The sequence below is a fragment of the Chenopodium quinoa genome, unplaced genomic scaffold (genome assembly GCF_001683475.1).
Source record: "Chenopodium quinoa cultivar QQ74 unplaced genomic scaffold, ASM168347v1, whole genome shotgun sequence".
NCBI lineage: Eukaryota > Viridiplantae > Streptophyta > Magnoliopsida > Caryophyllales > Amaranthaceae > Chenopodium > Chenopodium quinoa.
This window is the reverse complement of record NW_018744878.1, coordinates 1,546,579-1,608,843: the sequence shown is the minus strand read 5'-3', so window position 1 is coordinate 1,608,843 and position 62,265 is coordinate 1,546,579. Positions and strand designations below refer to the sequence as shown.

Genomic DNA, 62,265 nt, shown 5'->3' with positions numbered 1-62,265 from the left:
CTTGCTCACCAATCCCTCTCTCGGTCCAGAGATAGTCGACGACGGTGAGTCTTGAAGACGGTGGCTTGGCTAGGTATGGGTGGTGAGTGGTTTGAGGGTGTAACATTTGCTATGGTGGTTGGTTGCCCAGTAGTGGTTCGTTGGAAATTAGGATGGAAGAAATTTTAGAAAAAAAAAAAAAAGTGACTTGTTGGGCAGGTTCAAGGTCATTTGACTTAATTAAAGATAAGACCCTTAAAAGGTTGACTTATTTTTAGTTAATCAAAAGATTAACTTATTTTGAGCTAACTACACAAAGGTTTACTTATTTTTGACAAATTTTCCAATTAAAAAAAGGAACAATTGTCCAGAATAATCCGACCTTTGCCACATCTGCCCAAAAAAATCCCACCTTTTGATTATTTTTAAATAATCTGATCTTTAATGTCAATCCGCTTTAAATGGTCCCAAGTGACGTGTGACCGGTTAAGCAAGTAGTTTTTTTTATTAAGTTTAATTTACTTTGTCACAACGTGATTTGTAAAAAAACTTTTAATTTTATTTTTTTAAAATAAATGATTATTACTCCTAATTATTAACAACTAACTAACAATAATTAACCTATTTAAAGCTAACTTTTTTTAAAAATAATTTTAAAAAATGATAATTATTAAAAAATTAAAACCACCACCAGCCCCAACCACCTCACCATCTACCCAGATCAGCCGCCAGCCCCGCCGCACCCAAACCCCATCTCCTCCACGCCGGTCGCCACCCTCCCCCGTCCCCTTTTGTCGTCGCCCTCCCCTATCCCCTTTTATCGCCTTTAAACCATCAATCCCATCATCGAAATCAAGGCGTGGGAAGGGAGGGGGGTCAAAATTGAGGCGTGCGAAGGGGAGGGGGCCGAAATCGCGGAGAGGGACGGAAAGGGGAAGGGGCCGAAAACTAGGCGAGGGAAGGGGAGGGAACAGGAGGGAGGTTGGGATCGGGATGGGGAAGGGTTTCGAGGGTGGTTGATAGTTAGGGGGGGTGAGGGGAGTCGGCGGTTCAAGGGGGAGGGGGATGACGGTCGGCGTTGCGTGATGCTTCGGTGTTGGGGGCAGGTAGGGGGTCGGGTGGGTAGGGGTGGGCGGCCGTAGTGGGTGGTTGGCTGGTGGGGGTGTTTTTTTTTTTTAATTTTTTTTAATCAACTAAGTAATAATTTTTTATTTTTTCTTTAAAAAAATTTTAAATTTTTTTGATTTTTTTGATTTTTTTATTTTTTAGACCAATCAAATGTCGACACGTGTCATGTAACTTGTTATAACAAGTTAAATGACCGGCTGGGACCATTTAAAGTGGATTGATGTTAAAGGTTGGATTGTTAAAAATTAATCAAAATGTGGGTTTTTTTGGGCGAATGAGGCAAAGGTCGGAATATTCAGGACAATTTTTCCTTTTTTTTTTAAATAATAATCTATTTTTGTGAAACTGTAAGTAGTTATGATAAGATATATTTTTTTTATTGCACTTAATTTATAATTGTGGGTAAAAAATATTTTTAACAGCTACAAGTATTTTTTTTAACAAGAATTGAAGTTATAATATCATTAAATAATAGCCATACGACACCTATAACAATAAAGATCTGTAAACCACAAATTTAGAGAAAATATCATAACTTTTATAATCAAATTCATAATTAATTTGGATATTTGGTATAGCTCATACCCCACCGCTTTAAGTTTAACGCGAGCAATAATTTTCGATATCTTTGCATCTTTCCAAGTAGAGTCCTTCGCAATCCACGCTGATGTTTTGATCGAAAAATTGATGACAAACCCGAGACCCAGAGGAATCCAAACACCTTCCCAATTATTATAAAAACCCAAATGAAATTCCCATCCATGGATGAAATTAAATTAATATCCCAGAGAATTGAAAAAAAACCCAGAAATTTGGGACAAACTAGAACAAAACAAATCATAACAAACCAAAATGCAAATCAAAGTAAAAAACTAAATTGAATTAAATAAAAAGGTTCAGAAATAGTCTAACTCCGATCTAAACGGTTAAAAAAAACTAAACCCTATAAGAGAGAGGAGAGAGGAGAGAGGAGAGAGGAGAGAGAAGAGAGGAGAGAAGAGAGAAAAAGAAAAGAGGGGCGGCTAAGAGCTACAAGTATTATTACCCCTTGTAAAATCTTCCCAAAAAAAAAAAACTAAGGGCAAAAGCGTCAACTAGAATCTTCCCCTTGTATTTTAAGAGTAAAGCCATTGGTTGCCCTTTTGTAGTGGGCATGAGGAGAGAGAAAATGAAATAATATTTAAAAAATAAAATTTCATCAATTTTGGAGAAAGAAATGCCATGACCAGGTCATGGCCATGACCTTTGACAAAAGGTGGGCAAAGAATTTGAGTCCGCCACTTGTCTATCTATAATTGGCTGATAGTATTTATATTTTATTTTCTTTGTACAAGTATAATAAAGAAATTATTTATGAGTAGGACAAGTAGTGGGGGTTTGTATTCGATCATTTGAGATTGGACATTATTAATTGCACTTGCAAATTATTGTTTGTTTGATCCTGAACTAGAACAATCATGGAAACATTGGCAAGGCGTATCCCTGTTGTAAAGACCACTATCGCCGGAACCAATGATATAGGCAGGTTGTGTGTAGGTCAGGGATTCTGAATCATTCACTCATTCATTCTTATGTTTTCTATTTCTAAATTCTTATGTTTTCTTTTTGTAAATTATTAAATCGAGTGTAATTCTTTTGTTTCATCACACCTGCAGGGAACTCACGCGCGCTTATTGTTCCAATGGAGACTACTGATGAGGGTGAGTCTGATCGATTTATCTCTACGTTTTATTTTTTTTTATTTTACAAGTTTAGGCTCTTCAGATTAAGCTAAGTAGTACTCTGCATTATTGTAGAATTATTAGATTACCAGCATTATCTACACATGGGTTACTTTTATTGAACTTGTGATCAATCCATGTTGGTTGCTTCATTCCTAGATTAGATTTGTAGTGAATAGTGATGAACCTTTTAATGATAAGGTTAAATAATGATACAAGTCATTAATCTAAATATGATATGGTTTTGCTCTTCTAGATTGGCTTTGCAAATATGTGGCTATTTTACAAGTTACTGCATAAAATACCCTTACAATTTCCAAATATACCATCACAATTTTTCTAAAAATGTGACTGACCAGGATAAGAATTTCTATTTATCAAGGGACTGTAATGTTTTGATTCCGTGTACACAAAGGCGCTGAGCTTCTCAGAAGCAAACTTGAGGCGCATCCAGGGCTCAGATCACCTGAATTTTATCTACAGTATTAAAAATTTCCAATCATCAAATGTTCTCATTACTTACTTTGTGCTTGGTTTACTTGTAGAATACGCACACTTGCAGAAGCGTCATCCCTTTAATATTCCGCTTCTACGTCTTTATAAGCATGTACCTGATCTAGGAACTCGTGTAGCATGCAATGATTGTGTCGCACTAATCGACCCTGATCTTGATGAGGTTTGTGTGTGTTTTTCTTGTGGAATTATTGTTTACTTTATCTTTGAAGGTCACTTGTTCCTCAACTCTTGGTTAATTTGTCTCTTAACTTGTGTAAACAGGAAATTGAGTCTATCATATCAATAGTTCTTCATGTTCGGGTTTACAGGCGTACCATTGCAGGACTCAATAATGTGGGTAGCTTGTGTGTCATAAATGACTCTGGGGCTGTGGTACGTTATTCCTTCTCAGCATACTTAAACTTAAAGATATGTTTACCATTGTACTATATTGTTAGAGTTCCTCTCCCGATTCCAGAAGATCCTGGAATCGATTCTCATCACTTGTCCTTGTGGCTCTCTAAACACCGAAAAAAAGTGTGTTATGATCTAATTTTATCACGTGACTCAATTGGTAATAGGTACATCACGAAGCCTCTAATACAGAAATTGATGAGCTTTCTAAACTACTTAGAAAACCTGTGGAGGTCGGAACAGTTAATAAAGGAAATACGGAATTCATTGCTGATGGAGTGGCAACGAATTGCTGGGCTGTATTCTGTGGTTCTGAGACAGCAAATTACGAGCGCGCATTGCTTGAGAGTGTCTTCAGGCCAATCAAGTTGGAGCTTCCGCCATACTAGTAGGGGTGAATCAAGTTTTAAAATATCCTTTTGTGTTCTAAAATGTTGATGTTCTCCAACATCACAATTGTTAAAGTATCTTATTAATATCTCGTCATATAATTTGTCTTTGTGCTAGTAATAGACGTTGAACTCTAGAATCACAAGTTGTCTTTTAAGTCTGTTGGATTATCTTCCCCTGTCTTCATGAATTTAGTGTAATTATTTTCCCCTATCTTCATGAACATAAAACTGAAGAACATGAATAAAAATTTGAGCATGTTCGAGGATATAAACCTTTAAATTTCAAAATATCTACACTTTGTATAATATTATTTTACTACTCGGTATAAGCTAATTAAAGGTATTAATAATATATAGAATTTGTAATGTAAGAATGTCAAGCGCCATGTTGATAAGAGTATAAAAGTTGGTATAGTGTAAAAATTTGTAAGAGCCTTGACAAAATAAATGTAGGCTGATTGTAATTGATGATTACATACATTAATACATTATACATGTAGAATGTAAAGCAACAAACTTTCCCAACAAGCTAAAGATGGATTGTGACGACACACGTTTGTGAGTTTTGACCATTATACATGATTGCTTAAATTAGATACATTTGTAGTTGTTTTTTTTATCATGGATAACATCACTTACAAAATTAGAGATGTGCGCTGATCCTCCAACCAAGCCTGGTCTTTTTTTCGGTTTTAGTGCTTCCTTTGCGGGTAATGCATTGGCACGATTGAGGGGTTGCCATTTCTTTTCATCCTGTATCACATCCTTCCGACTTCGCTTATTTATATCCACAGTTGACAATCCTTTTTTGCTTATAGCGATTTTTTTAATCTTTGGATGTCCAAGTAAAAATTCTACCATCTGCATATCAAATTGATGTATAGAATTGTAAGTTTTGTATCAATTCTTAATATTTTAATAGGTCTATTAGGTCCAAAGTCCAAATGGGTTCTAGATTAATCCATAACATTTTACTTTCCAACTATTTTGAATGGCCAATTTTATTCCTTTTATCTTGCCTATATGCACTTGTGCTAATGTACAAAATACATCAAAGTTGCTTGTAATGGGAAAGTGGGAAACAATATTGAAAGTTGCGGGAAGTTATTGTTTCTTTAAACAAATAAAAAAAAGGAAAAATTGTCAAGAACTACCCGCCTAATAGGTTATTTTGTCAACAACTATTCGCTTAAAATTTTTATCAAAAAAACTACCACTAAATTTAAAAAGTTTGACTAGCACTACCCATTTTGGTTTTTAGGCAACAACATCTGGCGAGTGGGACTCACTTTTGTTTTTTCTTCCAAAATTTAAACACGAAATAATGAATCACTCAATTAAGAAGCCAAAATAAGTGAATTTAACATCAATTTAGAAGCAGTACATATCTTTTAATTAAAACCACAATTATTTTCTTCCTCTTTAATTGGCGAAATATTGAAAATTTTGCGTTTTTAGGTTGAGTCGTTGTAAAGGGGATTAGGTTGGTTGTTATATACGAGGTTTAGGCTTAAGTTTTGGAAGGAAAAAATAATATTCGGCCACACTTGCCGGATTTTGTTGCTGGAAAACTTGAATGGGTAGTGCTACTCAAACATTTTAAATTTAGAAGGTAGTTTTTTTGATAAAAATTTTAAGCGAGTAGTTGTTGACAAATTGACCCATTAAGTGGGTAGTTCTTGACAATTTTTCCTAAAAAAAAATGATAAATTAGGGTCTCAAATCTCTCAAGGATTGTGAATTTGTGGTTAAAAGACAAAAAGAAAAAAAAGACATTTATATTATTTTTAATTCTTATGATGGATAAAAAGTTAGCTATAGAACATGTAAAAGTATGGTCCTTAATTGACGGAAAAATATTATTTTATTGAAACTATTAAAATATTTCATCTGTAAGTGCATTATATTTTAGAGTCAATAATCACACGAAGTATATAGATTGGTTACATGACATACCAAATACGTAGTATGATATAACATACTCTTGTAGTTATAAAAATAATTTGAAAAAAATATACATGTACCGGTTCATGGGGCAAATATAAGTTGAGTTAGGTCTATAATCGTTAAGACTCATATTAGACCTAAACCATGTATATATGTTTGAACTAAAATCCGATCCTTCCCATCAACCCCATAGGGTGTAAAAATTTGGTCCCATATCCTAAAATTTGAAGTTGGGGCTGGGTCTAGCATGGTCTAGATCCTCCCTACTTTGATTTTTCCCGTCTGTGGCTCTACACTAATAACGTTGGTTAATACAAGTACTTCGTTCTTTCTTTGTATAAGAAGAATAGGACAGACAAAAACTACTTCGTACTTCTTATATATGTTACTAAAATAGCTAGTGTGCGGTTCATTTTCATCTTACCTCGGATTGCTTGGCAGCCACAGCAAGGTGCAAGACGGTATTGCCAAGGGCATCACCAAAGTTAAGCAACTCATTATCATCCATCATTTCTATCAAAAACCTCAAAGCCTCTAGTTGTTTATGTTTCCCACACAAATGCAAAATAGTTTCACCACCAATAGTTCGTTCCCAAACAGATTGTGGCTCTGCCATTTAAGGCAGCTACGTGAATAGGCGTCTTACCATCTTGGTCATTTGTGTAGCAAATGCTTGGATTCACCACAAGCAAGATTTCGACAACTGGCAAGTTCCCTTTGGCAGAGGCAATGTGTAGTGGCGATGATCTTTTTATTTGATCAACCAACTCTACTAGTTCTGGCTTTTTCTTTATTATTTCCTTTGTAAAATTACATGTTCAAAATTAGCCGCAACATGTAACGGAGACTGCTTAAAGCTTCCCAACTTTCCAATGATGCATCGATCGAGGATAAGTGGATCTTCACCGAGCAAGTTGAGTAACGATTAACGAAGGTACGTCTCCCTTGAGTGCTGCATCATATAGTCTTTTAATAGCAAGTAACTGTCCTCTTTCTATTTGAGCTTCCATATTTTGTGACGTTTAATTTATGGGAAAGAATTCTTGCGTTACAAATTTGCTTGTAATAATTGTGCACGTCTTCATTTCTTGGAAGCTCGCTCCAAATAATCTTTTTCTAGCAAGGGTTGACAAGTCAATAGTGGCATGTATACAGTATACTATATATAACTAATAATTTGTAGTGAAATTCAGCAATAATGGAAGTCGTAGTTTTTGGTACCCAGCTAATAATCGTTGACGATTCAAGAATGTGGAGTGTAAACGGTAATAATCTTGTAAAGAAGTAAAGTAGGTAGAATAGCCAATTAATAACCTAGATCTAAAGTGAAAAGATACAAAGTAGGAACTTTAAAAATTCAAAGTAACACACCATTAACTCATTAAGCAAATTTTATAATCAAAGGAAAAAAGGGAGTATGGAAAAGATGTTGAAATCAAATTATAAATAAAGATGAGGGGGAGAGAAAGAAGAACTGTTAAATATTCAATTTAATGATACATAGCAATATCTTCACCCATGATGAAAGTGCAAGGAAGGGGATCAACCAGGCCGCTACATCCTATGAAAGTGTAATTGCAAACTCTTGCCCTTTTTTCCATGTCATATGCTGCCAAAAGGTACGGAATCAGTTACCAGCTCCAACCTAAAATGTGTATTAAAACGGGTATATAATTATATAGTACAGACATATAGTAGCCTAGGAAAAAAAGAATATGTACGTATACAAAATATATGTTGAAACTCATTATAGTCCACTTGTGAGTGTTCCGCTTTGGAGAAAAAGGAGAGGTAGTTCCACTTTATAAGGTAGAGGAATAACTTCTACTATTGTCAATTGATTTTAGTATATATGGAAGCTCTTAAGCCTTGTTTGTGGACCAAACTCTCCTCCTCCTTGTTCGGTTGCCCAGACCCATTTCATATTGTCTTAAAATTTAATATGGTATCAGAGCCCGAGTTGCGGGGTCTCTTCTAAATTGGGTATATAATCGCTATTGGATAAGGATTTACCTCGACAGGATGTCCAGCCCATAAAAGGATTATTGATCTGGCCTTATCCAGTTAGCTCTGGATTTTTAAGGACAATCATAAGTGAGAGGGAGTGTTGAAACCCATTGTATCCCACTTGTGAGTGTCCCGCATTGGAAAAAGAGGGAGATGTAGTTCCACTTTATAAGGTAGAGGAGTAACTCCTACTATTGCCAATTGGTTTTAATATGAAAGCTCCCAAGCCTTGTTTGTGGACCAAACTCTCCTCCTCCTTGTTCGGGTTGCCCAAGCCCATTTCATATTGTCTCAAAATTTAGCAATATTTTAGATTATTAGAGGCCAGGTAAAAAGATCGGACCCACATTACATCAAATTTTAACTGCTAGAAGGCAAATAAATTTATTATTCATGTTATCAAAAAGATTAAATCTAACATAACATGGTGTTAGAATTTGTACAAAACGAGATGGACAAAGTAAAACTCCTTCAAAAATAGACGAATATATAAGAACATAAAATTCTAGTTAGGACGGGAGCTTAAGTAATTTTGTAGTAGATTAGAGCATTCTCATTATTATAGACGAAGATAGGCCAATTATAATTGATATGTGCTCATATATTTCACATAAAATGCAAAGTAACAAGCTTTGACAAATAAGCTAATAATGAAAAGATGGTACATAAATAAAATCATGCTTATTGCAACAATCTAATTAACCAAAGTACTACTCGTACATTATTATTGAACAGCCGGGAAACAAACATGGCCGGAGTAGATCGCGATTAATGTGAAGAAGACGCATCTTAATTGTGTTGAGACTATCATACGTCGTCGATCAAATTTGATTCATTTGTAGTGTTTTTTGACCTTATCCGATAACACATCATTATTGATTGCCTCCTTAGCCAACTAATAAGCTTCCATATGAATCGCACAAAATGTCCCATGACTATAGTTCCCATTAACCCTATCCAAGCTACGAGAGAAATCTCTAATGCTTTCCAAATTCCTCCTACTTCATAAGCTAAGTTAGACTGGTTACTGAGAACATGTATGTCAATGTTGTTGCCGTGACAGAAATCCATAGAGTTATCCTCAAAACAGATAATAAATATTGCTTGCACGGAAAACCGCTTATAAGGAGAAGGATGACACTTAGTGATGATATTAGTCCTATCGTATTACTAACTAGTACATTATTATAACCATAATAAAAATCATGTATTGATGACCATATAGAAGTACCTGCAACATGGTCGGTATTATCTTGCCAAACACCTCCCGGGGGATTAATTCCGACTTGGAAAGCCATGGTTGCTGTTGGAACAACAAGTGTGTAGTGTGTGAATTTTGTGAAAAAACTCAAAGTCCCACATTGGTGGGAAATGAGAGTTTTACTCTCTTTATAATATAGAGAGTGGGCTAAAGGGGTGTGGCCCTTGGGCTACCCACATTTTGTGGAGAGGGAGGACCTATATGGTAAACCATCTATCACACACGCGCGCCGAACCGAGCCGGGCCGGGTTGGGTTAAATAAACTTATTTTTTGGACAAGGCTAATTGCGTGATTAGTTCCTTGATTTTTGCTAAACGTTTTTGACTGATTACATTTGACCGTTTTTTTACGTTGCAATTTTTCCTATAAAAGGCGTGTTGATTTCCTGTTTTTGATACACAACAAAATACAGAAAGCAATCTTCTTCTCCTCTCTATTTTTCCTCACAAAAACAAAAACCCTCGAGCAGTTTCTTTTCTTTTTTTTGGTGTTTAGTTGCCCGGTGGTTTTGTGCAGTTCCACCGGTATAATTACAATAGAGACAGTGCCGTGAATGTTCTAAAGAAAGCGACATAGTCCGCGACTCAGTCTATTTTTCGGTAACTTTGTTCTTACTGTTTTTGTTCCCGCAGTTCCGTTTATAACAGTTGCGATCAAGGATGCCGCCACCATTAGAGCTGTGCGATGTTCCTCCAACCAAGCACGGTCTTTTTTCGTTATCAGTGCTTCCTTTGCAGGTAACGCATTGGCACGATTAAGGAGTTTCCATATCTTTTTATCTTGTATCAAATCCTTCCGACTTTGCTTATGAGTATCCACAACTGTCAATCCATTTTTGTTAACCGCATTCTTTTTAATCTTTGGATGTACTATTATAAATTCTACCATCTGCATGCATATTAACAAATTTAAGTATAAAATTGTAAGTTATGTAATAATCTGTTCCAATTTCAACATCTCAATGACTATTTTGTTCATTACATATAAATCATACAAAGTAGTAGATAATAATAGGAGGGTATGTCAATAATGTAAAAGTCAATATGTTACAATATATATTTGTTGAAACCCATTGCAAATTCACTTGTGAGTGTTCCACATTGGAGAAGATGAGAGATGATTCCACTCTATAAGGTAGAGGGGTTACTCATACCATCACCAATTGGTTTTAGTACGGAACTTCTTTGGGCCTTGTTTGTGGTCTTTTGGACCAACTCTCCTTCTCCTTATTTGAATTGTCCATTTTCATTCCTTTTATTTTTAAATTTAAATGTACTTGTGATAATTGAGATGTCAATAATGAGAACTAGGAATTGATCTGGATCGTCCATCGCGTTCTATCGAACGGTCTACACTTCACTCGTCTCACTAAAGGCATTTCGTAATTATGCAGCCTTTCAAACTTCTTTTTAGATTATTCACTTTATTTAAAATCAATTTCATTTGGTTCTCAAAAAAAAAAAAAAAAAAAAAAAAATCAATTTCATTTACTTTTTGACTGATTTTATTTACTTCTACTAACTTCTCATTTACTCAATAATAAATTAATAATGAAAACTTTACCTCTGGTTGTTTGGCAGCCACAGCTAGGTGCAAGACGGTATTGCCAAGGGCATCATCGAGGTTAAGCAACTCACCATCATCCATCCTTTTTACCAAAAACCTCAAAGCCTTTGGTTGTTTATGTTTCACACACAAATGCAACACACTTTCACCACCCATTGTTCGCTCTCGAGCAGCTTCTAGCTCTACATTAAGAACAACCTCAAGTACGTCAATTTGACCATTTATGGCAGCTACGTGAACAGGTGTCTTACCATCTTGGTCATGTGTGTAGAAAATGCTCGAATTCACCATATTAGAGTCGGTTTGGTTATATTTGTTAATATTGTACCTTTGGCAAGTTTATCTTTTTAGGAGTTTTAGGCATGTTGTGTATTGTGTATATATATGTGATTATAATCAATACAAAAGGTTAAGCCGTTTTCTCCACATCTTTCTCTACTTTAACATGGTATCAAAGCCTCTCTAATTTCTACAGATTTTTTTCGATCTTGGTTTGTTCTTCATATTAATTTTATTCCGCAATTTTTTTGAGTGAGATTAGTGTAGGACTATAGATGCACTAAGCGGAATTGCATGAATCATATTCATAAGCATCTAACAACCAAGATCAATGCATAACACATAAAGAATATAGAATTATACCTTTGAAGCGTGAATCCATGTGTGATCGAGCAAGAACAATAAGGAGATCAAGAACCCCAAGTGTGATTCCTCTACTTAGTCCATGAGCACGGATTGAATCTCCACTAATGCTAGTTAGTTGTGATTGAACACTTCAATCAACCTTCTACGGAGAAGAAAGACACGAACTAACCACGAACCACCACGAAGAACACCACACGCCACCAAAGAGGGGTGGCCGTGCGGTTTGGTGAGGGGGGGGGGGAGGGCGTGCGTGAGGAGAGAGAGAGTTTAGGGTTTTGGGAATTGGTTGCCTTGTTTCACAATTCACTGACAATTGAATGTCTTGTGTCATGTCTTCTTTCAACCCTAGGCATGGACTTTATTTATAGATCATATCTAGAAATAAGAGCCCATGTCAAGCCCAATTCCTAACTCTATTCTAACTACTCTAGCCCAAACCCTTTTATGGTTTGTCATAGCCTCATTGTTCAATCCAATACTCTTGTGTGTGACATCATAGGATCCATTCTATTGGGCTTTGGACTATTTGACTAGCCCAAAGATCATTTATCAATTCTAGCAACAGACAATGACGACCCAAAAGAATGAACTAATTATCTCCATAATAGCGATCGTTGATATATCTAGTAATTGCACTTGACGAAGACATAATTCCTTCAATCTCCCACTTGTCTGAGACAAGTGCGCAATATTCAAATTCCTTAAGTCAATGTGTGTCGATTTGATAATATGATTGCATTTCATGTCGTGATCATATTAATCTACAAATCTTTTCTTGAAAATTGAGTTAGAATTACAAAACAAATGAGTACTATGTAATCCATTTGAGCACGGCCATGAATTTTCTGAATTCTCCCTCTTCAAGGGGCCATGACACATTCCTAATTAAATAGGTAGACTCAATCCAATCTTGTGGCAACCAAAGCTCCCACTCAATTCTTGAAGTAACCGGGAAACACCCTTTATAGCCTCCTTTTACGGCACGGCGTTTGAATGTACCACAGTTAAATCAATCATTGAATGAAATCAATGTTCCACTCATGTCAAAGGAATCCACTAATATATCCGAAAGCTCTATACTTGAACTTCAAAGTAGGTCTATAGTTCAATCATGCATCATTCATGCATATTAAAGTGATTGACCGAGCATCTCTATGCCCCTATAGCCCATGAAACTGCGCTATCCAATCAATCTTACATGCTAGTCCATTTATTGAAATCATTTATGTCCAATTTAATGATTTCGAACAAGGATCTTAAATAATTTATGAATTCAGTTCACCTGTGGGGTTTCATTCACCAAGTCATCAACTTGATGAGCCCATCAATTCATAATAATTTTGGACATTTATTTAACATCAACAACCATAATTAAATAAGAGAAATAATGAATTTCTGATTAAACATAATTCTGCAAATGAATGTATTACATATGTAATAAGTTTTCTCATAACAAATACAACTTAAATTACATCACTTGCTTCAATCCAGTTTCCCTAGTATGAGCTTCATGCTTGGGCTGTGGAAGGGGTTTAGTAAACGGATCAACGATATTCTCATCCGTATGAATTTTTCACATCTTGACATCTCGTCTGCCAACGATCTCTCTAATGAGGTGATATTTCCTCCCAACATGTTTGGATTTGAAATGTGACCTTGGCTCCTTTGATTGAGCAAGGCGCCATTGTTGTCACAATACAATTCAATTCCTTCTTGAGCACTTGGCACAATGTCCAGCTCAGTAAGGAACTTCTTGATCCAAAGTGCTTCCTTAGCTGCTTCAACGGCAGCCAAATACTCTGATTCTGTTGTAGAGTCTGCGACAGTGCTTTGCTTCGAACTCTTCCAGCTCACTGCTCCTCCATTCAGAAATAAAATGTACCCTGACTGGGATTTGAAGTCATCTCTGTCTGTTTGAAAACTCGCATTCGTATAGCCCTTGACAACCAACTCATTTTCGCCACCATATACAAGAAACATTCCTTTAGTCCTTCTCAAGTAATTAAGGATATTCTTGGCAGCTGTCCAGTGTGCTTCTCCTGGATTTTCCTGAAATCTACTACACATGCTAAGAGCATATGCAACATCCGACCTCGTACATATCATGACATACATAATAGACCCTATTGCAGAAGCATAAGGTTTATCAGTGTAGACACCTGATTGTGTCTCCTTAAAAAACCAAATCTAGTGATGAGTACCTTTCACGTATTTGATTATCGAGTTAGGTGAAGAGTTGAAGAGTCTCGTGACTTTCTCCTTTTCTAACCTTTCTTTAAATGTTTTAGACCAAAATCATTCTTTTCGTGTCCTATTTATAAAAACGTCCAAATCAGTTTATTTTGGTCATAATCTGGGTCCAATAATTGTGTAGTTGGATGGGGTTTGAAAAGAGCTTTCCAACGATATATTATAAGCCCAAATCCGAGTTATAACAAGGAAGTTATGGCCAAAATACTAAACTGGGCCCAAACTGAGCTTTATATACAGACCCAATGATCATGTGGAGGGTCCATTAATCTTAACTCTATTTATAAAACCATTAGGATTTATAATAAGCTTCTAGAATTATCTAGAAGGTTGTTTTGAGTCCTAAATCCCTAAGGATTGATTATTAGCTTCTAGAATCTTCTAGAAGGTTCTAATTTATCCTCTTTTTGAAAAGATAAAGACTAAGATTTTATATCGGATAAAACATGTGCTTTTTAATAGATTTAATTCTGATAAAATAATGATAAGTACGGATATTCGAATAACCCAATTTGATTGGAAGTCGGATTCCGTACGAATCTGATCTTCTGAAAAGCATCGTGCAGCGATGGAATCATCGCACAGCGATGCAAATTGCAAATATCACGCAGCGATATAAGCATCGCGACGCGATGGATCCATCGCCACACGATGAAAAGCTTTTTACTCCGAGTCGGATTCGACTCTTTTTCTGATATTTTCTCTCGTTTTTCCCTATAAATAGGGTCGTTTTCCTCCGTTTTCAATCATCAACAAGCTTGATCACCAACAATCATCTAATCTCCCTCTCTAAGCTTTAATCTTCTTTCTCTCTCTCTTTCTTAACCTTAGCCTAAACACATCACAAACACACACCATACGTCCTTTGCGAGACTCTAATACACCTAGCCAAGCTCGAAGTTGCCTTCGCCCTCGACGTGAAAGGTTGATAATTCTGAGGGTTTGGTCCCAAATCCATATTTCAGTTATTATTAATATTATTGTTTAATCTTTCTTGAAGTTACTAACGTGTGGATTGTTTTAATACAAAGAGATACGAGGCATCAAAGTGAGTAATTTGATCTATTATCTTTATTCCTTTGATATAGAAATCATGCTTAGAATATTATTTTAATTCCTAGTATCATGTTAGGATGTTTATTATGATTTCTAGTATCATGTTAGGATGTTCTAATATTTCTAATATCATGTTGCTTTCTAGTGTCATATTTAGGCTAAAGTTTTGATCTTTTTTTAGTGACATGCTAGGGTTTGTTATTAATCCGTTTAGTATCATGCCTAGGATCTTGCTATTAATCATTTTTTGATGAGATTATTATTATGATTATGGTGATGATGATTTGTTTTGTCAATTATTAATTATTACATTGCTTGATTATTCATGATTCATTGATATTGCTTGATCACGCCTTTTTCCACAGGTTTAAAGGGAATTTGTACTTGAAATCACGCCTAATAAGATAATTAATAATTTATTTTAGGTTTAATATGATTTTAATTCAAGTGATCACCAATAATAGATTTATTTGTGCATTAATAATCAACCAATATAGATTAAACAGGTTTAGGATTAACTTATTGTATGTATGTTGATCGGAAAGCGCACATGAATATCATAAGAATTAAGTAGAGGCCGATTTAGGGCGGGTTCAATCTCTTTTAGGTTGGACTTGTACCGTCATCCCCGAATATCCAGTCATGGTTCCGGACCACTATGGAGTTAGAGATCTCCGTGATCGTGAATGGGGTGTAACCTTCACACCCGTGAACGGTTTACAAGTTTCTAAAACTTGTTGGCAACTCTTTTATCTCTACCTTCTTTCCTTTTGGACGCCACCATGCTTAAGTGCATGATCACAGTGGAGCTCAAAGTTGAGTGTTGAAATATTCCCTACAATCAGCCATACGTCTCAACTCTTCTGGCTTTTGAGGGCATTGAGTTTTACTGAGCATAATACCATGAGACATGGCAATAATTCCTCTTTTGGAGTCTTTCATCGCAAACCTGTCAAGAACCTTATTAATATAAGTCTCTTGACTTAGTCCAATCATCCTTCGAGACCTATCTCGACGGATCTTGATTCCCAAAATTTACTCGGCGTCACCCAAGTCTTTCATGGAGAAACAACTCTTCAACCATTCCTTGATTGACTCAAGCATTAGTATGTCATTCCCCATGAGCAGTATGTCATCTACATACAAGACTAAGAAAACTAGGTTGCTCCCACTAGACTTCTTGTATACACAAGGTTCTTCTTCGCTCTTGAGAAAACCAAACTGTTTGATCACCTCATCAGGTTCCAACTCCTTGATGCTTGCTTCAACCCATAAGTGGATTTATGAAGTTTGCATACCCTTCTAGGATTTTTTGGATCTTCAAAACCTTCAGGTTGTGTCATATATACATCCTCCGTCAAGAACCCATTCAAGAAGGCGGTTTTGACATTCATCTGCCAAATTTCGTAATCGAAAAATGCAGCAATCACTAGAAGAATCCGAATGGACTTAAGCATTGCTACCGGGGAAAAGGTTTCATCATAGTCAATATGTCTTGATCCTGTAGACCCATTTGCAACCAATAGGTTTGACCCCATTAGGCTAGTCTACCAGGGCCCACACACAATTTTCAGACATGGATTCCATTTCGGATTTCATGGCCTCAAGCCATTTTTCTGAGTTGGGGCTCGCCAAAGCTTGCTTGTAGGTTGTAGGTTCTTCATTCTCTAATAAGAAGATTTCAGAATTTTCAGTTAGCATAACATCAACAAACTGTTTGTCTCTGATTCTGCTAGACCTACGTAGGGTAGGAGCAATAGTAGAAATATTCTCTCCAACTCTTTGAAGATTTTCGCAAGAATTAGATTCAAGTGGGACGATAGGAGTCTCGCTAGTTGAATTAGCTTGCTCCGACGCATGATTTGTCAAAATAGTTGACTCATGTGCCCTCGCCTCTGACGTGGTGTTATCCACATCCATTTGTTGCTTGTCTCGAATTTCTTCGAGAACCACTTTACTCCCACTTGGCTTTTAGAAAGAAATTCCTTTTCTAGAAAGACACTATCGCGTGCAACAAACACTTTTTTATCTTCGCGATTGTAGAAGTAATACCCTCTTGTCTCCTTAGGATAACCCACGAAGAAACATTTGTCTGATTTAGGGCCTAGTTTGTCACCTTGTAAACGTTTTACATAGGCTTCACAACCCCAAATCTTAAGAAAAGACATCTTTGGAACTTTTCCATTCCACATCTCATATGGAGTCTTTTCAACTGCTTTGGACGGTCTTCTATTTAGTACTTTTTCAGCTGTTTCTAATGCATATCCCCAGAATGATATGTGAAGATCAGTAAAGCTCATCATGGATCGAACCATGTCTAGCAAGGTTCGATTCCTCTTTTCTGACACACCATTTAACTGTGGTGTCCCTGAAGGAGTTAATTGTGAAAGTATTCCACAATCCCTCAGATGATCATCAAACTCTTGGGTCAAATACTCACCACCACGATCAGATCGTAGTGCTTTAATTGTTTTCCCAAGTTGATTTTGTACTTCATTATGGAATTCTTTGAACTTTTCAAAGGCTTCCGACTTGTGTTTCATTAAGTAGATATAAACAAATCTACTTAAATCATCAGTAAAGGTAATGAAGTAACTAAACCCACCTCTAGCTTTTGAACTCATTGGTCCACACACATCTGTATGTATGAGTGTTGATAACTTGCTATTTTATGCGGTTTTAGGGCGTATTTGAACCTAGTTTACCTGAACAAATTTGTGTTTTGGTTCACTTTTACCCTATTATTATGCAATTTTTGTGTATCCTATGCTTCACGGGTTGTTAGTGTTTTTGTTGAGATTTTAGGTCCAAAGACGACCAAATGAAGCCCATGGTTACCAAACCGAGGTTAGAAGCAAGGAAATGATGGAAAGAATCCAAGTACAAGAGCATCGTAGAAGAAAACACGAAGAAAAGGGCCCAGAAGACCCTGCACGGCCGTGCAAGATGTTGCACGTCCGTGCAGGAGTGCAGACTTGAAGCCATCTTTCTGCCAAGGCCTGCACGGACGTGCCAAATATTGCACGTCCGTGCAGATGATGCAGCACGGACGTGCTTCCGTGATTATGAGGCAGCACGGCCGTGCAAGATGTTGCACGTCCGTGCAGGAGTGCAGACCTGAAGCCATCTTTCTGCCAAGGCCTGCACGGACGTGCCAAATATTGCACGTCCGTGCAGATGATGCAGCACGGACGTGCCAAAGGTGCACGCCCGTGCTGCAGCAGGTCGTCTTAAACTGAGTTTCTGCCTTGGTCTGCACGGACGTGCCAACTTCAGCACGTCCGTGCAGACCTACAGTTTACCCGTTTCTTGTTTTCACCGTCCTCTTATTTTAGGGGGTAATATGAATAGCCCCTTTGGACCATTTTAGAGGGGTTCCCAATTTTTCCAGATTTTCATACTCCTCTTAGTTTGAAACACAAAAATCCTCAAATTAGCATAGATTTTAGTTCTTGTTTTGAAGGTTTTTCAATCCAATCATTGTAGAAGACAAGTTCCACCATTGTTAGTCAATTATTGAAGCTTCTAGTAATTTTTTCTTACTCTTTCTTTCTCTCTTCTATCTTTAATTCTTGCTTTTTATTAATTGTTTGGTTGTTCTTTGCATGTTTAATTGTTAGATTCTACTTAATTCTTAGTTTTAATTTGTTCATGAATTCCTTGAAATCTTTAATTGCTTTAACCTCCATGGATTGTGAGTAGTCTAATTCCTAGGGTTTGGGTGAACCCTCAATGTAATCACCAACACTTGTTGCATAAACTAATTTGTTAATTGTGGGGTGTTAATTAGTTGAGTTTAAGAGGTTTCATTGTTAATTCTTGTAATTGGCCATTGCTTGAATTATTTATCTAGCTTCCTCAACGAAGGATCGAGAGATGAACTTGAGGAAGCTCCCTTATGCTTGATTGACTTGATTTGCCATGAGAATAGGAATTTCTAGTCAAGGGAATTTGCATGTTATCGTGAGGATGTTTTAACACTTGTTTCTTGCCCATAATCACGAGAGTAGGTTATGGTTTTGATGTCAAGTAATCCCTTTAGCTTGAGAGAGTAGTTGGGTGCATTTGATAACTTCCCCTAATTTATCCCCTAAATCACCATTTCTATGCATGCTACTTGTGGTCCGTGATGAAGTTTAGTGGTGTAACCCATGCCCTAGGCCTTATTAATATTGTTAATCACCTCTTAGAATTAGTTGATTTGAATTAGAATAGTGTGACGTAATACCAACTTAAAACCCCCGACTTAATCTAGCTTGTTTAAACAATAACATTTGGTGGTTGATTCAACGCCTCTCATGGGTTCGACCCTTTCTTTCCCTTGCTACTAGTTGAGTAGGATCGAGTTAGGTCTTATTTCTTGATAGGTTGACGACGTCCTATCAAGTTTTGGCGCCGTTGCCGGGGAGGCAAAGTCACATTGAATAAGTTATTGTTGAATGAGTCTAGATTTGTGTATATGTATATAATCTTCTTATTTTGTTTTTGTTTAAGCGTGTTTACTTTGTGATAGTCATTGCTAACGTTTTCCTTAGCTTTGTTTGACTGTGCATGACACGGAGGAGTAAGCAATCACCGCTTATCCCCGTAGATCCGGAGTTAAATAGAACTTTGAGGAACGTAAGAAGGCTCCTACAAGGCACGCCGGAATTTTCTCTAGCTTATACGGATTCCGAGTCGGAGGATAATCTTGACAACGAGCAAGAGATGGCCAACCCACCGCCTCCTCCACTTCTACAAGACTATGACCACCCCGATGCATTCCAACTTCGGAGTGGCATACTTCTTCCCACCACCAATGCAAACAACTATGAGTTCTCTCCTCAACTCATAAGGATGATCCAAAGTGAACAGTTCGGGGGGAGTGCAAATGAGTGCCCTCTAGCTCATTTAGACAACTTCCTTGAGTTGTGCACTACCATCAAGCAAAACAACCTCACGGAGGAATTCATTTGGATGCATATGTTTCGGTTCTCTCTTAGGGACAAGGCTAAGTGTTGGTTGAGGTCCGTGAAAGAAGGATCCTTAACAACATGGGAAGAGGTTACCAAAGCATTTCTTGGGAAGTTTTGTCCGCCCGAAAAGACCGCGGAATTGAGAAGGAAGATTACAAGCTTCACTCAAGAGGATGATGAAACCTTAGGTGAAGCATGGGAAAGATTCAAGGATCTAAAGAGGAAGTGTCCACACCATGGGTTGCCTTTATGGATGATTATTCAAAGCTTCTACGACGGTCTCACTCCTACCTCAAGGGCCAATCTTGACAACGGAGCCGGTGGTAGTCTTAAAAAGCTACCGGTGCAAGAAGCCGAGAATATGATTGAAGAAGTTGCAAGGCATTACGCCTATAGATATGATAGAAGAGAAAGTCAACCGAAGAAGAAATGTATGCATGAGTTGAGTGCAATAGATCTCATTGCCTCAAAGTTTGATATGCTAGCTCACAAGCTAGACCAAGCAACCTCCTCAAGCGGTACCTCCTCTTCACAACCACAACCACAAGTCATGTCTTGTGAGACTTGTGGGGGTAATGATCACATGGCTTCATATTGCAATGCTACTAATGAGCAAGTTGCGGCCATGAACCAAAGAAATGAGCAACCTTTCAATCAAGGTTGGAGGCAACAAAACCAAGGGTGGAGACAACCCAATCAAAACCAACAATCCAACTACAACAACCCTCCTCAAAACATCTACAACCAAAATCAACAAAATCACCAAGCCCCATACCGCCATCCAAACCAACAAAGACAACAATTCAACCAACAACCTCCTCCACCCCAAAAGACTTCCCTTGAGGCCGCTCTTGAGTCTTTCATAAATCAACAAGGGAAGAGCAATGCAGAAATGAGCTCCAACATCCAACAACTTCAAGCGCACAACAAAATAATTGAGAATCAACTAGCTCAAATTGCACAACAAGTTGGGAGTTCTACCTCCAATGCTAGTGGTCAATTTCCAAGCTCAACGGTTGTGAACCCAAAGGCATGTCAAGGATATCACATTGAGGTCCGGGAGAGGGTATGAAGGTCCGGTAATGAGTGAAGATGTGCCACAAAAGAGAGATGAGGGTGTGGAGGTGAGAAGTGAGAATGATGTTGAAAATGAGGTGGTAGAAGTTGAGAGAAAAGAAAAAGAAAAGAGTGTTGAGGGAGACACAAAGAAAGGAGAGGGAGTTGAAGTTGAAGTGGAGAAACCCCCAATGAGAGTCTACAAGCCACCTATTCCTTTCCCTCATAGGTTGGTAGAGAAAAAATTGAATGAGAAGTTTTCAAAGTTCCTTGAGGTCATGAGAGGGCTCCAAGTGAACATTCCCTTTCTTCATGCTATGTCACAAATGCCTACATATGCGAAATTTTTAAAAGATCTCTTGTCCAACAAAAGTAGGCTTGAAGAGAGTGCAACCATCTCCCTTCCAATGGAGGTGAGCGCAATCATTCAAAACAAGCTTCCCCGAAAGCTTGGTGACCCGGGTAGCTATGCAATTCCGGTGAAGATTGGAGATATGGAAGCCATGGATGCTCTTTGTGATCTTGGGGCAAGTGTAAGCTTGATGCCCTTCTCAATTGCAAAAAATTTAAAAGTTGGTGAGATGAAGCCAACAAGAATCTCAATACAATTAGCCGATCGTTCGGTTAGGTTACCAATGGGAATACTTGAAGATGTACCGGTACAAGTGGGAAGAGTTTTTGTACCTTGTGACTTTGTGGTGATGGAAATGGAGGAGGACAACAAGGTTCCTCTCATTTTGGGAAGGCCGTTCTTGAACACGGCGGGAGTGGTAATTGATATGAAACAAGGCAAGCTAACATTGAATGTGGGAGATGAGAAAATTTCTTTCTCATTCTCGCAAGCCATGAGGAAGCCTATGTATGAGGATATCAATAGAATCGATACTCTTGACCGAGAAGTGGAGGAATTGAAGATGATGAACATAGCAAAGATACTCTACAAGCGATCCACACGGAAAGTTTGTACAATGATGATGATGAAGCTAAGGGGTACAAGTTGTTGCTAGACCAACCCCTACATGGCAAGGCAAGGGAGTTTGAAGCACTTAAGGTGGAGGTAAAAGAGGAGAGGTCTACGCCTCCTCCTAAGGTTGAACTTAAACCCCTTCCCCCTTCACTTAAATACGTTTTTCTTGATGATAATGAGACTTATCCCGTTATTGTCAATACCAACCTTGATGACACTTCCCTTGAGAAACTCCTAGTTGTGTTGAGGGAGTATAGGAGTGTCATTGGGTATGCCATTGATGACATTAAGGGGATAAGTCCCACGATATGCATGCACAAGATTTTGCTTGATAATGATCATGACTCCTCAATTGAGCACCAAAGAAGGCTCAACCCCAACATGAAAGAAGTTGTTAAAAAAGAGGTTTTGAAACTTCTTGAAGCGGGCATAATCTACCCTATCTCCGATAGCAAGTGGGTTAGCCCGGTTCAAGTTGTTCCAAAAAAAGGGGGCATGACCATTATCAAGAACGATAAGGGTGAGACCATTTCTACAAGGTCGGTCACCGGGTGGAGAATGTGCATAGACTATCGAAAATTGAACAAATCCACTCGGAAGGACCACTTCCCTCTCCCCTTTATCGATCAAATCTTGGAAAGGTTGGCATCACATAGTCACTATTGCTTCTTGGATGGGTATTCGGGATTCCTCCAAATCCCTATCCTACCCGAGGATCAAGAGAAGACTACATTCACATGCCCTTTTGGCACCTTTGCTTATCGAAGGATGCCATTTGGATTATGTAATGCACCTTCTACATTTCAAAGGTGTATGATGTCTATCTTTTCCGACATGCTTGAATCATCAATCGAGGTATTTATGGATGACTTTTCTGTTTGCGGTACATCTTTTGACACTTGCCTAAGTAATTTGATTAAAGTGTTAAAAAGATGTCAAGAGGTGAACCTTGTGCTTAATTGGGAAAAATGTCATTTCATGGTTGAAGAGGGTATTGTGTTGGGACATGTTGTTTCTAGTAGGGGCATTGAGGTTGATCGTGCCAAAATTGAGGTTATTGAGCGCCTCCCTCCCCCCACTAATGTGAAGGGTATAAGGAGTTTTCTTGGACACGCGGGTTTTTACCGCCGGTTCATTAAAGATTTTTCCAAAATCGCTAAGCCGCTCACTCAATTGTTGGTAAAGGATGCCCCTTTTGTGTTTTCTAATGATTGTTTGCTAGCCTTTGATAGGTTGAAGGAAGCTTTGATCACGGCTCCCATCATTCAACCACCGAATTGGGAGCTCCCTTTTGAACTCATGTGTGATGCTTCGGACTATGCCGTTGGATCTGTGCTTGGGCAAAGGAAGGATAAAAAGCTCCATGCCATCTATTACACTAGCAAAACTCTTGATGAAGCACAAAGAAACTACACAACGACTGAAAAAGAGCTCCTAGCCATCGTCCATGCTATCGAAAAGTTTAGGTCTTACTTGGTGGGCTCCAAAGTTATAGTCTTCACCGACCATGCGGCTTTGAAGTACTTGCTGTCCAAGAAGGACGCTAAACCAAGGTTGATTAGGTGGGTCTTGATCTTACAAGACTACGATATAGAAATTCGGGACAAGAAGGGTGCCGAGAATGTAGTAGCCGATCATCTCTCACGGCTACCGATCGTAGAAGGTGAAATTGAAGCTTTGCCAATTGATGATTCATTCCCGGATGATCAATTATTCGCAATCATTCAAGCCCCGGCCCCATGGTTTGCGGATATTGTAAATTACTTGGCTTGCTCCATCCTTCCTCCCGACCTCACCTATCAACAAAAGCGGAAGTTCCTCCATGATGTCCGCCAATACTTTTGGGATGACCCCTTGCTCTTCAAACAAGGTGTTGATGGTCTTTTTAGAAGGTATGTCCCCGACGATGAAATTCATGAAGTTATCACAATGTGTCACTCCTCACCTTGTGGAGGACATATGAGTGCTAACAAGACATTGGCGAGAATATTGCAATGCGGTTTCTATTGGCCCTCTATGTTCAAGGATGTATGGGGAGTTGTTAAAGCTTGTGACCGGTGTCAAAGGACCGGTAATTTGTCAAGAAAGAACGAAATGCCTTTGAATAACATTTTAGAGCTGGAAATTTTCGATGTGTGGGGAATAGATTTTATGGGACCTTTCCCATCCTCTTTTGGGAACAAATACATTTTGGTGGCCGTCGACTATGTATCAAAGTGGGTTGAAGCGGTTGCATCTCCTACAAATGATGCTAAGGTAGTAGTCAAGTTGTTCAAGAAAGTCATTTTCCCTAGGTTTGGTGTGCCACGTGCCGTAATAAGTGATGGAGGATCGCACTTTGCAAAGCGATCTTTCAAGGCTCTCCTTGAAAAATACGGAGTGAGGCACAAGGTGTCATTGGCTTACCACCCTCAAACAAGTGGTCAAGCTGAAATTTCAAATAGGGAGATTAAGTTGATACTAGAGAAGACGGTGAATAGGTCAAGGAAGGATTGGTCATCAAGGTTGGATGATGCTCTATGGGTCTACCGCACCGCCTTCAAGACTCCTATTGGCACCACCCCTTACAAGCTCGTTTATGGGAAGTCATGCCATCTACCGGTGGAACTGGAACATCGTGCGCACTGGGCTATCAAAACCTTGAATTTTGATATCCAATCCGCCGGAGAAAAAAGGATGCTTGACCTCCATGCCTTGGAAGAGTTGAGGTTAGATGCATATGAGAGTGCAAAGATCTACAAGGAGAAGACCAAAGCATGGCACGACAAGCACATCAACAAGAGAGAGTTCAAGGAGGGTGACAAGGTCTTGCTATTTAACTCCCGGTTGAAGTTGTTTCCGGGAAAGCTAAAATCAAGATGGAGTGGCCCTTTCACCATTACAAAGATATTCCCATATGGCGCCATTGAGATTTCCAACGACAAAGGTGAACCATTCAAAGTTAATGGCCAAAGGTTGAAAGCATACTTCGATGGTTTCGTGCAAGAAGAAACAAAGGTAGTTCATTTAGATGAATTTGATATCCCTCGTGATTGAAAACGTAATATGGTCAAGCTAGTGACAATAAAGAAGCGCTTCCGGGAGGCAACCCGAGTATTTTAGTAATTTTACTCAAAAAAAAAAAAAAAAAAAAAAGGAGAGTAAACGTGCCAAAAGCAGCAAGTATTCTGCCAAGTTAAGCACGTCCGTGCCAAAATCAGCACGTCCGTGCCAAAAGCAGCACGTCCGTGCCGATAATGGCACGTCCGTGCTTTTACAGGCAGAAAGTTGAGAAGTATTCTGCCAAGTTAAGCACGTCCGTGCCAAAAGCAGCACGTCCGTGCCAAAAGCAGCACGTCCGTGCCAAAAGCAGCACGTCCGTGCCGATAATGGCACGTCCGTGCTTTTACAGGCAGAAAGTTAAGCACGTTCTGACTTGAGCTGCACGTCCGTGCCAATGCTGCACGTCCGTGCATACCAAGTATTTAAGGCCGAAACTGCTCGAAAAAAAGAAAAAAATCCACAATTTTTTGTTCTTCCTCTCAAACCCACGGTTCTCCTCCTTCTCTCTAACCCCTCTTACTCCTCCTCTCAACCCTCAAACACTCAAATTCTCACCCAAAATTCAACATTTCCCACCATAATCAACACTCCTTTTCAACAAAAACGCAAAATACTACTCCTTTCTCCAATCTTCAACCCAAAAATCACCCATTAACCGAAACCCTAAGAAGAAAAAAATCAATTTGGGGGTTTTCTTTTGGATTGAAATTTTAACAATTGGTTGAAGGAAAAGGTTCAAGCAAGGGAAAGGAAGGCTAGGAAGGTTCATTGGCGGGTTTTACACCCACGTTAAGCTCGGTATAATCGTTCCTTCCACTTACTATTTCCATACTTGAAACTTGTTGTTTTGTGCTTATTTTTGCTTGCAATCTTGGTTGAATTGATAGTTGTTGAGTATTTGTGCTTTTATGTAAAGCATTATGGGTTTAATTGAATATTGTGAGGATTAATTGTTTAGGTTTTGTGAGTTTTTTGTGATTGTGTGGATTATTCTTTGTGGTGTCCTTTGGTGTGGCTAAGTCTTGGGTATTTGACCTTAAAATTTCTTGGTGAATTGGTTTAGTGTCTTGATCTCTTTGTGTGGCGAGTTTAGTCATTCTAAATAAAACAAAATAAAAACAACCATGCCAAGAAGAAACCAATCCTGAAACACCTCTTCCCTTAGATTTAGGAACCCATCGCCTCCTCCTCCCGTTGATCCACCGCAAGTGGACACAATGGGAATAGTTTTCGCTGACCAGGCCTTTTCGGCCAATTTCCTTAAAATCAGTAGGAGGCGGGTCAAGCCCACCAAATTCTATGATAGTGAGGTGGCGGACGCCTTAGGGGTAGGAGCTGACATCACAATGTTATTCGAGGGAGCCGACCTAGGTTCTTGGCTAGAGTTACATGCCTTAACCTATAGGAGACTGACCCTAGAATTCCTCTCCTCCCTTTGTGTGCACCGTGACACCACAAGATCCCCCCGTTACATGACCTTCCAGCTCATGAATGCCCAACATAGAATGTCCGTAGCGAGAGTTAACCAAGCTTTCGGGTGGCCTGTTTCTGGAACTATGGGGCCTAAGGATAGGCAACCCCGTAACTATATGGCGGGTGAATTTTGGAGAAGAATCACAGGGCTGTTTGGGTATAACCCTAGAACTGATAAGGCCACAGCCATTATTCACCCTGCCTTTAGGATCGCCCAGCGTACCATAGCGAACACAGTTTTTGCTAGGGGAGACAGTTCAGGGGTCGTGTCTACTCGAGAGCTTTACTTTCTATGGCATCTGAGTGAGGGTAGTACGAGTTTAAATGTGGGGTCTTGGTTTATGGACCACCTAGAAGATGTTGCCACAGGATCAGGCAACATCACCATAGGTGGTATGATTACTATAATTGCTGCTGCTCTTAACCTTGATTTTGCAGAAGAGCAGGTTGTTCCAGGTCCAACACAGTTGGATATGCAGTCGCTGAGAGCCATGAAATGGCTCACGGATGTAGAGGGGAACCACCCCTATTTGTGGTTGGTGAGTAGGCGCCCCTATGCCTACTTACCCGACCCCGAGGCTACCGCCATCTACAACCAGGCGAACTGGATCTTTGAGAGGGACTTCCCTTGGGCTCCCGGTCAAGAGGGAGAGGAACAAGGGCAAGAGCAGCAAGAGCAACAACAACATCATCAACAACAACAATTTCAGCAACAACCAGAATTTCACCAGCAGTACGAGTTCCAACAAGGGTACCAAGAGGGGTACCAAGGTCAGGGCATGGGTGAAGGCAACCCATTCCTCACCTTCGAGCAGCAGATGGCTAATATGAATGCGAACTTCGCCCGCATGAATTCCGAGTTTGAGACCATGAGGAAGTCAAATGAAGACTTGAGGACTTCTTTTGACGGAATGAGGTCAAGCTTCGAAGGTCTTCGATCGGAATTGGGCGACTTCCGAAATGTATATCACCATCTCTACCCCGGGGGTTCGAGCTCCCAAGGGGGCCCGAACCAATGAGTTAGTATCTCCTTCCCCTTCTCTTTGTGCTTATATTGTTTCAACATTGGGGACAATGTTTATGATAGCTTGGGGGGGAGTATTTTCTCATTTACCATTGGTTCATGCTGTGTTCTCGTACGTATATGTTGATTTGCATGCCCCTATTCCCATTTCCCTAACATCCAAACCCTTTGAATCCAAATTGCTTCCTTTGAAATCCAAATCCCTTGCATTGTGAATACTTCTCCTATCCCTTATTTAGATGTATAGTTATTTTATGCCTAAAAAAAAAAAAAAAAAAAAAAAAAAAAAAAAAAGAGAGAAAAAAAAAGAGAGAAAAAAATGAAAAAAAAATGAAAAAAAAATGATGAAAAAGTGCCCAAGGATGAAACTCATATGACGATTATATGTTTTGCTTGCTTGACTCTTGAGTGATGAGTAAAAGTTTTTTTTAGAAGAGTGTGTGCACGAGTTGGGGGTCATTTAGAGGTCTATTAATCTTGATTGCATTGGAGTATATGAAATGAAAGCCAATGAATGCTCAATTGCACGCCTAGTATAAGATATTGTCTAATTTGCTCAAGTAGGATATGTTTGAATAAATTTGTGGTCCCTTGTGCCCTTGATGTGTCCCCTTTCCTCCCCGAAATGAAACTCTATTAGGGAATTGGTTCTACTTGTATCATGTGTAATAAGTGGCGTAATAAGCCACACGTTCTCAATAAAGAAAGAGTCGCTCACAGTTAAAAGAGGCGAGGGCATTGAAAATTGAAAAAAAAAGAAGAGCATAAAAAAAAGGGGAGAACAAAAACTACCCCAAAACTTCTAAAAAAAAAAAAAATAATTCTCTTCTTTAGAGGTCAACTCGTGGATGCCTCCCACACCTTGTTTGCATTGTTGTTTCTTATGAAATTCCCGAGTTAGAGTGTAGTTAAGGGGCCTTGGGTGTGCATTTTGGGAGGTGGACTAGCATTTTGAGATTTTATAACCGAAAGAGGGCTTGTTACAACTTTGGAATATCTAGGTGTGCTCTAATGAAATAGTAAAAGGCCAAAGGAAGTATCCTAGTGCAACCTTGTTTAGTTCTCCTCTCTACCCCCAACTCATGTGTACATTTGTATGATTGGTAATTCTTGAAAGTTGTTCACTTGTCTTGCTTTTGAATCACATCCCGATGAGTTGACTTGGGCTATAAAAAAAAAAAAATCCTGTGTTGTTTTTGTGGGAGTTGTGGGTGATTCTCTTTGGAAACCCTCACGAGAGATGGACTCGTCCTACTAGGCGACTTGTAGGTTTAAACGGCTTCTCACTTTTGCTAAAAGTGATCGTTCGGTTTATTGTGTATGCCTACCCTTTCTTGGTTTAACTTTTGCTTCAACCTTCTATAACAAGTTAGTTCCCTCTATTTGTTTTGTCATGACTAGTTTGCTCGAGGACGAGCAAAAGCTTAGCTTGGGGGGATTTGATAACTTGCTATTTTATGCGGTTTTAGGGCGTATTTGAACCTAGTTTACCTGAACAAATTTGTGTTTTGGTTCACTTTTACCCTATTATTATGCAATTTTTGTGTATCCTATGCTTCACGGGTTGTTAGTGTTTTTGTTGAGATTTTAGGTCCAAAGACGACCAAATGAAGCCCATGGTTACCAAACCGAGGTTAGAAGCAAGGAAATGATGGAAAGAATCCAAGTACAAGAGCATCGTAGAAGAAAACACGAAGAAAAGGGCCCAGAAGACCCTGCACGGCCGTGCAAGATGTTGCACGTCCGTGCAGGAGTGCAGACTTGAAGCCATCTTTCTGCCAAGGCTTGCACGGACGTGCCAAATATTGCACGTCCGTGCAGATGATGCAGCACGGACGTGCCAAAGGTGCACGCCCGTGCTGCAGCAGGTCGTCTTAAACTGAGTTTCTGCCTTGGTCTGCACGGACGTGCCAACTTCAGCACGTCCGTGCAGACCTACAGTTTACCCGTTTCTTGTTTTCACCGTCCTCTTATTTTAGGGGGTAATATAAATAGCCCCTTTGGACCATTTTAGAGGGGTTCCCAATTTTTCCAGATTTTCATACTCCTCTTAGTTTGAAACACAAAAATCCTCAAATTAGCATAGATTTTAGTTCTTGTTTTGAAGGTTTTTCAATCCAATCATTGTAGAAGACAAGTTCCACCATTGTTAGTCAATTATTGAAGCTTCTAGTAATTTTTTCTTACTCTTTCTTTCTCTCTTCTATCTTTAATTCTTGCTTTTTATTAATTGTTTGGTTGTTCTTTGCATGTTTAATTGTTAGATTCTACTTAATTCTTAGTTTTAATTTGTTCATGAATTCCTTGAAATCTTTAATTGCTTTAACCTCCATGGATTGTGAGTAGTCTAATTCCTAGGGTTTGGGTGAACCCTCAATGTAATCACCAACACTTGTTGCATGAACTAATTTGTTAATTGTGGGGTGTTAATTAGTTGAGTTTAAGAGGTTTCATTGTTAATTCTTGTAATTGGCCATTGCTTGAATTATTTATCTAGCTTCCTCAACGAAGGATCGAGAGATGAACTTGAGGAAGCTCCCTTATGCTTGATTGACTTGATTTGCCATGAGAATAGGAATTTCTAGTCAAGGGAATTTGCATGTTATCGTGAGGATGTTTTAACACTTGTTTCTTGCCCATAATCACGAGAGTAGGTTATGGTTTTGATGTCAAGTAATCCCTCTAGCTTGAGAGAGTAGTTGGGTGCATTTGATAACTTCCCCTAATTTATCCCCTAAATCACCATTTCTATGCATGCTACTTGTGGTCCGTGATGAAGTTTAGTGGTGTAACCCATGCCCTAGGCCTTCTTAATATTGTTAATCACCTCTTAGAATTAGTTGATTTGAATTAGAATAGTGTGACGTAATACCAACTTAAAACCCCCGACTTAATCTAGCTTGTTTAAACAATAACATTTGGTGGTTGATTCAACGCCTCTCATGGGTTCGACCCTTTCTTGCCCTTGCTACTAGTTGAGTAGGATCGAGTTAGGTCTTATTTCTTGATAGGTTGACGACGTCCTATCAAGTGTCAAAAGGTCACTAGCTCTTTCACCCATTCCTGTAAAAGGTGACTTGGTCATTTTACCTAGCAAGCATGACTCACAATTTTCAAATGATTCATAATCAAATGATGAAAGGAGTCCATCCTTTTGTAATTTTTGGATGCGCGACTGGTTAATATGACCTAACCTACAATGCCATAGGTAAGTTGGGTTTGAACCATCTGTTCGTTGATTTTTATGATCTATGTTATAGACATGGGTCGTATAATCTAATACATATAAACCATTAACCAATTTTGCACTAGCATATAACATGTTATTCTTTGAAATAAAACAACACTTGTCTTTAATTTCAAAAGAAAAACCTTCAGTATCTAAAATAGGAACTGAAACAATGTTTTTAGTAATCGCAAAAACATAATAACAGTTATTAAGAACCAAAACGAGTCCAGATGGGAGCTTGAGTTCATAACTTCCAATAGCAAGTGCAGCAACATTTGCTCCATTTCCTACTCGAAGCATCATCTCTCCCTTTGCTAGCCTTTTAATCAGTCTTAAGCCCTGTATTTCATTAACAATGTGAGCACCACAACATTCATTGTAAGAGCCTTCATCATCATGAATTAGCTTGACGAGATCAAATCCAGCATGGAGTGAAAACAGAATAGTGTCATGAGCAGAGTCATCATCAAACGGTCTCCCTAGGATATCCATCCAATTGAGTAACTCAATTAGTTCCTTGACATGGGTCCTAACTAACTGACCAGGTATGAGTTTCTTAGCTATTATCTTACAATGAATGTTGTAAGTCTCAAACCTTACACTGTCAGTCCAGGAGAAATATGTCGTGGGAATCGAATCAACAATTTCCTTGACATTCTTGTCAATGACGCCTTCACTCTCTAATGCCCCTATGCCACCTCTACAGATAGCATGTAGGGACCCTCGCAATAAGGTTGGATCATAATCCTTAAATATTCTCTTCCAACAGGTTGGAATAGAAGCTAACATGAGATTCCTGATTTTCTCTGCATTCGAATTATCTTTCGCATGTCTTTCAGGAGTTAACCCCACTGTGAATCTGCTTTCAATGGGAATGTATAACCCAGCTTCGAGCTTGTGGCTCTTAAGAACACTTCGTAGCTCATTTTCCCATTCCTTGCAATTTCTGAGATTTAGCCTTGTTTTCAATTTGGCTGGCAAGTTAGTGTTGTCGTTAAAGCTATTCATCTACTAACAAAATCAAAACGAGGCAAAGTTCAATAATTATGTTTAATAAAATTAAAATACCTTAAGCGAATTAAATAGGTTACTTTAAAACACTTTATTCAATTTTTAATTGATCCAATTGAATTAAGTGATTCCAAGATCCTTTATTTGTGTAATAGTTGACCGGACTGAGGCCCTACCATTAAGCATTACATTTTCAAGGTGAGTAAACTCTTTACGGATTACAACTCTTGTAACTCTTGGTTGAATAATCACCCATCACATGATTAATTATTACCCTTTGCTTCAAGGTTCTAAACGCTTTAGGTAACCTTGTTGAGTGTGACCAACTAAATGTGTAGAACGTGATCTACCCCAAATTACCTAAGATAACAAGTGACACCCTGTGGAGGCAGACCCACCACTCACGATCGAAGGGTTGTTGGGTATCTAATTGAAAAGTAATCTCAATATTACCGGGACCTAGATTTATTATGTTGTGATTATTTAGTGAACTCTAGCGCATCATCACAAGCATCAATAAAATCTAACATGCATAATCTACTAATGCATAAATTAAACATGACATAGTATGACCCCTTAATCCTAAGAAAACTAATAAAGCAAAAACTCTCACTTGAACCTTCATGGATCTCATCCATCTTGCTCCTTTGGGCCTTTACTCCATTGGCTTCTTGGATTAATTGCAACCTGTAATACTATTCTATTCTATCTACTACTTAAATAAAATAAAATAAATTACAAAAAATACTTTATCGGTACGCAGACCGTACTTAGATTACAAAAATACATCACGATGAGCAGATCGTATTTAGAATCTACGAGCCATACTAGTCTATATATAGCAAAAAATAACATCATATATTATAAAATGCCATATAATAAATCACTCATCATGCTTTCCTAAACTACAATATCAAATGTTCATAATTAAGGAAACATGGCACCTAAACATCTCATATTTTAATCTGTAATTAGATAATATCATATATTATTCATGACCATCTTTAGAATATCATATATTTTGAATTAGGCATGAGATATAATCAAATCTTATTTTAATCAGGAAAGATAAATCATATTTATTCTCCTTGATTATCCTAACTAATTTAGGAGATTCTATCCTAATTACTTAGTCAATCACAAAATTTTAAATCAATTATTTCCTAAAATAATTATGGGATAATCTCATTATTTAAATCAATTATTATCCATATAGAATCTTTTGCTCAAAATATCTTTAAAACCTATCAAAAATAACAACTTTAATTTTGACAATTATCCTTTCAAAATAAAAATCTGATTTTTAAATTTGAATTTTAATTTATTTTTTTTTTGAAATTGCGTCAGCCACCGTGGTGTGGCCAGCCGAAGCCAGCCACGGTGGCCGTACACCGTGAGGTGTACACTACAAGCAGCGACGCACAACAGCAGCAGCAGTGGCACACAACTGTTGCGGTGCTGCTGTTGCTACCTCGCCTGACTGGAGCTGCTGCCCCTTTTGCCCCGAGCTTCTTCCCACCCCAACCCCTCCCTCTTGGACCACCACTGGCGATAGCCACCGTGGCTGCGCCACCCAGTCGCGGCTGCCGCCCAAAAACAGCCTCAAAAATTCCCTTTTTTTTGAAAAATTTAATTTAATTAAAACAACCCTTTGTAAAAATAAATTAAAGTGGTCCAATTAATTTTAAAATCAAATCACATTCAATCTTAAAATTAGGGTTCTTCATGAAATTAATTTTCAATTCAATTTAACATTTAAATTAAATAGTTTGATCATGCAAAATTCATAATTTATACATGAAAACAAATAAATTAAATTCATGAAACACATAACAATCGAAATTTTTCAAAACCAAAACACAAAAATCAAAATTTAGGGTTAGTGTTTTCGGATCTTCGAAAATAGGGTAGGGGGTCGAATTTTTCGAACAAAATATGGGCAAAATTCGGTCCTTTTAAGGGTTAATTCGAGCGAAATTAAACAACTTTTAATGATTCTATATGTTAAATCTCATTTAAAATAATAATTGACCTATAATTAAATTATTCTCCCTCTTAATTGAATTAAAATTGTGGACTACAAAGAATCAAATTCAATATGTGTACATGCATAGGCTAACTGGTACCACTGTAGGACTATAGATGCACTAAGAAAAATTGCGTGAATCATATTCATAAGCATCTAACAACCAAGATCAATGCATAACACATAAATAATATAGAATTATACCTTTGAAGTGTGAATCCACGTGTGATCGAGCAAGAACAATAAGGAGATCAAGAACCCCAAGTGTGATTCCTCTACTTAGTCCACGAGCAGGGATTGAACCTCCACTAATGATAGTTAGTTGTGATTGAACACTTCAATGAACCTTCTACGGAGAAGAGAGACACGAACTAACCACGAACCACCACGAAGAACACCACACACCACCAAGGAGGGGTGGCCGTGCGGTTTGGTGAGGGGGGGGGGGAGGGCGTGCGTGAGGAAAGAGAAAGTTTAGGGTTTTGGGAATTGGTTGCCTTGTTTCACAATTCACTGACAATTGAATGTCTTGTGTCATGTCTTCTTTCAACCCTAGGCATGGACTTTATTTATAGATCATATCTAGAAATAAGAGTCCATGTCAAGCCCAATTCCTAACTCTATTCTAACTACTTTAGCCCAAACCCTTTTATGGTTTGTCATAGCCTCATGAGGCCCATTAATGGGCCTCACACTTGTTCAATCCAATACTCTTGTGTGTGACCTCATAGGATCCATTCTATTGGGCTTTGGACTAATTGACTAGCCCAAAGATCATTTATCATACCTAGCAACAGACAATGACGACCCAAAAGAATGAACTAATTATCTCCATAATAGCGATCCTTGATATATCTAGTAATTACACTTGACGAAGACATAATTCCTTCAATTTTTTCAAAATTTCCACCAATTAAATTTGCAGATTAGGGTTTATCAAACCCTAATTTCGTTGATTGGTTAGGGTTGTGCTGCGGTGCATGCTACTTTGTGGTGTGTGTGGTTTGAAGTGATGCGTGGTGTTGCGTTCTGTTGGGGTGTGCTACATGTGTGGTGCGCTTGTGTTTTGGTGTGTGTGCGGAGTGCTCGGTGTGGTGCTCTGTATTGTTGGTGTGCTCTCGGGTGTGCTGTGTGGTGTGCGTGTTGTTGATAGGCCGTCGTCGAGCCTACCAAAGATAAAAACCTAACTTGGTCTCTCTAATGGGTAGAAAGGGCAAGTAAGGGTCGATCCCACAGGGACTAAGGGGAGCATTAACAAATTTTGATTTGTGATAAGCTAAGACAAGTCTTTTTGGGTTTTGAGTTATAAAGAAAAACTACAAACAATAATAAAAATGATCTTGGGAAGGTATCCACCAATTAAGTCATTCACAAACTACAATTTAACATACAAAACATAGCATTTGGGGATAAATTAGGGGAAGTCATCTAAGGCACCCAACTACTCTCTCAAGCTAGAGGGATTACTTGAATCATGAATACAACTTGAATCATGAATACAACCTACTCTCGTGGTTACAAAGCATAAAGCAAGTGTTAAAACATAATCACAATGACACAAACATTCCCTTGACTAGAAATTCTTATTCTCATGGCATTTCAAGTCAATTAAGCATAATGGAGCTAACTCAAGTTCATCTCTCGATCCTTCGTTGAGAAAGCTTAGATAAATAGTTCTAGCAATGGCCACTTACAAGAACTAACAATGAAACCACTTAAGCTCAACTAATTAACATCCCACATTAGCTAAATCAACACATGAAAACAAGTATTTGTGAATTCATCAATGGTTTCAACCATCCTAAGTAAATAAACTACTCACAAAACATTATAGATTCCAAAACAAAGGGAGTCAACAACTAAGAACATGGATTCAAACACTAATTTAACATAAACAAGCAGTAAACCAGAAAAGATACAAAAATAAGCAATTAAAGCAATAAAATAAGAGAGAGAGTAAGAAATTCTCATTGATATTGCAAGAAATAATCAAATCTTCAAGTCTCCTTCCTTCAATTCTTCATATTCTAAGCTTTCAATAAGTTTTTCCCACTTTATCTCTCTAGAAAATGAGAGTTTCTCTCTCTAAAAACCCTAACCTAAGCTAAAACTACACTAAGAAGCTCCTCCCCGTACAATCGGAGCTAAGAAGGTATTTATATTACCCCAAATAGAAAGGACGGAGAAAACGAGAAAAACGACTCGTCTACAGGTCGGCACGGACGTGCCAAAGGTTGCACGGATGTGAAGACCTGTTAAAATACGAGCATTAGCTACTGCCTGAGCTTGAACGGACGTGCTTCATTTGGCACGGACGTTCAGGGACTTGCACGAACGTGCCACTTATTAGCACGGACGTGCAACCCTTTTCTGGCGAAACAACTTATTTTTGGGAGGTCATAACTTCTTCGTTACTTATTGGAATAAGGCATGTGACCAGTAGTTGGAAAGCTCTTGAGATGAAATTTATTCTCCAATTTGAATCACTTCAAAATGTTGAGTAGAACAAAAGTTATGATCAGTTGAAGTTGACCCTTGTGCAAACAACCCTTCAAAGCTTTCCAAAAGCTTTTCATTTCTCTTTAAGGCACTCATCCTTCTTCCTCCATTGCTCTATAAACCAAGCTTTCCCTTCTCCTTGTTCACTCATGATTGATCACATCCATATATGGTGCTAAAAATAGCTACATTACATCAAAAACACAAACAACCCGTGAAGCATGGATGGTACAAAATTTGTATAAAAATAGGATAAATAATGAACTTTGATGTCGAATAATCACAAAAACAAGGTTCAAAAGTACCCTAAAATCATACCAAATAACAAGTTATTAGTTGTGTGGTGTGTGTGCTGCGTGGTGCGTCTCTGTTGTGGGAGTGTGTGTGGTGTGTGCGTGGTGCGTGGTGTGCTGGGTGCTGGTGTGTGTTGTGCTGCTGCAGTGCGTGTGCGTTGTGCGGTATTGGTGTGTGTTGCTAGCATAGTGCCTTGTTGGGTGCTGCGAGGTGTGGTGTGTGCGCAAGTTGTTGGCTGCCTGTGTTTGTTGTTGCGCCCCTTGGTTGCGTTGCTCGTAATTGGGTGTGATGGCTGGCGGTGATAAAAATCCTCCTCCTCCTCCTCCTCCTCCTCCTAAATACGAGCCGTTCACGGATTATTATCTTCATCCGAGTGAAGGTTCTCAATTGGTGATTTGTCCTGTGTTGCTTACCGTCGACAACTATGAAGAGTGGTCGAGATCGATTCGCAACAATCTTCGTTCCAAGAGCAAGTTCGGGTTTGTTGATGGTTCTATTGTCAAGCCCGATTCCACACACGAGGATTATCGTCAGTGGGGTATTGTTAATTCTACTGTTGTTGCTTGGATTTATAATACTCTTAATGCTAGTATTCGTTCAACTGTTATTATTCCTGATGATGCTAAAACTTTGTGGGATGATTTGCGTGATCGTTATTCTCTTGGTAATGGTCCACGTATTTTTGAACTTAAACATGATATTGCTGATTGTAAGCAAAGAGGTCGTTCTGTTGCAGTTTATTATGGTGAATTGAATAAATTGCAGAATTTATTGTCTATTTATGTGAAATTGCCTGCTTGTACTTGTTCCGCTGCGAAAGAGTATGCTAAGTTGCATGAGAATGAGTTGTTGCATCAGTTTTGTCTTGGTTTGGATCCTAAGAAGTTTGGTTCTGTTGTTTCTACTTTGTTGATGAGTGATCCTTTGCCTACTATGAATGCTGCTTATGCTAAGGTTGTTGCTGATGAGCGTAAGCAATCTGTGTCTGAGGCACATGAGACCTCTTCTTTGTCTACGACTGTCGGTTATAATGCAACAGGTACGACTTCCGGTCGAACATCCGAACGAGAGGAGTGTACTTATTGTAAGAAGTTTGGTCATGACAGGGACCATTGTTATGAGCTTCATGGCTTTCCGGGTGGAGGTCGTGGAGGTCGCGGTGGTCATGGAGGTCGTGGTGGTGGGTCGTATAGTAGAGGAAAGGGTGAGTTTGCTGGTGCTGCTGGTAGTTCTCGTGGTAATAATGAGCCGGTTTCTGATTCTGATCGTGGGAGTGTTCCTACGATTTCTGATGCTCAATGGAAGGAACTCATGTCTGCTGTAAAGGGTGTTAAGTCTGGTTCTTCGTCAGATGGCACTAAACTTGGTACGTATAATTCTATTGAGTGGCTCATTGACACTGGAGCTTCCAATCATATGTCTGGTAATATTGATCTGTTCACTGATTTACATGATATTTCTTCGCCTGTTGGTTTACCCAATGGGAAGAGCACGACGGCCACGAAGGAAGGAAGAGTTTTTTGTCTGATAATCTAACTCTTGATAATGTTTTATATGTTCTTTCTCTTAAATGTAACTTGTTATATGTGTCTCAATTGTTAGAAAAACAATGTTATTTTAATATGTTCACTGACAAGCTATGCATTATCCAGGACCGCAGTTTGAGGAACCTGATTGGAGCAGGGGTACAATATGATGGGGTCTATATTTTTTGTCCAGTTCGTGCTTGGAATCTGCAGGCGATCAAAGTGGTTATTTCAGATGCAAGTTTGTTATGGCATAGGAGTCTCAGGTATCCGTCAATGCAAGTTGTGAGCTCTCTTTCGGGAGTTTCTAGTAGTAGTAGTACTCATAGTAGTAACTCTGGTTGTTCTTTTGATTGTGCATTTGTTTTATGGGGAAGCAACCCTGAAACTCTTTTCCGTTAAGTGTGAATAAAGCATCTGTGATTTTTGATTTAAATCACTATGATATTTTGGGGTCCGAATAAAATTGTTTCTAGTTCTGATGCTTGTTCTGACCATTGGTGATGATTTTTCTCGTGCTACTTGGGTAGTGTTTTTGATGGTTGGTAAATATCAGGCTTCACAGTTAGTTCGTGAGTTTTGTGCTATGGCTAAGACTCAATTTGGCCGGAAAGTAAAAGTGGTACGTAGTGATAATGGCCAAGAATTTCTGAGTTTGGGGTCTTTCTTTGCTAAGAAGGGCATCTTGCATCAAACGTCGTGTGTTGACACGGCTCAGCAGAATGGCAGGGTTGAACGTAAACATTATCACATTTTGAATGTGGCTCGTGCTCTTCGGTTTCAGCCAAAGTTACCAAAGTATTTTTGGGGTGAGTGTGTCATGACTGCGGTTCATCTGATTAACAGGACTCCAACTACTATTCTTAATGGAAAAACTCCACATGAGTGTATGTTTGGTCAAGTGCCATTGTATGATGGCTTATGGGTTTTTTGGATGTCTTGCTTATGCTGCGAATCGTCCTCGGAATATGCATTTGGATCCAAACTATGGTGCAATCGAAAATGGTGTTGCCCCCCCCCCCCAAGATTTAACACAGCGATCTCTCTTAATGTGCACTCAAAAAGAGAGATTAGGAACTCACAAGATGCTCAGAACTGATTTAGAGGAAAACAGGAAGAATTGAGAAAAGAGAAAGCAAATTATGATGTGATTTCTAACCTTATACACCTAAAACTAGATAATATTTACATGTTATGAGAAAGAAATAGATCATTTTATAAAAATTTAGAAAATGCGCTAAATAGAAATCATGCATGTAGGCCATACTGGGGCAATTTTTGGTAAAATGCTCTTTTGATTCAATTTTAAACCTTAGACACCTAAAACTAGGTAACATTGACATGTTATGAGAAAGAAATAGTTCATTTGATAAGAAATGTAGAAAATGGGCTAAAAAGAACAACAAAAAGTAAAATAATAGAGTAATAAACAAAAGGGACTAAGGGATGCGGCTATAAAAAGAGAGACACATACTTCAATAATTCCTATAATAAACCACACAAAATATGGATGCACAAATAGAAATAAGCCAATTACTTGCTACAACAAAGCTATATGATGCAGCACTCAAGGGAGACGTACCTTCATTGCTCAACTTGCTCGAAGAAGACCCACTTATCCTTGATCGATGCATCATCGAAAAATCCAGAAGATATATGCAGTCGTCGTTACATGTAGCAGCAAATTTTGGGCATGTAAACTTTACTAACAAGATAATAGAAGTCGAAACCTTGCTTTTGGTGTGTTAAAGTAGAGAAAGAGGTGGAGAAAACGGCTTAACCTTTTGTATTAATTATAATCACATATATATACACAATACACAACATGCCTAAAACTCCTAAAAAGATAAACTTGCCAAAGATACAATATTAACAAATATAACCAAACCGACTCTAATACTCCCCCTCAAGTTGGAGCATGCAAATCACGAATGCCCAACTTGCGCAACAAAAAACCAAACTGTTGTCGTCCAAGAGCCTTGGTAAGAATATCTGCCAACTGATGATTAGTCGAAACATATGAAGTAGAAATATTACCCTTCAACAACTCATCACGAACAAAATGACAATCTACCTCAATATGCTTTGTACATTCATGAAACACCGAATTCTTAGCTATATACAGGGCCGACTGACTATCACAAAACAACTGCATAGGTTGTGAATGATTGACACCAAGAACAAACAAGAACTGCTTCAACCATTTCAACTCACAAGTAGTGACTGCCATAGACCGGTATTCGGCTTCAGCCGAGGATTTTGACACGGTAGGTTGTTTCTTAGTCTTCCAAGAAACAGGGGATCGACCTAAGAACACAAAATAACCTGACAAGGAATGCCGAGTCAAAGGACATGCCGCCCAATCACTGTCACAAAACGCCGTCAAGCGTAAATCCTTCATAGGTCGCAACAAGATGCCTTGTCCAGGACTACCTTTAAGGTAGCACAAGACACGAATAGCCGCATCCCAATGAGAAACCTACGAATCACTAAAAAAACTGTGCCAAAACATGCACTGAATAACTCAACTCTGGTCGAGTGACCGACAAATATACCAATCGTCCAACCAACCGACGATACTGTTCCGGTTGATCGAACGACTCAACGGAAGCACGTGCAAGACGATGATTCTGCTCCATGGGAGTGTCAATGGGTTTACAACCCAACATACCTGCCTCAATCAAAATATCCAAAGCGTACTTTCGTTGAGAAAGAAAAAATACCCTCCGGACTACGAGCAACCTCAATGCCTAAGAAGTACTTAAGCACATCCAAATCCTTCATATAGAAGAATTTGCACAAATAGGCCTTAAACCGAACAATAACATCATGAGATGAGCCTGCAATAATCAAATCATCGACATAGACAAGAATATGCAAAGAGACACTGCCTTGTACATAGCTAAATAGAGAGTAATCAGCATATGAGTTTTTGAACCCAAAACCTTGCAGAACACTAGAAAACTTCGAAAACCACTATCTCGGGGCTTATTTCAAGCCGTTTAAAGACTTTCGCAACCTGCAAACTTTGCCAGGTACCGGAGTACTGTACCCTGGAGGAAACTGCATATACACCTCTTCATCCAAATCACCATGAAGAAAAGCATTATGAACATCCATCTGATGTAACTCCCAATTCAAAGAGACAGCAACAGCTAGAAAAAGACATACCGTACCGGTCTTTGCAACAGGAGCAAACGTCTCATTATAATCAACATCGACAACCTGTCGATTGGCATGAACAACCAAACGAGCCTTGAGACATTCTACCTTTGACTTGTCGGTGTACTTGATTTTGTACACCCAACCACTGCCAATTGCCTTCTTGCCAGGAGGAAGGTCCTCAATGGTCCATGTGCCATTATGCTCTAAAGAGTCAATCTCATCTTGCATCGCCTTTCGCCAACCGACATCTTTAACCGCCTCTTTGAATGAAGACGATTCCTTTTCCTTAGTGATCATCGCAGAAAACACCTATGTCTCACAGAAAAACGATTATATTCAACATGACAAGCTATAGGGAAAGGTTTGCCTGAGGAACAAGATTGAGGAGGGACAACAGTTGATGGAGTGGGGTCTATATTTTTTTAGTGATGACAGTATTAGTGACGTAGTGACGATGCCACGAAGGAGGACGTTTAACACGTTGACCTTTACCCAAATTATCCGACGAACTCCCCGTCAAACTCAACGGCGAGATCACAATATCTTCATCAAGAATTTTCTGCTCAAAAATCGTACCCAAGCTAGAATGAGCCCCATCATCCGAACCAAAGACACGAGATGGGTGGTGAGGAGCCTCGGGTCGAGGCGGACTGGCACCAGCACCCGCGCGGGACTGCTGCGTGGTGCTGGGCTACGGGTGGCCAGCAGCGAGCTCCCCTCGTTGTGCTGTTGCTGGGGGATGCTGCTGTGGCTGGTCTGCTTCGTTGCTGCCCTGTCCTACGGGCGCAGGATATCCTGCAGGCTGGCTGCTCGCCAGAACCTGCGGGCGCGGGGTGTTCCTACAGCCTGGCAGTATCTGCGACGTGGGAGCAGCACCCGCGGGACAGGGGCGCAGGTCTAGCTGCGGCTAGACCATGGGGCTGTCTTGGTCAGCCGTAGCTCCCCTCCAAAACTCCAAATCAACCCCACTATCTTCTTCCCAAGTCGGAGGTTGTACAAAATACTTTTCCCACAATAATCGTCGCTCATCCGGAAGGGACTCAAGATACGGGAATTTTTCCTCGAAAAATTGAACATCCCGACTCACAAAAAACTCATTTGTATCCAAATCATACAAACGCAAACCCTTCTTCCCGTGCAGATAACCAACAAAAATACACTTTAGCAGAGACAACAGCCCATACTACGGGATGTACTCCATGCGAATGACTTCCCCAGAACCCGAAGTCCGATACCTATCAACAATGCGAGTGATGGAGCCAGAGAAAGAGGGAACATCGAAGAAACAAAGCTCGCACTAGAGACACCTAGAGGCGGGAGATAAAGCCCAGAGAGTCGGCGACATCCCAGATACACACCCGCCAAACTCAAAGTCAGAAACCCGGTTTGAAGCAAGGAGCGACGAGCCCAAAGACACCCAGAGAAAAGCACCAAAGTCAACAAAGATTTAAGAAATCAGCCGCATCAACGGCGCATCAGAGACTCAAGATAGTTTAGGATTTTCTAGTTATGTTTGTAACTCTTGTAAGTCGACGAGGTCGTCGATAGCTTAAGTGGGGGAGGATGTTAGAATCTAACTCCTTTTGATGTATTATATTCCCTTTAGTTGCTTTCCTAGAGTTTAGTTTATGTTTTCTTAGCTTGAGGTCCCATTATTGTGTTACTGTCAGTTCAGTGTTCACTAGGGATTCTCCTTGTAATCAATTTAAATCTCTTTAGAGGGTTAATGATTAATGAAATCTTAAGCCTTCTACCAAGTGTTGCTTTGCTTTTATGCTTGTTAGTTATTAAACCTTTATATATATATATATTGTGTCTTACTTGCATAATAGCTCCCCTCCAAACCAACTTGATGCTTTAAGAACTTGTGGTTCGGACCCGCTTGTGCTCGCCTTGAAGTATCGGCCGTCACAAGCCCCGACCACCCGCACTCCATCGCCCAAATAGACGTGAGTGCTCAGTTGATTTAATTTCCCGCTTGGGTTGCTTTGTGCTCACGAGCCCCTCTTTCGCTCAAGGCTAGCGTTCTTGCCGCCAAAAGGCAAGAGCGCGCCGCAAGTTTTGGGGTCCAAACACCAGGACCGTGACACTTAGACATCTAAAAGTAGATAACATTGACAAGTCATATAGGCTATATTTAGGCCATTTTTTGTTAATATGCTCTTTTGATGTGATTTCAAACCTTATACACCTAAAATTAGATAATATTGACATGTTATGAGAAAGAAATAGTTCATTTGATAAGAAATGTAGGAAATGGGCAAAGTAGAAGTCATATAGGCCATATTTAGGCCATTTTGAGTAAAATGCGTATTAAACCTTAATAAAATGCTTTTTTGATTCAATTTTAAGCCTTAGACACCTAAAACTAGGTAACATTGATTCAATTTTAAGCCTTATACACTACTAACCATTTGGTTGAAGGTAACTCCATAGCTTTTATTTATTTATTTATTTATTTATTTATTTTTTACTCTAGTGTCATTATATATTTAGGGTAACTTCTATTCTATCTTTACTATCGACCTAAAAGACATATCAATAATAACACATGTTATTTTTCTGGTGTCTATCTTATATTTTCTAAAAAAAAATTAAGAAAAATTATATGGAAAACAAATTTTCTACCTAAATTATATAGAAAGCAAATTATAAGCTTAAGTATAAAACAAAATTTCTTATTATAAATTATGGTTCCTTCCATAATGTCGTTTATAGTCAAAATGTGTATTTTAAAATGTATGTGTGGCAAATAGGCTCCTTTATAATAAATAATTATAATATTTATGTAAATTTACTTATACAGTGTTAATTTAAAAATAATTCAAAAGTTTTTGTGTGCCCCGGTGTACAATAATATGACTGTACATCCAAATCTCACACGTGCCACAAGCAATCAACTCATTCATGAAAGCATCAACAACAATCCCCAATATTTTTCTCACTCATGTTTCTTCAACCAAACAAAAGAATATTGCAACCAAATTCAACCTCAAACCACAAGAAGATTGTTGTATCTGTATAGAATTTCAATCCCACTTATCTTAATTTTCAGCCTGCAATTGATTGACCTATTGTTGATAAAATTACGAACCCTAAATTACTCAATTGCAATACTTGCTTTCAAATTTTATCGAAGAATTCCAGTTGATTTTTCCGGTCAATTTCCGAACCTTCAATTCAAATCATGGCGTGAAATTCAAATATTTAACTCTCAAATCATGATTGAAGCTACATGATGGAAACGACTACAGTATTTGGCAATGTCAAAATAATCTTTGTTTTCCTGTTATTATTGCATTTGTTTTCATTTATTGCATTTCTCGCTAATACTTATGGTGATTCTTCTGATTATTTTGTGGTGTTGTCTTTCACTTTTAGTTTCAACGTAGTTCTAATACCGGTGTATCACAATTTATATTATCAAGGTACTATGCAATTTTATTGATACGGAGTATATTCATAACCCTCTGTAAATTGTTGTTGGTGCTTGATGCTTATGTATTATCAAGCTACTCTGCAATTTTATTGAATATAAGAGTATATTCATAGCCCTTTGTAAATATGCTATTAGTTAATTGGAAGAGAAAATCATTATATTCATAAAACAATTTTTTATTGTGTTGTTTACAAGCCTATTAGTTCAATTAGTCGAGCACTCTATGCTTCTACGCACAGAGGATGTAGGTTCAAATCCTACGTAGGCTATTTGTTGTATTAACTTAACAAATAGTGATTCTAACTAGAGACAAAAGTGACCCTAACCAAAGGCAAAAATGATCCTAATTGAGGACAAAAGTGATCCTAATTGATGACAAAAGTGACCCAAATTGGGGATAAAAATGACCCAAATTGGGGATACAAGTGACTTTAACCGAGGGTAGAAGTGACCCTAATTGGGACAAAAGTGACCCCGAGCGAGGGAATAAGTGACCCTAATTGGGGGCAAAAGTGACCCTAACTGAGGGCAGAAATGACCCTAACTGGGACATTTGAGCGAGGGAAAAAGTGACTTTAATTGAGGGAAAAAGTGACACTAATCGAGGACAAAAGTGACCCTAATTCGGGACAAAAGTGACTCTAACCGAGGGTAAAAGTGAATCTAACCAAGGGCAAAAGTGACCCTAATTCGAGACAAAAGTGACTCTAACCGAGGGCAAAAGTGACTCTAAGCAAGGATAAAAGTGACCCTAATCAGGGAAAAAATAACCATAACCGAGACAAAAGTAAAGTGACCCTAATCGAGACAAAAGTGACCTTATTCAAGTGAAAAAGTACCCCTTACCATGGACAAAAGTAATAAAGAGTGAAAGTGACCACAACCAAGGCAAAAGTAACCCTAATCAAAAGCACTTAATTAATTAAATGATCCTTACTAAGTTATATATAAAAATGGCCAAGGTTACACGGTTAGACCAACAATAGGAATACACCAATACGAAAGTGTTATGTATAGACTATGTGGGGCTTGAACCTACACCATGTACACTATAGTACATTGCTCTACCATTTGATCTAATAGCCTTGATATTAAACACTTCAATTTCCATTTCTATTATAACCATTAAAATTAGGAAGAGAGAGGAAAGAAAATACTATGGTTTCAAAAAAAAAAAGGAAAGAAAATACTGTAAATGACACTGACACGCGCGAGCAAAAACAAGGAAAGTGATTACTTTCCTCATTCAACCCGCCACACAGTATATTAATGTAAATCGGGTTTTTAAAAAAATTTGTCAAAATAATTACTACCTCCGTAAAATATTAGTTGCAACTTTAAAATATTTTATATCTCACAAATAATACCCTAAAGTTACAACTAGTATTTTTTGGAGATAGTATTAAAAATTTACATGGCATAAGATCTAACCTAGTAATACTTAATTTATGGGTTATGCATTTATAAATATATTGAGTCTTATCTCTCAATTTCTTTTGAGCACTATTTGGGTTGGGTTTTTTTTTTTTTTTTTTCCATCATTTTTTTATAATTATGTCGAAAAATCGATTTGTTGATAAGATTTGTCTGGTGTAGCTTCAAAGGTTAACTCTTACATTATCTACCAATTACAACAAATTTGTTTTATATATTTGTCTTACTTCATCTCTAATTTGGGTGGAGTAAACAAACTTGACAGATGGAGAAGAGACAAGAGAGAAAAGCCCACCCCAAAGCTAGATACTATTGTAAACCAAATAACAATAAGAAAGGAATAGTCCGCTTATAGCCTTGATGTCATTTATTTCTTTTAATCAATGTGGGACAAACGCTAATCAAACTTGCACATAAGACATGTTATAAATTAATAATGCTAGTCTGTTAGAAGTTACAGTTACAGTGAAAATTTAGGATAAAAAATTTTCAAAGTTTGCCATAAATTTCGTGCAGTGAGGTTCAGCAATGGAAGTAGCTTCTGGTATCCAGCCAGTAATCGTTGATGATTCAAGAAAATAAAATGCATGTGGAGTAAACGCTAGTCTTCTTGTGGAAATTTAAAGATCGATTAATAACCCTTTAGACCTATAGTAGGTTTGCTTTACAATAAAGTGAAATATATAAATTAATTTAAAATTTTTTGACTATCAAAAAAGAGAGTAATCTTCAAAATTTCTCTTAATTTATAGGAACAAATATAGTTATATGGGGTCTAATTTGATTCTTTAACAAAATAACAATTTTTTATTTTTATTTTTATTTTTTAAATGTATGGTTTGCAATTATACATGGCTTTTCGCCCATTATGGGGAAAGAAAAATAAATTTACACACATCTAGTCCGACGACTAACGTTGGAATTAGTAAAATTGAGACTAAGGGTCTGTTCTGTTCAGCTTAATTTCAGTTCAGTTCACTTCATTTCAGCTCAGCTCAGTTGAGTTCATAATTTCCTTCTCTCATAAACAATTCATTTCAGCTCTATTCAGTTCACTTCAATTCAGTCCCTATCAATTCAGTTCAATTCAGTTGTTTTCAGTTAATCGAAACAAGCCCTAAGTCACATATTCTAGTATCCAAGAAATTGCAGCGAAACATTGTAAATCTTTCTCGAAAGCGCTCATCCTCATCATACATGCATAATGAATTTATGATACGAAGTATACGACTTTCTAGTAAGTTTTGAGTACTAAATTGTGATGTAAAAGGTCACAATTTAAGTCAATTGATAAAAAAGTTTGTTGCCTGAATCTACTAGCTCTATTCTTTTATGACTATCATCTTTACATTTCACTCCTTATACCAAATATTTTACGCAATTTCACCTATCTATATTTTACTTTTGTTAAAGGACCAACTCAACAAAAAAAAATGCTTATATGCACTATCACGCTTCCTCACATGGGATTCTACTTTTTTTTTTTTTTGAATAGCACATGGGATTCTACTTGAAATGAGAGGTTAATGAGATTTAAATTTGTGATCTTTGTGTCACATTGGCTATGATACTATATTAAAATATTAATAGATTAACTTAATTAATTAAAAACTTAAGCCGATAGTTGAAGCCAAAATTGGTTTATAAACTCTATAAATTTAAGGGAAATTTTCAACGGTGACCCCCAATTTCTATTATGCACACATGGTAACCCTCTTGAAAATCAATTATAAAAAATGACCTTGTTTAAGAATTTTATCCCATTTATAACCTTATTTCATTAAATAGTTAATTAAAACTAACTATGGTTAGATTAATCAATAAAATAAAATAAACTAAGAAAATTAAACCAACCACCAAACTAGCCACCTCCACCGACCCCACCTGCCAGCCACTATCTCCCCTTCCGACGATGCTACTCCAAGCTCCCCTCGCCGGCGACGCTGCTCCACCTCGACCACCGCCCAGCCAGAACCCCTAACCCGCCAAAGACCCTCCCTCTCTCTCCTCCTCACTGCCACCACACCTCTACCCTTCCTCACCTCAACCCGACACCGCCCACCTAACCAAGAACCACACCGCCACCAGACCATTGCTCTTCTTCCCACCACAACCCACGAACCTCCTTCTCTCTCTCCTCTGACCTCTCTTACGCCCAGATCTAAACCTGACCCGACAAGCTTTCCTCCTCCAACCATAACCCACGACCCTCCCTCTCTCTCTAGGATGGGTTCTGCGATATGGGGGTGGTCTGGGATGGTCGTTGTTCTGCGTTCGACAGTCTAAAGTGGTCGGGGTTGGGCCGGGTTCGGCGGTCTAGGGGTGGTCGGGGTTCTGAGTTTGGCAGTTTGGGGGTGGTCTAGGTTCTGTGTTCGGCGGTCTAGAGGTGGTCGTGGTACTTGGGGTCGTCGGCTGTGAAAGAGGAAGGGGTATGGTGGCTAGGTGGTGGAGATGGTGGTTGTTAATTAATTATAGTTAATAACTATAGTTAATTTTAACTATAGTTAATTTTAGTTGACTATTTAATGAAATAAGGTTATTAGTGGGATAAAATTTTAAAATAAGATCATTTTGTATAATTCAATTTCAAAAGGGTCACCATTGATGTGTAGTAAAACTTGAGGGTCGCCATTAAGAATAATTTCCCTAAATTTTATCGACCTTTTATTTTACATGTCGGCATGTGTTAATTTTTAATTATTTTAGCCAAATATTTTCTTACACTAATAACATTATTTATCAAACACTTGTAGACAAAAGAGTCAACAGTGACCGATCAGAAAGCCTGGACTATTCAAGGATATGGACTAATTGATATATAGTCCTCTTGTGGAATAGTAAGAATAACTTTTGATATCTAGATCATCTGGTAGGAGTGTTGTACACTAATCATTCAATTTGTAGAAAATAAGACCTGGTCTAATTCACTAATTGATATAACAGGCATCATTGAAAGATAATTCAATGAAAAAGAAGTACAATAAATGATAAAATTAAAATGCCAGTATTAAAGAGGAATATCTTTGTTGTTATAATGTTTATTTTTTTTATTTAAATGACATAATTTGTAGCAAAATGTAAAAAAGACCGATGACCAATATTTTAGTGGCAATTGATCTGATCTGAAAGCCTTTATCTTCGTATATGTATGATGGAATATAGTACGTAACTATATATATATATTTTAAAGTAAGATATATAAAGAACCCTACTGAACTGACACCTCTTATAGGTTTAATTAGCTAGCTCAACTTCGCAGGTCAACGCTTGGGAGTAGAGGATTCCCTTATCCTGACCTAGACTCGATGACCCGATTCGAATGACCCGATCCATAACCCGAAATTGACCCAAAAACATTGACCTGAAAATGACCTGAAACCCGAAATTGACCCGACCTGACCCATACCCGAACCGAAAATGGAGTTGACCCAATCCTGACCCGACGCCCGAACTGACCCGACCCGAAATTGACCCCAAGTGTTTGACCCGAACAGACCCGATACCCGAAATTTACTTGATACTCGAAATGTCCCGAATTAAAATTACCTTATAATTGAACTAAAAATATCTTGTGCCAAAAATAACTCAAATTATTCATCTTCAACCGTAGCTATGCTCATAAACTGAATTGATAGTTTTTATTATAACAATAACAAAATATAAACTTCGTATAAAATTATTGATTTGAGCTTGATACACAAATGAAACAACCCTAACATGACCCAACCAGATTTTAACCTGACCCGAATATGACCCGAACATACTTGACCCGAAATCGACCCGACCCGAACATACCCGACCAGAAATTAACCCGACCCGAACTCGACCAGATACATACCTGACCCGAGTCATACCCGAAACCCGAATCGACCCGACCCATACCTGACCCAAATGTTAGCTGACCTGAAATGACCCGACCCGAAAGTGTCCCAACCCAGACCCGACCCGAATGACCCATTTGCCAGGTCTAACCTACCCCTCTATTCCCTTTACTTCCAAGCAAATGTAGTTGATGGGACTCAAACTTGTGACCTCAAAGTCAGAGTACGTAACTATATGTAATTATATTTCCCATTGTTGCAGTGGTACATTCTTGTGGTGCTAATTTAAACAACTATCACGATACTTTACATGATCAATTAACCATCCAAAGATCGAGGGAGAACGACCACTAGCTAAATTTGAAAATGTCTATCTAATTTTGCGATTCTTGACAGAAAACTATATTTTGCACAAAATTCAAGTTTTAATGCAGTTCATAGTAATGGTCTCTTTTTTCTTTTTTTTTTTTTTTGTTTTCTTTTTCCTATTTTGTACAAGATAATACAACTAATTTTATAACAGTGATGTCAATTTAGGGTGAAATCGCAAGCAATCGATGTATGCATTTCATATCAAGGCCAAAAAACATGAAAATCATCTAGACAAACATATGTTTACAATAGTATATTGGAAAATTTGAAAAATACCACCATGTATTGTTCACATTTTGTACAATACCACCTCAAGTTTATTTTATTGTATATTACCTCCTAATTTTCTCAAAAACCTAAAAAACTCCCACCACTTTTACCCGACTCTCCTATACGACGTCACAGTGGGTCTCACTAACTAATTTTCCTTCGAATTTCATCTTTCTTCTTCCCTAATCATCCTAATTAACCAATAATACCCTCGATTTTGCATTGTCGTTTGGCTTGAAGAACAAATTAGCGAATAAAAACCCTAAATAACGCCTAATTGATTTGCAAATTGATATTAAATTAGACAAAGAGGAAGAAGAAGAAAGAACACAGGTGAGAATCGAGGAAAAAGAGAGGAACAATTGGTAGTGGGACCCACCGTGACGTCATATAGGGGAGTCGGGCAAAAGTGGTGGGAGTTTTTTAGGTTTTTGAGAAAACTAAGTGGTAGTATACAATAAAAAAAACTTAAGGCGATATTGTACAATATATGGTGATATTTTTCAAATTTTCCTACTGTATATATTATAGTTCACTAATGACTAATATGTCGAATTTTGTTGTATATAAATCATCTAGGTGCAAGTGATTATTTTAAACTGGTGGATGGTATCTAGGCCTCAGGGAACAACGTCTAACTCCTCCTATTACCAGCCGTACTATTTGCCTGATCAATTTATAAAACAGACGAATGACATGCCCGAGGATGAGTAGTCCTAGCAAGAATATCCAAGCAACACTCGCAATAATTATTGTGTTTTGAACAAGATGATCATTTTTTCGTGATATATCATATCTTCTTTAGATTTCAATCAACATATTAGATTTAAAAGATGAAATCACAAAATCTTATGAAATTTCATCAAAAGAAAGGTCAAAAATCAAATTGTAAGTTATTTTTGTTTATTTTTTGAAGAAAAAAAATTACAAACCCTAACTTTTTGCCTTGTTTCCAGTTATTTTGTCTACATATATTAAATTTCAGTTGTGGTTCTTGATTTCTTATAATTTTTTCGAAAAAAAGTTATAATCCTAATTTTTTATTTGCCTTATTCTTCAATAATATGAAATTTCAGTAGTAGTAGTTCATGATTCTTATAATTTTTATCATAATAATGATTTCTTATGATTATAGTAGAATGATGTTTGGTATTATCTATTTTAAGTTGATTGAACTTGTGGTGTGTGTTATTAGCTTGTAAAATTAGTGGACAAAAAAATTAAAAATACAGTTCAATTGCCCTAATATAATGGACAATTTGATCTATTTTGTAGGATTATAGAAATATAATTTTAGTTTGTAATGGAATTTTTTTTTTTTTTTATGAATGTTCGTTTTCATTTTGGTAAATGTTTATTTATATATCAATATATGATCATTCACATATTAATAAATTATCATTAGAATTCTTCACAGATCTAATAAGAAATTTCAATTAGAGTTTGTGATTTCTCATAGTTTTTAATGGAAGTGATTCTTATAATAATTATTAAATTATTTTATAAGAATTTTCCATAATTATTACATAATTTAATTAAAATTGTTATTCGTTGAATTTTGGCTATTACATTTTATCTATCGTAAATGTTCATTTTAGATGTACTTTATGTTCATTTGTAGAAGGGTTAATATTCAAATTATAATTGCCAAAAAAAATATTCAAATTATAATAACTAAAATTAAAGACAAATTATCAATTTGATTTATGAAATTGAACCATCAATTATCATTTATAATCACTTATTTTGTCACTAAAAACTGTTATATGAAGAATTTTGGCTAGTAAATTTTAATCTATCTATCGTAAATGTTCGTTTTAGATGGGAATAAATCATTTTAGATGGAATTCATGTTCATTTATGATCATTTTCATATTAATATATGTTCATTTAAATTTGATACATGTTCATTTTCGTTACATTACATCTTCATTCTCATATTGAAAGATGTTCATTTGCAATAATTTAATACAATATTAATTTTTATATCTAAGCATATTCATTTAGTTTATACTTGTTCATTTTCATATTAAAAGAAATACTACCTCCATTCCTGAAAGTTTGACTCACTTACTATTCATGTGGTCAAAATAAAATAACTTTGACCACATTTTATGATATATACAATCAAAATAAATTAACAAGTTTGGTCCTATTAGATTCCCCTACTGATAAATTTTTCAAATATCAACTTTTTAAAAAATTTACTTATACATAGCCGAAGTTATTAATGGTCAAAGATATTTATTGGAGACCGTGCAAATGCAAAGTGAGTCGAATTTTCAGGAACGGAGGGAGTATATTTGTTTTAATTTTTAATACTTGTTTGTTATTATATTAAAAAAATGCTCAATTAAATTTTATAATTGTTCATTCTCGTATTGAAAATGTTCATTGGACTTTTGGTAGATGTTCATATAGATTGTAATACTTGTTCATTATCATATTGATTTATGTGCATTTTCTGGCAATGTGTTCATCTTTGTTTTTGTAAATGTTTATTTAACTATCCTGTTTTATTTATAGTATATTTTGATTGTTACTAACATTTTTCTTTACAATATTTTGATCTCTTATTACACAGGATAATGAAATTAAAAAAAAAAAAATTGAACACGATTATGTATATATTGAGGAAAAGATATGTATAAGTTAAAGGAAAACACACAAGCATCATAAGAGTAAAAAGAGTATAACCGTATGACAAGGATAATGATTCTATATACTTTTTATTTATACCAAATGTATAGATTGAAAGACAATACTCATTTTGTAAGGCACATAAATATGATATGTATATTTTTTAAGTTTAAGATTTTCACATTTTTTTTTATTGTTTTTAAACTTAAGCATGTGTACATTTGAAAAGTTAAAAGAGTTCCCTTTTATGCTTAAGAAATATATTGATTTAAAATGATATTATAATTGTAATTATAATTATTTTATTCTACATTGAAAGATATTTTTTCAAACAAAGCCTATTAAATTAACTAAATAATAAGACAAATCAATAAGAAAAACCATCTAAAAATAAAAATGAAAAAAATATACTAATTTGAATATAGCACGTCGTATTAACAAGATTAAACATTTAACGTTACAAAATTGAACATTTAATGATACAAAATTGAACATTTATTTATATAAAAATGAACATTTATATATATAAAATGAACATTTTATATGTGAATCAGAACTCGAAAATTATACGATGACGTCATTATGATAGAAGGGGGTGCAGGTAGAGCTACCTACATAAGGGTGTAGGTAAAAATTTGTCCCGGGACGGCTGCTTAGGGCCCACTGCATGTAAGGGCCCAAAATTTTCTAAGTTTTTTTTTTTTTTTTTTTGACGTTATAAACATTTAGGTTGCACATAATATTATTGTTGTGAGCGTGGCTTGATGAGTTTCACATACTATTTGGTGAGTTTCTGATAATTGTTCATTAGTCACCAGTTCGATACTTAGCTTCATTTTTAGTTTTCTTCTTATTCCTTTTTTTAGGGTGATATCCTTCCTTTCTTATTCTCTCTCTCTCTTTTTTTTTTGGATGATTTCCTTCCTTTCTTATTCTCTCTCTCTCTCTTTTTTTTTTGGATGATTTCCTTCCAACAAAAAATGTACCCTTTTCAATTCTTTCTTCTTGGAATTCTTTATTATCTTAATCAAGAAAATAATTATTTTTTTTCATTTTCTATCCTTATTTCATACAAGTATTTCACTAAGTATATACAATACGGAGCATTACCTATCAAATTTCATTTAATTTAATTAATCAATTATTAATCAACTAGCAGAGAACATTTTAATAAGTATATATGTTATAACATTTTTTTTTTGGAATAAACATATGCTATAATATAACATAATGTTACTATGTATTTTTAGCTTATATATAGTTCAATTTTTACCATTCCATAGGATTTGTTTTTCTTTTATAACAACTAAATAAAATTAGATTATTTATTCCAAGTAATAAAAAGAAATTTTCTCTTACGTAAGAAAAAAAAAATACATACTATTAAATATAAGACCCTAATATTTGCATACAAAAAATACATAAATAATATATAAGGCCCCAATATATTAGTTCGCCATGGGCCTCCGAAATCTCAGAAACGGCCCTGAAAGTACTATTGTCCATAAAGAAAGTATTTTAAAAACTATCAAGAATAATATAATATTTGTCGGGAATTCCAAAAATACAAAAAAAAAAAATCATTTCATTAGCAAACCATTGGGAGGTATCTGATCAAAATAAAACGTGAGGTCGTGATTGGTTGGTAACCATTTGACAAGTTAATTGTGACACGTGTCGCAATATGAATATATGATTAATCAGTTTTGTTTTATAAATTTTACATTTTCCTTTTAAATTAAAAATAGATTTTAATTATAAAAAAAACCACCCCTCCTATCACTTAGCCCCCACGAGTCCCACCCCTTCACCGTCCATCGCCTGCCAGCCACCACCGGCCCAAATTCCCTACCCAATTCCCGACCAACCCGGAACCCTCACCCTCCACTAGCATCGTAATTAACCCCACCATCCAAAAACTTTTGCACCAACCGGCAAGGGAAGGGAGAATGGGTCGGGGACTGTTGAGGAAGCAAGAAAGCAAGGTCATGGTGGGGATAAGGGAGAGTATGGTGGATTGGGGATGAGGGAGATCAGGGATGGGGGTGATCTGTAAAGACTGACAAGTAGGGAGGGTCTATGGGTTTTACTTTAAACCTTATGCACTGATCCATGTATAATTCAAAAGATTAATCAAAGCATAAAATCTACTTTAAAGATTACATCTTCGAAACGTGCTTGTTAGTACGAGTAGAGACTAAGAACCGCAAGCGCAATCCTTCTATTGAAAGTCCACTCACACGATTAAAACCGCCTTGAGTGTACTAGTTTAGAAACCAGATAAAATCCCTCGAGGTTATGTGTTTAGATCTTAGGTTAAATTAGTTCTTATTTAGGAGGCAATATTATTTCTTCAATTAATTGTTATGTCCATCTAATGAACGTGGGGTATTTATAATTAATAAACACTTCTTTAAAGTAACCCTAATAAAGTACCTAGCCACCTAAACGTACTCTAATCCTTACGTCCTTTAGACAAACAAACAATTCACCCAACTTGATCACAAAGAACACCCTATACAAATAATGTAACCTTAATTAATATAACTATATAAGGTTATCAACAAAAGAAATCTAAACATAAACCCTAACTAGTTGTGCATGAACCTTAACTAGAAACTTTTATTTTAATTATTTCAAAATAATAAAATCTATTAGTATTAATAATTAATAATCATAACCATAAATCTGTATCAAAAGAATATAGAATTCAGAAAAAGAAAAGAGAAGATTTTTTTTCTTACACTTGCTTGCGGCACACAAAAGGATCAGAGGAAGACCACATTACAACAGTGGTGGTGATCGGTGGTACGGTGGAGGAGAAAGAGTGATGAGAGAATTTGTGTAAAAAAAGAGAGAAAATAATTGTGTTGGGATGATTTAGGAGGTTATGAGAGGGTATTTATTGTGTTAGGATTGTGATAAATATGGTAAGCTCATAAAATAAGAATTATTGAAAATTTAAATTAAAGGTTATTAAATTAATTGGATGGAAAATAAATTTAAGGTAAGGGTTAACTTAGAGAGCAAATAAAAATTAGATTTATGGAAAGTAGTTTTCGATTTCATGGTGATCATGTATATAGCTTTAGAAATTAATGATTGCTTGGAGAATAAGTAGAGAAGGTTTAGTATATAAAAATATATATGATCTAATCCAAATAAAATATAAGAGAGATATTATTTTATTTAAATAGGCAAATCTAAAAATTTATCGATTATAAGTTAAGATTATTATTTTATTTAAATTAAATAAAATTTTGTTTTATCTGCTCATCAAATCCAAAAATTTAAGCTTCTAAAAAAACCTAATTAATTCTCTGGAACATGATGTCAATTGAATTTTCCAAATATCGAACAAAACAAATAAAATAAAATCAGTTTTTATTTTAATAAAAATTGAAAATTATACCTTTAATTTTAGGTTTTCTAAATTAATTAAAATATGTCGATTTCTTAAGAAATTCAGACTAAATAAATATAATTATATATTTATAAAATCGGATTTTTATACTCTTCAAAATATCTGAAATTATATACTCTTTTTTTTTTATGGGATCTGAAATTATATACTTTAAGTATATGATTTTTGATTTTTTCAACTATTTAAATGGATAAATGTATTCAAAATATAAAATAATTAGATTGAAAATATATTTGGCGCCAAAATTTGAAGACTCTTTTGGCTCCGAAATTTAAAACACTAGTTAGATTACCAAAATTCCCTTTTTAAAGAAAAATAAATAATTGATTAATTAGAAGATACTAATCAAAAGTGCAAGGTATTACAATTTTTTTTTTAAATATTTTATAAAATAAATTAATTGTTAATATGAAAAAAAAATCTAGCCAATCACAATGTGACACATTTGCAGTTTAACCTAATTAACAATGTCGTTTTATTTTGAAATAATCAAAAGGTCATTTTATTTTTTGGAAGGCTCGGCAAAGGTAGTATTATTTTTGACAATTTTTTTCAAAAATAAATGTCTCAATTTCCCGTTACTTTTCTATATAGAAAGTGTCATTTACAATCGCTTAATCCATGATAAACAATTTGTAATTGATATTCTTTTCATTTTATTAATATATATATTCATAATTGAATCAAATAAAAGTCAAAACACATTCAAACAAAGCTAATTTGACTGAATCAAATGAAAGTTAAATGCATTCAACAAAACTAATTGAATCAAATTAAAGTCAAACATATTCAAACAAAGCTAATTGAATCAAATAAAAGTCAAATGCATTCAACAAAACTAATTGAATGAAATAAAAGTCAAATGCATTCAACAAAGCTAATTAAATCAAATGAAAGTCAAACACATTCAAACAAAGTTAATTGAATTAATTAAATGAAAGTCAAATGCATTCAACAAAGCTAATTAAATCAAACGAGAGTCAAATGCATTAAACAAAGCTAATTGAATCAAATGAAAGTCAAACACATTCAAACAAAGCTAATTGAATCAAATGAAAGTCAAATGTGCTGCATTCAACAAAACTAATCAAATCAAATGAAAGTCAAACACATTTAAACAAAGCTAATTGAATCAAATGAAAGTCAAATGCATTCAACAAAGCTAATTGAATCAAACAAAAGTCAAATGCATTAAACAAATTTAATTGAATAAAATGAAAGTCAAACAAATTCAAACAAAGTTAATTGAATTAAATAAAAGTCAAATGCATTTTAACAAAGTTCATTGAATAAAATGAAAGTCAAACACAATCAAACAAAGGTAATTGAATCAAATGAAAGTCAAATGCATTCAACAAAATTAATTGAATCATGTTGCTTACTTATGATAACAATTTTTGCAATATGTAGTTTCACATAATTTGTTAATTATATTCACTCCAAAAATATGTATTTGCAATTGCTTAACCATTCATTGGTTGATACTTCATTTTACCTTATCCTCTTTATCAGCCTAATAATTTTTTTCATTCGACTTTAGTTTTAAAAGTTTTATAGTACATTTAAATGTATGAAAACTTCATCCACTAAGATTCTTTCCTGCCTACAGAAAATTAAGTTAAGTTTAACACATAGACACAAATATTTCTCAATACGAGTACTAAAATTTTCTCCATCTAACTACAACTCTTCAACCTAAAATTCAATTTTTGTGTTTTTTTTTTCGTCGATATTTTTTTTATAGGATTCAACATTGTTATCGTCGGTTTTTTTTGGGAAATTCTCATTGTTAGCCTCGTACTTTTTCTTATTTCCATTGGTAGCCACTTTTTATATGAATTATCTTTGGTAGCCTCAAACTTTTACAATTTTACTTCCGTAGCCATATTTACTATAAAACGTTAATTAAAACGTTAATTTTAATGATTCACGGTTTATACACTAACTAGGGTTATATTTTACTTATTTTTGGCTCCAAAGTTTCCCTCCAAAATGCAAGCAGACCTCCCACCATAAATAAACACCCCATACCTTCAATCTTTATGCCTCCCTCCTCTTTTCTTTTCTTTTCCTCCCCCCTTTTATGGTTATGGCTGAACAGTGGGTAAAAATGAGAAGATGCAACTGTTATCCAATGAAGAATGCTGATGTTAGGATCTCTGACACAAGGAGCAACCCCGGAAGACCATACTACAAGTGCAACCTGTGTGGATTTTTTTTGTGGGTGGAATCTTTAGATGTTGTAAGTTGGAGAAAAGGGATTTGCTCTGTTGTTGGTGCTGCCATGAATGAAGGGTTGAAGATATGTGTGAAGTTTGCTGTTGTAATGATTTTTATGTACTTCCTTATTATTGTGCTGATGAACTAGTGTATTGTAGTGAAAGAGAGAAGTGAACTAGGGTTGTATGTTGCTTTAAAATATGAATAAAATGGTAATCCTTTTGTTAATCATTTTCCAATGAGTAGCAATTATGTGTGTTATAAGAAAGGATAATGTGAAAAAAAAAATCAAATTGGTAGTACCCAAATTAATACCCTACCATAACTGTTAACATAAATTTCATGAATGTAATATCCAAAAGTCAAGATCACATTCACCAACACTTAACTAATACTATGTTTTCAAATGACAAGGCTTGAACATGTTAACACTTCATTGTTAAGTTACAAAAAAAAACCTACTTCAGCTTAATAATCAAACATAATTAAGGATTCAAGGCTAGGATGCAGGTTGTTTCTTCTTTCCCTTTACTGGCTGGGAGGAGGATGCCTTGAACTACTGGGATGCAGGTTATTTCTTCTTTCCCTTCTGACCAGTGGTTGCCTTTTGTTTTGATGTTAGACCTCATTTGCAGGTCAAAGTATTGTGTCCATATGCCTGACACTTACTGCATTTGACAGTCTTAGCCCTTTTACCTTTCCTTTCTTCATCATCAGATCTCTTCCTATTTCTGCAATGTCTCCCTATTGCCCTCTTCACAATTGGTGGCTTGATCTATGGCATAGTAATCTCTAGCCAGTGCTCAACATCTGGGATAGACTTGATACCAGAGCTGTAAGCTTCCTTGTATTTGCTCATAGAATACCACTCATGCACAAATGAGTGTGGATCTAACCTTGCATGAATTATTGCTCTAATACCATGTTTACATGGTATACCAGTTAGCTGCCAAGCTCCACACAAGCAAGTGTGTTTGTTTAAGCTAACTGGGAGAACAGACTTGCCAATTAGGGCTTCATACTCTCCTTCCCCTGCCATGTATGGGATGCAGTCCCTGCTAGCATGACTAAGCTTCTGGATTCTTCTTTCAATGTTAGGGCAGATGTCTTACCTCTCCCAAGTTTCACATTGTTGTCTTCTTGAAGCAATCCTAACCATAGTGTAGACACCTAAAAATGTCTCCCCAAAACCAAACCCGATGATGAACAACCTTTCACCGCCATTATTGGTCAAGTTGAGTATTTAATCCTCGGAGTGCTTAAATCCATGTTCAATCCAATACATTTCATAAACCAACCCAATTCTTAGCCCATTTTCCCAAACCATTACTTATTTTTCTCTTTTTGTGTCCACATCACAAAACCGAGCTAATCTGATTTTATGACTATATAATTTTGATCCAAATATTATTTGGTTGGATAGGCCTTTCAATAAACTTTCCAAGGTATATCATAAGCTCAATTCCGATTTAAAATGAAGAAGATATGAGCCAAACACTAAACTCGGTCCAAAACCGATACCCTTCTACTAAAACAGCCATATCTTAAATTATACAAATGATTTTGACTTGATTTAAAGAGGGTTGGAAAGTAGAATTGATAATCTTTCCAACGATATATAATATGCCTTATTCCGAGTTACGGATCAAAAGTTATCATAGTTTTAAAAACGCGTAAAAAACTGGAATTGTCGCGCAACAGCAAAATTGCCGCGTCACGGTAATATCTGATGTGACACGGCAGCTAGTACCGTGTCATGACAATATGAACCGTATCGCGGTACACATACCGTGACACAGTGCTTTTTCGGCGTCATTTCCGCATTTTTCTCACGCGCTTTTTTACCGTGACACGGTGTACTGTACCGTGCCACAGTGGAATTCGCCGCGTCGCGGCATACTTTGCCGTGTCACGGTACACATGCCGTGACACGGGATTTTCCCGTGTTTTCTCCGCGTCCCTAATTTCACGCGCTTTACCCAGCTGAATCATTTTAGGGCAAATGGTGTACCGCGTCACTGTACTTTATACCGTGTCACGGCACTTAATGTCGTGTCGCGGAAACCACTGCCGTGTCACGGCGCCCCAGAATTAGGGTTTTATCTTTTTAGGGTTCCGTGTGTTCCCTCTACTCATTTCCTCTATAAATACCTCCTTCCTTTCTGTAGTTCGGGACACCAAAAATCATTCTCTCTCTCCCTACACCAAAAATCATTCTCTTCTCCCTCTTTAACCTAATTTATAGCCTCCTTATTCTTCCATAATATTTCCCCTAAGCACTCTAAGGAGTCCATACTTGACCCGAGGTTCCGTCCTTAAACGAAGGCGTGAAATGTATAATTAACTGAGGGTTTGGACCGAATCAACTCTACTTTTTAATTTAATTTAATTTAATTTCCATTTGATTTATTTTATTGAAGTTACTAACAATTTATTCATGATGTAGCAATTCAAGGAAACGCGGAAAGTGAGTAATTAATCACTTAATTACTCTTATTTTTATTTTTATTGCTAGTATCATGATTAGGGTTATTATTATTCGATTTGACTAACGTTATTATGGTTAAATTGCTTCCAATATTAATGTATTCCATTATTTTTTATGATCACCGTATTGCATGTTTAAAGCGAATATGTAATTGAAAGTCACGCCTAATAAGATAATTTGGACAACCGGTTTAGGTTCCTTTTTAATCTTGTTGTTTAATTAAGTGATCACAATATTTTAGAATTATATATATGCATTAATATTCAACCAATTTAGCATAATAATAGTTTGGAGCGAACTGAGTATTTTGTTTGCATGCCTTTGAGATCGCAGGAATTACTTTTCACTATAAGAATCGAGTAGAGGCCAATACGGGCGAATGTGACTCCATGACTCACTTCATACCATCATCCCCGATCCTTCTTTCGTGGTTCCGAACCATATGGAGTTAGTAATCTCATGGATTATAAATGGGGTGTAACCTTCACGGGTCAACCGTTGTTGCCTTTCGTTGTCCCTTATTCGTGGTTGCCTTAAATGATCCGTGAACGGTTTACAAGTTCCTTAAAAACTTGTTGGCGGCTCCCTACTTTCCTTGTCCCTAATAGTTGTCCCTATCGTATATGTCAATTCCCACTTCCAAGAGTGCCAAGCATATTCACAACATGCTTTTACGTAGGCGCACTTCAAACGACGCCTACAATTTGGCGACTCCACTGGGGAGGATTCTTGGTTATTTATCGATTTGAGTGATCGGTATTTAATTAAGATGAGTGGATGAGACTTGAAAGATTCTTGAATCGTATTCCTGTGATTAATTTGGCATTCTTGCATAATCATAGATGTTTTAACGTCGCATTCAGGTTTGTTCCGTAGGAAAAATTGAATAACCTGATGGCGAACGAAGAAAATAGAGGCACCAGTCATATTTCCTGACTGCCGCGCCACGGTAGAACCTGTCGTGTCACGGCGCAGAGCACCGTCACACGATGTTCAGCACCGTGACATGGTATATTCTGCCATGTCGC

The 62,265-nt window shown here is 36.9% G+C and overlaps 3 protein-coding genes across 3 annotated transcripts; 2 read left to right on the top strand and 1 right to left on the bottom strand.

Annotated features, from left to right (window-relative positions):
- Positions 1–2,485: 2,485 nt before the first annotated feature.
- LOC110705290 (eukaryotic translation initiation factor 6-2-like) lies at positions 2,486–4,332 on the top strand. The gene is made up of 5 exons (XM_021883129.1): positions 2,486–2,643; positions 2,763–2,807; positions 3,374–3,504; positions 3,606–3,716; positions 3,905–4,332. Exons 1-5 carry the CDS (start codon positions 2,565–2,567, stop codon positions 4,124–4,126), a joined length of 588 nt encoding a protein of 195 aa, XP_021738821.1. The 5' UTR covers positions 2,486–2,564; the 3' UTR covers positions 4,127–4,332.
- Positions 4,333–9,903: 5,571 nt separating this feature from the next.
- LOC110705824 (ankyrin repeat-containing protein BDA1-like) lies at positions 9,904–11,202 on the bottom strand. The gene is made up of 2 exons (XM_021883756.1): positions 10,909–11,202; positions 9,904–10,233 (listed from the first exon to the last, which is right to left on the bottom strand). Exons 1-2 carry the CDS (start codon positions 11,200–11,202, stop codon positions 9,904–9,906), a joined length of 624 nt encoding a protein of 207 aa, XP_021739448.1.
- Positions 11,203–36,726: 25,524 nt separating this feature from the next.
- Positions 36,727–38,366, top strand: LOC110705822. The gene is made up of 2 exons (XM_021883755.1): positions 36,727–37,905; positions 38,091–38,366. The coding sequence occupies exons 1-2, from the start codon at positions 36,727–36,729 to the stop codon at positions 38,364–38,366; spliced, it is 1,455 nt and encodes a 484-aa protein (XP_021739447.1).
- Positions 38,367–62,265: the final 23,899 nt, after the last annotated feature.

Coding starts and splice junctions, on each gene's coding strand:
- LOC110705290 (XM_021883129.1), top strand. CDS start 2,565: ATGGAAACATTGGCAAGGCGTATCCCTGTTGTAAAGACCACTATCGCC. Junction 3,505..3,605: donor TCGACCCTGATCTTGATGAG/GTTTGTGTGTGT, acceptor TTGTGTAAACAG/GAAATTGAGTCTATCATATC. Junction 3,717..3,904: donor TAAATGACTCTGGGGCTGTG/GTACGTTATTCC, acceptor AATTGGTAATAG/GTACATCACGAAGCCTCTAA.
- LOC110705824 (XM_021883756.1), bottom strand. CDS start 11,202: ATGGTGAATTCGAGCATTTTCTACACACATGACCAAGATGGTAAGACA. Junction 10,234..10,908: donor TGGCTGCCAAACAACCAGAG/GTAAAGTTTTCA, acceptor ATATGCATGCAG/ATGGTAGAATTTATAATAGT.
- LOC110705822 (XM_021883755.1), top strand. CDS start 36,727: ATGGCTGGCGGTGATAAAAATCCTCCTCCTCCTCCTCCTCCTCCTCCT. Junction 37,906..38,090: donor TACATGATATTTCTTCGCCT/GTTGGTTTACCC, acceptor TGCATTATCCAG/GACCGCAGTTTGAGGAACCT.